The 70277-nt window shown below is 43.4% G+C and overlaps 4 protein-coding genes across 5 annotated transcripts in view; 2 read left to right on the top strand and 2 right to left on the bottom strand.

Moving 5' to 3' along the window:
* The window catches only part of tra2a (transformer 2 alpha homolog), a 5994-nt gene extending 1149 nt beyond the window's left edge, over positions 1–4845 (bottom strand). Inside the window, exons 1-6 of the mRNA XM_029732496.1 lie at positions 4685–4845; positions 2994–3121; positions 2680–2824; positions 2132–2191; positions 1669–1857; positions 288–403 (exon numbers count right to left, since the gene is read on the bottom strand). Coding sequence (XP_029588356.1) covers positions 288–403; positions 1669–1857; positions 2132–2191; positions 2680–2824; positions 2994–3121; positions 4685–4720 — 674 coding nt within the window. The 5' untranslated portion in view covers positions 4721–4845. The remainder of the gene's footprint in view (positions 1–287; positions 404–1668; positions 1858–2131; positions 2192–2679; positions 2825–2993; positions 3122–4684) is intronic.
* A 6002-nt stretch (positions 4846–10847) lies between these two features.
* LOC115173963 (coiled-coil domain-containing protein 126) lies at positions 10848–15645 on the bottom strand. Of its 2 annotated transcripts, none has more exons than XM_029732494.1 (3): positions 15213–15645; positions 12253–13722; positions 10848–12096 (listed from the first exon to the last, which is right to left on the bottom strand). In XM_029732494.1, the coding sequence occupies exons 2-3, from the start codon at positions 12476–12478 to the stop codon at positions 11858–11860; spliced, it is 465 nt and encodes a 154-aa protein (XP_029588354.1). In that variant the 5' UTR covers positions 12479–13722; positions 15213–15645; the 3' UTR covers positions 10848–11857. The 2 variants fall into 2 exon arrangements, with proteins under 2 accessions (XP_029588354.1, XP_029588353.1); XM_029732493.1 differs by having other exon boundaries at positions 12253–12974.
* A 92-nt stretch (positions 15646–15737) lies between these two features.
* On the top strand, positions 15738–29844 carry fam221a (family with sequence similarity 221 member A). Its single transcript, XM_029732492.1, has 8 exons — positions 15738–15796; positions 15984–17094; positions 17727–17900; positions 18123–18313; positions 18477–18683; positions 18855–18974; positions 19400–19497; positions 29513–29844. The coding sequence occupies exons 2-8, from the start codon at positions 17030–17032 to the stop codon at positions 29672–29674; spliced, it is 1017 nt and encodes a 338-aa protein (XP_029588352.1). The 5' UTR covers positions 15738–15796; positions 15984–17029; the 3' UTR covers positions 29675–29844.
* Positions 29845–58965: 29121 nt separating this feature from the next.
* On the top strand, positions 58966–61788 carry LOC115173219 (pro-neuropeptide Y-like). The gene is made up of 4 exons (XM_029731135.1): positions 58966–59064; positions 59500–59687; positions 61056–61145; positions 61480–61788. The coding sequence occupies exons 2-4, from the start codon at positions 59500–59502 to the stop codon at positions 61502–61504; spliced, it is 303 nt and encodes a 100-aa protein (XP_029586995.1). The 5' UTR covers positions 58966–59064; the 3' UTR covers positions 61505–61788.
* The last annotated feature ends 8489 nt before the right edge of the window (positions 61789–70277 follow it).

Below are 70277 nucleotides of genomic sequence, written 5' to 3'. Positions count from 1 at the left end.
GGAAAGGGACAAGTTCATGTTTACTGAGAGTTACAAGATTCCCTAAAACAATCCCTGGCTGCATCCGATATGGCACCAGGTTCCCTATATAGGGGACAGGGTGCCATTTCAGACACAGCCCATAACTACCAATAAGCTAAGTAATACTATCCCCCAGTATCACTACTTCACACAACAACATCCAAGAAAGAAAAAAAGACACACAATACCCACAGGAGACAGAACACTGGCAGCAAGACATCTGTAAAAATCACACAATGAGCAGAGATTAACCATCCTATACTTACTGTGTGGGTCGGCCCATGTAGATGCCAGGCGTAGGGGTGTGGGCCCTCTTGGTGATGGAAAAGTCCACTCTGATACGTCTCCCGTCCAGCTCCATACCGTTGGCACGCTCCATCGCCTAGGGGGAAAAAAGACGAGGAACCAAATGATAGGAGTTTAAAATCAGTTACTCTGAAAATGAGCTTCTCTCCATCTCAACTCTGGGTTCTACTTGCACAGGGATAGTTTTGGGGTGAACGGTAAAGACACAGTTTAATGCGTGCGCATACTGAGCACAGCTTGCACTGTCCCATTGACCCAACACAGCCGTTGAAACGGCTTCTCCGATAGAAATCCCAGATCACGCTTGTAGACGATGTCATGGTGATGTTGGCTAGCTAAGCTCATATGTAGAAACACGTCATCGGGTCTAACGTATCACACCGAACTGCGCAGCCCTTTAAATCAAAGGCATTCCTCGATATAAAGTTGTCACTGTCACGAGGTTGGAGTAACATGTTCAGTTACTTAAGACATTGGCGCAAATCCAAGCTGTGCCTTTAGATTTCAAGAAAATGAAGGAAGAATGACTTCTCAAACCGCAAACCCCGTCTGCTTCGCAAGCAGTCCTCAAAGTCTTGCGATGTTGGGCCTCTGGGTTTAGAACCTTCATTACAGTGAAGAGTTCCGTGTGACTGGTACCACAGCGAACTTTGAGTGGCAAGCCTGACACCTGGTGGTGCTTATGAGTAGTCACACTTAACACAACAGATACAATATGAAAGCTAAAGCATAGACTAGTCAGTGTACAATATCAATTGTTCAAGATGAATTAGCAAATGAACAGAATGTTGAACCTTTTAGATATTCAAGGATTGAGGAATAAGGCATTTGACACCACAAGCAAAGTTACCGTCGATTCTTAGGTATTACCCAATGATCAACACCACTTCTTATGACGATAAAATTGGTTCTGAATAAGACATCACCTTCTTCCCCAAACTCTCTCTCAATGAATCTTTCCTAGATTCCCCTTTCCTCTCATCCTTATCAAAACCCATTGGACAAGAAGGTTTGAGGGCAGGGACTTCTCTACTCCAATAGGGGCGGCAGGTAGCCTAGTGGTTAGAGTGTTGGGCCAGTAAGCCAGTAAGCGAAAGGTTGCTAGATCGAATCACTGACCTGACAAGGTAAAAATCTGTTTTTCCGCCCCTGAACAAGGCAGTTAACCCACTGTTCCTAGGACGTCATTGTAAATAAGAATTTGTTCTTAACTGACTTGCCTAGTTAAATAAAGGTTAATTAAAAACATTTTAAAAATAGGTTGAGGAGCAAGGAGAGGATGCAATAATCGAGGAAAGACAAATTGCGAAAGAGGCCCAGACTGCTACGTTTGTTCCATACCTCCTTGGAGTCGTCAATCCTCTCGAAGTAGACGAAGGCAAAGCCGCGGGAGCGCCCGGTGCGCTGGTCATACACCACGTTAACCCCGGCCAGCGGGCCATACCGGCCAAACACTTCCCTCAGGTCCTTCTCCGTGGTGTACAGGCTCAGCCCAAACACCCCCAGGCACTGGTTGGGGTCAGGGTTCGCCTGGAGGTCAAAGGGGTCAGATTTCACAGCAGCTGATAGGAACAAGTAGATTAACAGCCACTAGGAGTAGCATGCAAGTTACCTGTAAATCACTCATTGTCTCAGTCCCTCTCGCTCACTTACACACAACCCCCGATCTGAGAGTCATACATGTGACGGTATTCATGAGCGTTACTGCTAGACCACAGGATTTGCATGTTGAGGCCCCCCTTCACATTAAAATACTCCAGTGCTCTTCTAATGTAGAAGATAAAAGGTAAGAATGTCTACATACCCTAGCATCGTCATCACCTCCTGCTCCCTGACCAAATGTCTCTTTTCTGAAGTCATGGCTCTATTGACATAAAGAGAGGGAGGGTTAATAAAAGGGTTATTAAATAAGTCACAGCATTCTGTTCCCTGTAACAGACAATACAGCTTTGGTATTTTCTATACCATACTGAGCTGTAAATTAACACCATCTACAATTAACTATGTACACACATCCTAAAAAAGTTCCACAATTACATCAAGCAGCTGCAATCCCTTAAAAAATGTGGCAATTAGGCATTTTCTATACCATACTGAGATGTTCCTCCACCATAGGGTTTCCCAACCCTCTTCTTGGTAACCATCACGTTTCACATACTAAAAACTGGAACACCTGCTTTAACTAGTTAACTAATAATCAAGCCTATGACTAGTTGAACCAGATGTGGCAATTTAGGATTACAATAAATAGTGAAGCGTCGGGTGGTTACCAAGGAGAGGGTTGGAAAGTACTTCTCTACTCTATCAGCAGTCAGACCCTGACCTTTGACCTGTCAGCAATGTGACACTCACTCTGCTGCTGGTATGGCGGCGGTTAGGTGACTCGCTCTGGCTCTTCTTCTTCCGGTATTCCGGGCTGTAGGAACGGGACTTCTTCCGGTTGGAGGGGGAGCGAGAGCGGCTGTACCTGCGGTTGGAGTGCCTCCGAGAGTGAGACCTGGAGAGAGGTTGGAGGAGAGAGAGGGCCATAGGAAGGAATGAGGGAAAGGGGAGAGCAAGAGAATTGTCAACTTAACCCACAGCACATTGACACATCACTCTTCACAAATAGAATGGAAATCAATGAGTTATTTCTGCTAAGAGAAATAACAGGAGGACAGACTCACCTGGACTTAGAGCGGGACCGAGACTCTGAGTGTTTGGCGGCCCTGGATGGGCTCGGGGAGCCGGATCTGCTCTCCGACTTGACCCGGACAGGACTTCCACGGTCCGATTTGGATGGGGAGCGAGAGTCCTAATGTTACAGTAGCCACGTGTTAAAGAGGTCCTCTCTTATACTTAAAACACACATTACTCAGAAGGAACACACACAAGCAACTTTTCAAAGCCAGACATAAACCACTAGAGTTCATACACTGTGGAGGAAAGGGTTAGCACTCCACCATGTCTATTACATATGATAGAGAAAATTCACACACAAAAAAAAATATCCTTCACTTGGATTAATAATATGCTAGAACCCTGTCATAATGTTAACATATCCCATGTCTCATTTCTTGTACCTGGGTCAAACTAAAGTCATCATGCATTTTTAAACTATAGAAATGGAGCATAGTAGTGTAAAGACACTTGGAACATATACTGTACATTTACTTAACCTAGGGACACATTCATTCTTTCTTCCAGATTCTTTATATACTCTACTTCCTTCTCTCAGGAATTATACTGTTCTTCGCCGTTCTTCTTTTTTCAGTTTTCATTTTCTGATTCCGGGTTCTCTCTTCCCCAAATAGAAACCATTTTCACCTTTAGCCATACACACTGCAAGCGCTTCTATATCTGACCACCAATCTTCCAGTTTCATTCATTTTCCCCTTCCCACTTCTATGTTCTGCTCTGTAACTGTTTTTCAAAAAAGCCTTCGTTTATTCTTGGATATTTTCTTCCACATTCTTGGATAAAACTCTTCAAATCCTTCACGATCAATAACCTTAATGAAAAAAGAACATTCAATACAATTAAAGATCATGAATTTATAGAAAAATTTAAAAAATATTTCGTGAAATAATGAATGTACAGTATCTCTAGTATAGCAGGACAAACTATACTTGCAAAAATTGTTTAGTTATTACCCTTCATCTCAGAAGGGTTTAGTGATGAGTACAACTTTTCAATAGAGGACTTTAGAAAACGGTTTCACTCTCACCATTAGCTACGATGTGGGATGTTACGTTACTTTGAACGCTAATTTATTTAGCTACAGGATTATAATGAAAGATTGTTGTAAACAGGAAAGGAAGACTGGCTTGAAGCTGAGATTGCCTGACTGCAACTGGTACGACAACGGCACCAAACTTACCTGAGAGCTATCGAATAGCGAACTCACTCGTTTCTGTGTCATGTGCATAAAGTACGTTTATGCTACGGGTAGCATCATGTACGATAACATTAGCCAGTTAGCTAGCTAGCTATAAAAGTGAACGTCGCCTAGCTAGCTTGCGACGTAGCTATTATTGTATTGTTCGGCTGGCAACTAGCGAAATGTAACGTTACGTAGCTACTACTATACTAGCTAACAGTAACTAACCAGTGTATCCTCATAAGCGTACAATACTGTGCAGATCATTTTGATTATATCTTGCTACCTTTTTAAAATTACGAATTTGGTTGCGTTAACTAACGTTAGCTGCTCAAACCGCCAATTAGCCTGCTAAGCTAGCTTGCCACAACGTTGCTAACAAAGATAGCTAGTTATTAACTTACCCTGTTAGTTAGCTAGCTAGCTACTGTACTGTATGTCAGCAAGGGAGGAAAGATAGGACATTGTTTTGGTTTCCGTTGCAACGCTAATACTTACTCGTCCATCAAAGTTTCCATCCTCAATGTCACTCATTTTGCAAAGAGATTAACGATATAGCTAGTGAGCTAACTAACGTTTTCAGACAAAATACAGTGTCCTCCTTTGCGCTTCTCTGCTCTTTCTCGTGGTGGTGGAAGATGGCGGAGGAGGACGGCAGTTTTGAGTTTGTTTATCAACTGCAGATTTTGTGCCGACGTCATCTTGATTTTTGCCACGCCTGCTTTATACTACGGTTCCATAGTCCATCCATTTATTGATTCAATTCAAATGCAGATCTTGTAGGCCTATGTCTGGATAAGAATAAACTAAGATTCTTGACCAGATGTTGCTACGGTATTACAATAGTGTTCCTGTCCATTTCTGTATGACCCAAACATGTGTACCCCAATAAGCTATTGTAACTACCCATTTGCCATAAGAACATTGTTGGATACTGACCATCCATACTCAGCCATGGCTATTTGTCTCTCAGTTGATAAACTGCTTTGTGAATATAAAACCCATGAAATAGGAAAATATTATCTACGATAATCGATAACTTCAATGATCGATTATCCTTCACCCAAATCCAGACAGCTGATGTTCTGAAAGAGCTGCAAAATCTGGATCCCTACAAATCAGCTGGGCTGGACAATCAGGACCCTCTCTTTCTAAAATTATCCGCCGAAATTGTTGCAACCCCTATTACTAGCCTATTCAACCTCTCTTTCATATCGTCTGAGATTCCCAAAGATTGGAAAGCTGCCGCGGTCATCCCCCTCTTCAAGAGGCAGACACTAGACCCAAACTGTTATAGACCTATATCCATTCTGCCCTGCCTTTCTAAGATATTCGAAAGCTAAGTTAATAAACAGAACACCGACCATTTCGAATCCCACCGTACCTTCTCCGCTATGCAATCTGGTTTCCGAGCTAGTCATGAGTGCACCTCAGCCACGCTCAAGGTCCTAAACGATATAACCGCCATCGATAAAAGACAGTACTCTGCACCCGTCTTCCTAGACCTGGCCAAGGCTTTCGACTCTGTCAATCACCGCATTCTTATCGGCAGACTCAATAGCTTTGGCTTCTCAAAAGATTGCCTCGCCTGGTTCACCAACTACTTCTCAGATAGAGTTCAGTGTGTCAAATCGGAGGGCCTGTTGTCCGGACCTCTGGCAGTCTCCATGGTGGTGCCACAGGGTTCAATTCTCAGGCCTACTCTTTTCTCTGTATACATCAATGATGTCGCTCTTGCTGCTGGTGATTCTCTGATCCACCTCTACGCAGACGACACCATTCTGTATACATCTGTCCCTTTTTTGGCCACTGTGCTAACAAACCTCCAAACGAGCTTCAACGCCATACAACACTCATTCTGTGGCCTCCAACTGCTTTTAAATGCTAGTAAAACTAAGTGCATACTCTTCAACTAATTGCTGCCCGCACCCTCTCGCCCGACTAGCATCACTACTCTGTCACCTAGAGATGAACGTACTTTGGTGCGAAAAGTGCAAATCAATCCCAGAACAACAGCAAAGAACCTTGTAAAAATGCTGGAGGAAACCGGTACAAAAGTATCTATATCCACAGTAAAACGAGTCCTATATCGACATAACCTGAAAGGCCGCTCAGCAAGGAAGAAGCCACTGCTCCAAAACCGCCATAAAAAGCCAGACTACGGTTTGCAACTGCACATGGGGACAAAGATCGTACTTTTTGGAGAAATGTCCTCTGGTCTGATGAAATAAAAATAGAACTGTTAGGCCATAATGACCATCGTTATGTTTGGAGGAAAAAGGGGGAGGCTTGCGAGACGAAGAACACCATCCCAACCGTGAAGAACGAGGGTGGCAGCATCATGTTGTGGGGGTGCTTATTGATTCTCTAGCACAGATCTAACAGCATGTGCTTCATCCTAATTCTCCACCCTTCTCCCAAAAGTGTGCACTTGCACACTTACTATAACAATGTTGGACTGTATAAGGAGGGTTTGACTGGTTCAGAGTTCAAAGTGCCACCATGGCACATCGATAAGAAAGCAGATAAAATTAGATGAAGCGGGAATCCAAATAGTGGGGTTTTATTGCGAACACAGCAGCATATGGGGAAAGGTTGCAGGATAATGTTATGGTTTACTAGGGAAATACAAGCGGGATATACAGTGCCTTTGGAAAGTAATCAGACCCCTTGACTTTTTCTAAATTTTGTTAGGTTACAGTCTTATTCTAAAATTGATTAAATAGTTTTTTCCCCTCATGAATCTACACACAATAACAAAGCAAAAAGAGGTTCACAAATTTTTGCTAATTTATGAAAAATAAAAAAATGGAAATATCACATTTACATAAGTATTCATACCTTTTACTCTGTACTTTGAAGCACGTTTGGCAGTGATTACAGCCTCAAGTCTTCTTGGGTATGACACTACAAGCTTGGCACAACTGTATTTGGGGAGTTTCTCTTCAGATCCTCTCAAGCTCGGTCAGGTTGGATGGGCCACTCAAGGACATTCAGAGACTTGTCCCAAAGCCACACCTGCGTTGTCTTGGCTGTGTGCTTAGGGTCGTTGTCCTGTTGGAAGGTGAACCGTCGCCCCAGTCTGAGGTCCTGAATGCTCTGGAGCAGATTTTCATCAAGGATCCCGCTGTTCTTTGCTCCGTTCATCTTTGCCTCGATCCTGACTAGTCTCCCAGTCTCTGCCGCTGAGACATCCCCACAGCAGGATGCTGCCACCACCATGCTTCACCATAGGGATGATACCAGGTTTCCTCCAGATGTGACACTTGGCATTCAGGCCAAAGAGTTCAATCTTGGTTTCATCAGACCAGATAATCTTGTTTCTCATGGTCTGAGAGTCCTTTAGGTGCCTTTCTGCAAACTCCAAGCGGGCTGTGAGTTTGAGGAGTCGCTTCCGTCTGGCCACACTACCATAAAGGCCTGATTGGTGGAGTGCTGCAGAGATAGAACCTTCCAGAAGGACACCCATCTCCACAGAGGAGCTCTTGTGCTGTCAGAGTGACCATCAGGTTCTTGGTCACCTCCCTGACCAAGACTAAAATTTACCTTTTTGGCCATCAAGGAAAATGCTGTCTGGCACAAACCCAACACCCCTCATCACCCGAGAACACCGTCCCCACAGTGAAGCATGGTGGTGGCAGCATCATGCTGTGGGTATGTTTTTCATCAGCAGGGACTAGGAAACTGGTCAGAATTGAAGGAATGACAGATGCCGCTAAATACAGGGAAATTCTTGAGGGAAACTTGTTTCAATCTTCAAGAGATTTGAAACTGGGACAGCGGTTCACCTTCCAGCAGGACAATGACCCTAAGCATACTGCTAAATCAACACTTGAGTGGTTTAAGAGGACAAATTTAAATGTCTTGGAATGGCCTAGTCAATGCCCAGACCTCAATCCAATTGAGAATCTGTGGTATGACTTAAAGATTGCTGTACACCAGTGGAACCCATCCAACTTGAAGGAGCTGGAGCAGTTTTGCCTTAAAGAATGGGAAAAAATCCCAGTGGCAATATGTGCCAAGCTTGTAGAGACATACCCCACGAGACTTGCAGCTGTAATTGCTGCAAAAGGTGGCTCTACAAAGTATTTACTTTGGGGAGGTGAATTGCTATGCACACTCAAGTTCAGTTTTTTTTGTCTTATTTCTTGTTAGTTTCACAATAAATATTTTGCATCTTCAAAGTGGTAGGCATGTTGTGTAAATCAAATGATACAACCCCCCCCAAAAAAATCAATTTTAATTCCAGGTTGTAAGGCAACAAAATAGGAAAAATGCCAAGGGGGGTGAATACTTTCGCAAGCCACTGTATGTAAATAAGGTATCTATTTTGTATGTGTGTAGATTGCTAAGGATTTATATATATATATATATATATATATTAGAATAAGGCTGTAATGTAACAAGATGTGGAAAAGTCAAGGGGTCTGAATACTTTCTGAAGCCACTGTACAAACATGTTAACATACAAGCATGACTGACAAGTGCAAAAGGGCTAAATAACTGAAATGCATCTCACATGCTGGACTGACAGGAAATTGCCAGTAATTTGGCAGCAGCAAATTAACTTTAACATCAACTAAAAAGGATCTTAAAACTAACATTTATACACAATAATGGAAAGTACTCACAATAATGGAAAGTCAGTCACACACAACATGGAAAGGAACACATAAATTGGCCGCCCCATGCATTCACCAACAGGACTAAGCAAGACTGGAGGGAGAAACTGCCGCTTAAATATTCAAGGGTGCGAGTGAGCAGAGTTGAGAAACTTGAGGAGAGTGGCAAGGGAGGGCCGTGGCCAGAGATTATGAGTGAGGACATGAGCCTTAACACTTAATCAAGAATTTAAATCTTGAATCCTTAGTTGCTACTGCCATTTTGGGACTTATAAATGAATTATATATAGCCATTGATTCTTGAATAATATAACTTATAAATTCCTCATGAGTTTAGTTCAACTGTCGTACCCCATCAGAACCCAGAATATTAGCTTGTTTTACTCCAATGTTTGTAAACAATGTACATGTAAACAAACATGTATAGCCTCAAAACATGGTTCGGACTATACTTTTGATATCATGGATGGTCAGTCCTTGCATCCATACCTCGGTCTATGAATTTGAGAGTGGTTACATTTCTCCAGGCCCATCCTTCAGTGTTTTTACCAAAACAGGCGCAGAGACGGCTTTGTTGTTTCAATTAAGGATTCTACGTTTAACAATGGTGGAAACACCCTCCAGCCAATGCTTAAACCAATCAAATGCTTTTAAATGCATGCTGGTAAGGGTAGGCAACAACACATCTGCCACGCTGATCCTCAACACGGGGGCCCCTCAGGGGTGCGTGCTTAGTCCCCTACTGTACTCCGCATTCACCCACTACTGCGTTAACACGCACAACTCCAACACCATCATTAAGTTTGATGGACGACACAACGGTGGTAGGCCTGATCACCAATGATGAGATAGCCTATAGGGAGGAGGTCAGAGACCTGGCAGTCTGGTGCTAGGACAACAACCTCTCCCTCACTGTGAGCAAGACAAAAGAGCTGATCGTGGACCACAGGAAAAGGGGGGCCGAGCACGCCCCCATTCACATCGACGGGGTTGTAGCGGAGCGGGTTGCGAGCTTCAAGTTTCTTGGCGTCCACATCACTAAGAAACTATCATGGTCCAAACACACCAAGACAGTCGTGAAGAGGGCACGACAATGCCTATTCCCCCTCAGAAGGCTGAGAAGATTTGGTATGGGTCCTCAGATCCTCAAAAAGTTCTACAGCTGCACCATCGAGAACATCCTGACCGGTTGCATCACCACTTGGTATGGCAACTGCTTGGCATCTGACTATAAGGCGCTACAGAGTGTATTGCGTATGGCCCAGTACATCACTGGGTCCAAGCTTCCTGCCATCCAGTACCTCTATACCAGGCGGTGTAAGAGGAAGGCCCTAAAAATTGACAAAGACTCCAGCCACCCTAGTCATAGACTGTTCTCTCTGCTACCTACGGCATGCAGTACCGGAGCACCAAGTCTCAGTCCAAAAGGCTCCTTAACAGCTTCTAACCCCAAGCCATTAGACTGCTAAACAGTCCATCAAATGGCTAACCTGACTATTTGCATTGACCCCCTTTTTTATGCTGCTGCTACTTGCTGTTTATTATCTATGCATAGTCACTTTACCCCTACCTACATGTACATTTTACCTCGACTAACCTGTACCCCGCACATTCACTCGGTACCCCCTGTCTATAGCCTTTTTATTGTGTTACTTAATTTTGTTTAAATATTTTCTTACTTAAAAAGAAAATCGGCATTGTTGGTTAAGGGCTTGATAGTAAGCATTTCACAGTAAGGTCTATACCTGTTGTATTCGGCACATGTGACAAATAAACTTTGATTTGAAAGATCGTGTTGAAGTGCACATTTCTGTAATGGTGGAGAAGCAGGATGCAGCCAATGGTTTGTAGTAAAAGGGGTAAGGGTGTGCCATAGACATGCACTCCCATAAGTTAAAAGTATAAACATTGGGTTAGCCCACTATTTTTAGGACATCCCCCAATAATCGCTGTGTAATGTGAGCTCAGACTGATATGTGTAAGAAATAGACAAGCAACTTAATCAGAGGGCTAAAGTGAGACAAAAAAATGGTTGTACATTGATTGGGATAGGAGTTTTTACTGGTCAGTCAGGAAAAAGTCCTGGCCCTAACCATTCGTATCTGCAAGGGGAATCAACAAGGACTAACAGTCTGGGTACTGACAGAGGATAGAGATAGAGTTGGAATTGATCAATTGTAACCACTTGGTAATCATCTGCTTATTGACAGTTACATTCAACTTATTATACACCATCTAAAATCAAAGTAAAAATACATTTTTGAAGCCTTCAAGGAGAGTGCAAATAAAATTCTTTGGATTATCACTTTTATCCTTTAAAAAAAAGTCTACTGTACAACAGCTAAATAGTTTTTTTTATATCATATATATGTATATATATAAAAAAGCTAAAAAGGGACTTTTCAAATCCACATATTAAGCACCAGGAGCTTCTGCAAACTCAAATACATAATTTCCAAAACTACCATGAGTGCATTGTTTAGTTCAGCAACTTCTGATATGGATGAGATTTAAAGAAGCAGTACAGCAAATTCGTAGTCGGTCTGTCCAAGGGATATAATATCGGGGTGGCTGTGCCATTCATATTCATCATCAGCTTCCTTGAAGACTCCACAGAGTACAGACATTTGTTCATTTCCTCTACTGTTGTTGATGCTTTGTTGCTGCCCACAGACATCCTCAGAGACATCCCGGTTTGAAGACCCTTTCATGAAAAAACAATTAGGGAATCTAAAACGTATGCCTAAGAGTCCATGACTGAAAGTATTAAAAAAGATGCTCAAATGTCTATGTAAGAAAATATCAATCAGCCAAGTAGTTATTGGAAAGGTACAGGCAGTCAGACCTTTCTCAGGGTTAGGTTAGTTTGAAATGATCTAGAAAACATCCTCACTCTTTTCTTCCTCCCATGAACTAATCACTGATCTGTAAATGAATGGATAAGTGAAAGGAAAGTTACCACCCGACCATACTTATTAGATCAGTGACTACCTAAAGAAGAAAGGATGCACTTTTTACTTGAACAGGGCCTGAATCACTACCCACACTACTATACCCCTGGGCGAGGTCTGTTGTGTGTGTGTGGAGGGAGGCGAGGCGTTTCCAGGCGGGGGTTGCCTGGCGTGTCCTGCTTGTGTAAGGCAACTGGAGCTGAGGCCAGGGAGCCTGCTGCAGGATGGGAGGAGTTAGTGGCTGAAGTGTTGGCCACCAGCTCCATCTTCCCTTCCAGCTTGACCAGGCGCGTCAGGATGTCGTCCAGCAACACTGCTATGGTCCTCTTCAGATCAGCTGTGTGTGAGATAGAGAGAGAGAGAGAGAGAGAGAGCGAGAGAAAAAATAAAACAATCCATTTTTGTTCAAGTAGTAAATTAGCAGTTCCTTTAATTTCCAGAGCCATAACCAGAGAAAAGTGTAGCTTCAGGGTTTCTCTAAAACAGCCCTTACCATAACCGGCCATGGAGGGGTCCTGCGGTCCTCCCAGTGTGTTCTGGTTCTCCTCGTTGAGCACCTTGACATATCGCCGGCTCAGCTCCAGGATCTGTTGGCGTAGCTCGCCACTGCTCTTGTGGCGCGGCTGCTGCACGGTGTAGCGCAGCAACATAAGCCCCCACGCCAGCCCCAAGATTATCAGCAGCCCACTCAGCTTCTGGGACATGTTTCTCCCCAGCATGGTACGGAGGCTGGACGTGGGGCTGGAGATAGATGGTGGTGGGCCAGGAGAGAGGGGTAGGGGATAGAGAGTTGGGCTGGCGGATAGAGTGTGGGGCTGGGGGAACAGGGTTGGGAGTGGGTCTGGTGCTAGATCTGGAAGTGGGTGGTTTGAATTGAATGGGCAAGGGGGCTGGTGTGAGGAAAGGAAGGAGAAGGATCTAGGAGTTTGGAGCTGGGGCTAGGACTTAGACAGGGGCTAGTTCAAGCAAAATACTTTGACAGGGTTAAGTGGGCTGGGGGTAGGACTGGGGGATATGGGGCTGGGGGATATTGGGTTGGGGCTGGGGGATATTGGGCTGGGGGATATTGGGCTGGGGCTGGGGGATATTGGGCTGGGGGATATTGGGCTGGGGTTGGCTATGGAGGAGTACGGGGAATAAAAACACTACACACACCTGGCAGTCAATCATGGGGCCCAAACACATACATAGCAGCGTCACTCAGAGACAGAGGATCTGAAGGAGAAAGACAGACACAGACAGGCGAGTCATCCATGTCATGTTTCACTCTGTGGGGAATCCATGACACTGAGACACAATTAATCAGGAACTTGGGCTGGGGTCAGACAGGCACAACAATGTTGTAGAACATACTTCTGTCTTCAGATAGAAAAGCATTGTGTAGAACTGACATTTCTCTCAGAAATGTAAAAATCATGAGTGAAGATGAATCATGTCAGCTCTATTCATGGCATTTCTATCTACAATGTTCAGTATTGCATCATTCGGAAGGCTGTTTAGAGAGAAAAGCATGGAGTAGAACTGAAATGATGCTCTGTTGTGCAGATTAAGAATTTATGAAAGCTGCTCTATACATTATATTTAGCAAATATTCCATGTTTCTCTGCATTGCATAAATCCCTGGCCTGGATTTGGCCTATGGATTATAAACAGGGCCAAATTGCCTATCCCAGCAGTAGGCCTATTTTCTATTTATGAAATAATATATTAAAAAAACATTTAATTTAACCTTTATTTAACTAGGCAAGTCAGTAAAGAATTTGTTCTTATTTACAATGACAGCCTACCCCAGCCAAACCCGGACGACACTGGGCACATTGTGCGCTGTCCTATGGGATGTGATACAGCTTGGATTTGAACCAGGGACTGTAGTGACGCCTCTTGCTCTGAGATGCAGTGCCTTAGACCACTGCGCCACTCAGGAGTAGTCAGTGCTATCCAGGATCCTTAGGACATCCCTACCCTAAACCATAATTTCAACTTCAATGGGGAAGTAGGGACGTCCCAAGGATTTCACAGACCATGTTCTAATACAGACAACGATATATAGGCTACCTTCATTTTCTAATCAAGACTGTGTAATACATGCAAGTAAAAAAAACAGAAATCAAATTATCATATTTCGTTTTTCACAGCAGCTCTGTCAATGCTTTAATTCTTTCTCTGAGATCTCATGAGTGTGGGAGTGGCATACCCTATTGAGAGCTGATATGCATTGGAATAGCCATGTCATAGGCCTAGAAGCACAGAATGCTTGGAGACTAACTAGCATTTTGTGAATCTATGACATGGCTATTCGAATGCATGGCCGTTCTTGATGACATTAGATAAGAGTGCAAAGGCTCTCATCTATTTGTAAGTCGCTCTGGATAAGAGCGTCTGCTAAATGACTTAAATGTAAATGTAATCTATCTCTTACTGCTTTCATGGGAGGATGTAGTTTGCTGCATAAAAGCATAAACTTGGTGTTTGACATCTATGCCTAATTGTGTCATCATGAAAAGGTCAACTGAAGAAGTGAATGCAGAAACAAACACCTAGGCTATCCTACTTCCACAGGGCTGAGATGATAATGGAAAGGACCACTGTCCACCGAACTTTTGTGCTTATTCAGTGTATCATTGTTCTTTACAAAAGTACACTATCAACTTCAGACAATGACTTTCTGTTCCACGTATGTTAGTGTTCAAACAAAAAGGGCGTATGCGGGTATGCTGTCCACGTCACCTAATCATCTGTCAAGCATTGTTATACACAGCACAAGTTGGGGCAACAAATCCATCAGTTAAACATTGACCTACACAGCTGCCATCTGGGGGTTTAGGTTTAAATTTATTTGCAACAAAGAAAATAAGTGATAAACGACAATACAGATCAAATAAATACATAAAAACGGTGTGCAGGTGTGGTTGGAAGCCCGAGGGTTTGTATAAAAAAGCACTACAAGAAAACAATATAGAATACAGAAGTACAAAAATAAAATAAAAAGGTAGTGTCATCACCTCAATCAACAACTAGGCAACGCAGCAAGGCTTGGCTCAGGTTTGTGGAAGGAAAAGTTAGCCAGCTAGTGCATGACAGAACAGTTAGTGGAAAAAACTAAGTAAGCTAGCCAATAAGACATAACTAGCTATGTTAGCAAATAAGTAATACTTTAATCGTTTCTTAAACACACACATTTAAGCTTGATGGTAGCAGAGACATGGAGCGAAATTGTTAGCTAGATTTCTAGAAAACAGGCTGACTATAGGCTCTTGCAGTGCTGAGTTTGCTAGCTAGCTGCTAGCCTAGCTTGTTGATAGCGTGCATGATGTAGAAATGCTAGTTAGTCTTTATAGCTTATCGAACATGATAACTTGGCCAGTCAGACATCCACAAAGTTGTCTCACACCTCGAACAGTACTTCATTGACTTTTATCAAACCCATCTAAAAGGAAACTAACGTTATATTACCTGGATTTGTTCGTTTGAGTCACTAAGCTGTTCGGAACATCAGTCTGCGATCCCATTCCAAGACGGAGAACACAGCACAAGGCAGAGACAGAAATGTCACTGTCAGAAGATGCTTGATAGCTACCTGGCTCACTGCTAACACGGGATCTAATAACTCAATAATATTAAGCATTAAAACTTAAATAAATGGCCTGTTCTTAAAGTAAGTAGCAATGCATAATTGTTCGCAAGCCTAGGCGAAAGATGTGTTCATAATGCAATCTGTCTCGAAGCACAGCCCGTTTCCTGAGCGACGAGCAGCGGTCTTGTGCGTACTGCGTCATCGCTTTTTTTCTGTACGGAGAGAAGGGAAATGTCTCGCGCATAAACACAGAATATCAGAGAGTAAAAGGAAGAGAGAGGCCCAACTCGGCGGAAATCTGTCTCCCTCCAGCAGGTGGCGGTTTTTCGTTGTTTCGCAAATCAAGCAAGGAGTTAAGGGGTAAACAGAGGACAAACGGGTGGACAATCCCGAAGAAGAAATTCGTTTTTGTATGGAGGCCAGTGAGTGTCGAATTTGGTCAACGAAAAAAACATTTGCTACGGTGAGGTTTATATGATCGATTAGAAGTTTCACAAGGCTTAACCTTAAGTTGTTACAAGTTACTGATATATGTAGGACACGTGACATCCCGGGTAACTTTTTGAAAAAAAACCACTTTATTTTGGAGTTGTCTTGAGTTGGCTATGCATATTCATGTCATGAGGCCAGCATCTCTCTCTTGATTACAGGCGGTTAACGTCAACAACCCTCATCGAATATTTACAATACAGAAGTTACCACCAATCCAAAGAAAGGATAGGCGGGTGCTAGACCGCCGTGCCGCTTTGTGAACAACGACTCCCTCGGGCGGAGAGACAGTTTATAATCTTTGATTAAATTGACCAGATACTATAGCGGCCGCTCTAACAATGAAAATAATGGATACAGTTGGGAGGAGGCAAGATCAGGTGGCACCATTCTAGCCAATGAGAGGGCAGATACGCAGGACCACGACGGTTTTCCACTAGTTACCACAGCCACAAGGTAGAAAATGAATATCGTTACATTTCACAAAAACGAGCTTTGTGGTCTTATAAGGTTAGGGTCATGCATAACGTTAGCATTGTGTTTAAGGTTAGGTTTAAGATCACATTTTGAGAAAATAAATTGTAGAAATAGGCGGGGATTATGATTTGTGTTTGTGGCAACTAGTGACGACCAGGCACAACTGCCTATATATAACGTTGTTTTTCTTCTCAGTTACCGGGATGTCGAGGTATGCTACCGATATCAGTACACTCGTAACAACCTAATCATTACGAAACTTCTATTCGATCAAATACGCCACACGTATTAAATAAGCCATTACATGTTTTGTTAACCAAATTCGACGCTCTCATTGACAAATTGATCTCCATGCAATTATCCCTCACGTTTCGCCTCTTCCTCTCTGGCATAAATAAACATGTGACCGTGGAGGTCCAGTTTGAGAATTCATCCTCGTGGCAATATTGAGAGAAAAAAACACTAACTTACAAACATTTTTCTTAGCTGATTGTAATAATTTTGGAAAGGAATGAATGGATGGCATTTGACCCACTGAAAGAATAAACCAAGGACAAGGTCCCCGACCACCAGCCTAAAGCAAGGAGAGAGAAAGGAAAGGGGGAGAATGGTGCAGATCGCTTAGCAACGTGGACGCTTGGTGCTCAACCGAATACGAGCACAGGACTTCAGTCGAAAAGCTGAAGGATTTTACAACATCTAGCTAAAACTGCATCTGAAAACTTGAGCGATGGAGAGAATATCTCTTGACAAGACTGCATCTAAGGCAGTGGACGACTATCTGGAGTACAGGAGGTTTGTCTTGCTTGCCAATGAAAATGTATTCTAGGATTATATTCAGTCTGGAACACTGCTGAAATTTTCCTCTGTCACCTGACTGACTTTATAGGCCTATTTGTTTTGTTATGTTTGCCTTCAGACAATTTAAAAAGTGCACACATCCCTTGTATGTAGAATGTCACCAATGGCATTTTTTTGGAGTCTGTTTATTTTACGCCTTCCTTCCTTTCCTTTCTCAGCAGATCAATCTAATGAGACTACATAGGTGGAACTGTAATGAAGTTGAAAGTATAAGCTTTGGAGTGTGAATGTCTAGTTCACCATACTACTTGTGTATCAGTGTTATATTTGAGGAGGAAATGGGAAATTAATCATTTGCAGAATCAGGCTACTCTACGATCAGAACTACTAATCATGAACACCATTAACTTGGAAAAGGTTTGTTGTAACTGTCACTGTTGCTCTATTCTTGTCCCATGTCTTGCTTAAGCATTACTTTATTTCATATGTCTGTCAGCTGTGTTTTTGTGTTATTATTTTTTTTTGTGTGTTCTTGTTTTGTACTAAATTGTAAATGAAAGTCATTTAAAAAAAATATATACTTGTAATCATACCCCTGTGCTGTGGCGCCTGTTGTTGTGTGTCAGGATCGTGGGTGAAGACGACGGCGGCAGACTATTCTCACCAGAGGAATATGAAGAGTACAAGAGAACAGTGTTTCCCCAGAGACTACACAACAGGCTGTATGTGAGCTTTGGAGTGCCAGGGGGAATAGACTGTAAACTCATCGGCCCAGAGACACCTTGCTTCTGCACACACAGGTACGCTTTAGCAACATCCTCCATCGCTAATACAACACTGTGATTAGTTCATTAATTGTGTGCCTCCAAAGTGGAAGTGCACTATGACCTCTGCAAAGTGGTCTGAACCTTTATGGCTGAGGAGGAAGCATGGTTTCCCAGGATTTGCATGGTCACTGATTCAAGCATCACTCCAGCGATCCTTCTTAATCGCTACACTTGTCTTGGGTTGAATCCCTCCAGGTACAAACAACATCAGACAGACTTTGAGGAGGTTCCTTCGGAGCGCCCGATAGCACTACCATGCCGGGTGCAAGGGTGTCGGTGTTTGGCCTTTCAGTATGTGCATCTGAACGGGTCGCAGCCTGTACGCTGCAGGTGCAAACACTCTGCCTACGACCACAGTGAGACCTCAGAACACCTCTGTGGGAAATGTGAGTCTCAGTTGTCCCCTCGCTGAAGCACTGAGGCATTGTTATAATACTCCTTCTATACTCCCTGACTTCCAATTTGTTGTGTTGAAAGTAGTGTCAGTGTTGTATAGGGTGTGGTTGAGGCCACATTGACCTACCTCTCCTCTTCTCTCTCTGTCCTCAGGCTCATCCTGCTCTGGGTTCTGGAGCCCCTACAGCTGTGGGTGTGGCCAGCCTAGCTCCGCCCACCGGACGCTGGTGGAGACGAAGGCAGAACGGGAGGCCCGGGGTCGTCCGGTGGGCAGAGACGTTCCATACGCAGCCATGGGGGGCCTGACAGGGTTCAGCTCCCTGGCTGACGGGTACCTGAGACTGGACGATAGCGGGGCAGGTGAGACCTCCAGGCTGCATCACAGACTCATCACAGACTCACTGACAAGAGACAGTCACAAGATGAATTACAGCAAAGGCATCCCAGTCTATCTAATGAGTCTAATTTCAGCCTTAGATATGAGATATCTAATTGTTACCCTTGACCTTGTGCATGCGTGTGCCTACGTAGGTGCCCCTCACCTGTGTGTTCTGTCGTCTCAACAACCAAGAGCTTTCCAGGAGCATGTGTTTGAGAAAGCCTCAGGACCAGCAGCAGCCTCAGGACCAGCAGCAGCCTCAGGACCTAAAGGTCAGAACCCAACCAAGCTATAGGAGGCTTTGGGGAACATAATTATGACTGTGCTTTGAAATGTCTAGCCTGGGAAGCACATGCTTCTCACGTACAATCTTTGGAAGGGTGGCCAGGAGAGACTATGAAATGCCTAATGAGTGTAACTGAGGATGCAATTTATCCTGTAGGTCAGCATTTCCAAAACTCGGTCCTGCCCCCCCTCCAGGTTTTTGCCGTAGTACTACACAGCAGATTCAAATCATCTAAGCTTGATTATGAGTTGGTTATTTTAATCAACTGTGTAGTGCTGGGGGGGGTTTGGGGGCAGGACCACCGAGTTAGGGAAACCCTGCTATGGCTCATATAGAAATCCTAAACAGAGATGATATTTGTGTCATAATAGATGTATTGCGTTAATTTAATAGTTTCCCTCTGATATGTAGAGGAGAGTTCAGTGACGTCTGTGACCAGGGCTCTGTCTGACCTCAGCACCAGAGATGAAGAAGACATGGCGTACTTTGAGAGACGCTACCAGGAGAGGGTGAGGAGGACAGTTCTCTAATGAAACACTGGAGGCCAGCAAAGAGCAGTAGAAACAGAATTGTACAGATGAAAAATAAGTGAGATCAAGGAAGCAGAGCGACACATACTGTGCCTTCAGAAAGTATTCATACACCTTGACTTATTCCACATTTCGTTGTGTTACAGCTTGAATTCAAAATGGATTAAATATATTTTTTTCTCTGACCCATCTACTAACAATAGCCCCGTAATGACAAAGTGAAAACATGTTTTTAGAAACTGTTGCAAATTTATTGAAGATGAAATACAGAAATATCTCATTTACAGAAGTATATTGTATTTATTAAGGATCCCCATTTAGTTGCTGCCAAGGAATTACATGGTCACTGATTCAAGCATCACTCCAGCTATCCTTCACAAACTATGAGTCATCCATACATCAATTGTCTTAATTAGGGAACAACTGCAATCAATATATATATTTACGCTCAGTGTGTCGTCGGGATCTCTGTTGAAAAGTTTGTTTCTGTTGGAGAGTCTGTCCGCTCTCTCTCTCTCTCTCCGTCGTGGTTAGAATGGATAGTTCAGAGTAACATTCATTCATGTCGTTATAGAATAGCTGTTTCGGTGGTTGTCGGTCTTCGCATTCAATGATACCGAATTCCTAGCTGCAGACTAGTAATTAATATCAAAGGCTTGTTCTTATTCTGTCGGTATCGATAGTCTAAGAGTTTAACCACGTGGTATGGTTAAGAGTTCAGCAAGAGAAATGCATGGTCTCAAACCTTGGCCCTCTCGTTATCGAGGTAAGCTGGTCTCGTCTCAAACCTTGGCCCTCTCGTTATCGAGGTAAGCTGGTCTGGTGATAGAAAACCTAGGTGGGGATTTTATTCGGAAGAGCAGAAAAGGGCCTGTCCCATGACACCAGACCATAACTGTGCTCATGGGCGCTCCTCTGATTTAGTTAAACTCCAAAGGGAATTGGAGTTTCCTTCATTAAACAGTCCAAAATCACATTACACAATTTCACAAACAGTTTCATCCTTATTCATTAATTTTATACAACCATTAGATGTAAGTCTCATACCTGAGACTCTTCTATAAACATGGTTATGGTAATGTGGCGGTATTGTCTCTCATGATTTTCACAAAATTGTACCAAATGGACCAGTTCGTAGCTGGATTCTTCACCGATCTTTTATACCTTCTCTAGAACATAAATGTTGTTTGGTTCTCCAGTTCTGTGAGGTGGAAGAAATTCCTTTGTCTTCTCTATGAAAACTCACTCTCTCTCTATACTGTGGCCATGAGGAGAGGGTCTCCTCATAGGAATTTACGACCTCTCTTACAGAGCCTGGTGAAGGGGGTATGGAGAGGGGGATGGTGCTCGCTGTACCCAAAGAGGGCAACATCATGACAGTAGGCTACATTAATACAGCTCTGGAAAAAATGAAGAGTGGTCTCTTAATTTGGAGTGGCCTCTTAATTTTTCCCAGAGCTGTATATTATTGTAGTAACTTGTAATGTTGGTACTAATGGAGCTAATGAGCTTTGTCATTGCCTGTGCTGTGTCACACAGGCTACTGTGTTACGTTCATGGGTGTATTATGGTTACGTTATTGTAGCCTGTTTCGCTGTACAGTGTATGTGCACTTTCCCTAGCTTATGTGGCATGAGTCTTCGCTGTGGCTCAGTTGGTAGAGCATGGTGTTTGCAACGCCAGCATGGTGTGTGCAACGCCAGGGTTGTGGGTTCGATTCCCACGGGGGGCCAGTACAAAAAAATAAAAATGCATGAAATGAAATGTATGCATTCACTACTGTAAGTCGCTCTGGATAAGAGCATCTGCTAAATGACTAAAATGTAAAAATGTCATGACCGAATGCTGGCAAGTCCATAGTCTAGGTTTACAGTTTTTTACTAGTTGAAACATATTGCCTTCAATGTCATATTATGATCGCATTACTATGATATAATTCCTCCACGAAGATGTAAAACGTGCAAACTGTTTAGCCTACCGGCCGTTGTGTCAATATTATTAGCTAGGCTATTTAGCTAGCCATGCTGGGTGTCGTGTGTGTTTTAGCTAGTGTCGCTTATTTTGCAGCATTTAGCTGCGTCTGTGGCAAGGGCCTTTCTCTTTTTTATTCTCTCCCTCTCTGCTCCACCTTTCCTTTTCTGACCGTCTATTTTGCCGTGCGACTTGTCTAAAATATCTTCGGTAGAGAAGCAGGTAGACGGTTGCTATGTGCGTCGCGGAGAGACCTGATGTCATTTTTGGGGCGCAAGGGGACACTGCAGCAAGAGACTGAGAGTCTGAGATTCTCAGTCAAATCATTCCTGCTTGCTATATTATCGCTGGTCAAGTTGACTATTCACGGCAGGAGTGAGTTACCTCAGGCCACCGGACATGTCCCAGTGCTCCCGACGGCCAGTCCGCCAGTGTGTACGTGTGTGTAGTGCGCGTGTCTTATCATGTGTATGTGTAAGCGTGTGTGTGTGTGTGTGTGTGTGTCTTCACAGTCCCCACTGTAACATAAGGTGTATTTTTATCTGTTTTTTAAAATCTGATTCCACTGCTTGCATCAGTTACCTGATGTGGAATATACAGTGGGGCAAAAAAGTATTTAGTCAGCCACCAATTGTGCAAGTTCTCCCACTTAAAAAGATGAGAGAGGCCTGTAATTTTCATCATAGGTACACGTCAACTATGACAGACAAAATGAGGGGGAAAAATCCAGAAAATCACATTGTAGGATTTTTTATGAATTTATTTGCAAATTATGGTGGAAAATAAGTATTTGGTCACCTACAAACAAGCAAGATTTCTGGCTCTCACAGACCTGTAACTTCTTCTTTAAGAGGCTCCTCTGTCCTCCACTCGTTACCTGTATTAATGGCACCTGTTTGAACTTGTTATCAGTATAAAAGACACCTGTCCACAACCTCAAACAGTCACACTCCAAACTCCTCTATGGCCAAGACCAAAGAGCTGTCAAAGGACACCAGAAACAAAATTGTAGACCTGCACCAGGCTGGGAAGACTGCATCTGCAATAGGTAAGCAGCTTGGTTTGAAGAAATCAACTGTGGGAGCAATTATTAGGAAATGGAAGACATACAAGACCACTGATAATCTCCCTCGATCTGGGGCTCCACGCAAGAGCTCACCCCGTGGGGTCAAAATGATCACAAGAACGGTGAGCAAAAATCCCAGAAGCACACAGGGGGACCTAGTGAATGACCTGCAGAGAGCTGGGACCAAAGTAACAAAGCCTACCATCAGTAACACACTACGCCGCCAGGGACTCAAATCCTGCAGTGCCAGACGTGTCCCCCTGCTTAAGCCAGTACATGTCCAGGCCCGTCTGAAGTTTGCTAGAGAGCATTTGGATGATCCAGAAGAGGATTGGGAGAATGTCATATGGTCAGATGAAACCAAAATATAACTTTTTGGTAAAAACTCAACTTGTCGTGTTTGGAGGACAAAGAATGCTGAGTTGCATCCAAAGAACACCATACCTACTGTGAAGCATGGGGGTGGAAACATCATGCTTTGGGGCTGTTTTTCTGCAAAGGGACCAGGACGACTGATCCGTGTAAAGGAAAGAATGAATGGGGCCATGTATCGTGAGATTTTGAGTGAAAACCTCCTTCCACCAGCAAGGGCATTGAAGATGAAACGTGGCTGGGTCTTTCAGCATGACAATGATCCCAAACACACCGCCCGGGCAACGAAGGAGTGGCTTCGTAAGAAGCATTTCGAGGTCCTGGAGTGGCCTAGCCAGTCTCCAGATCTCAACCCCATAGAAAATCTTTGGAGGGAGTTGAAAGTCTGTGTTGCCCAGCGACAGCCCCAAAACATCACTGCTCTAGAGGAGATCTGCATGGAGGAATGGGCCAAAATACCAGCAACAGTGTGTGAAAACTTTGTGAAGACTTACAGAAAACGTTTGACCTGTGTCATTGCCAACAAAGGGTATATAACAAAGTATTGAGAAACTTTTGTTATTGACCAAATACTTATTTTCCACCATAATTTGCAAATAAATTCATAAAAAATCCTACAATGTGATTTTCTGGATTTTTTTTTCTCATTTTGTCTGTCATAGTTGAAGTGTACCTATGATGAAAATTACAGGCCTCTCTCATTTTTTTAAGTGGGAGAACTTGCACAATTGGTGGCTGACTAAATACTTTTTTGCCCCACTGTAATTCCATGTAGTCATGACTCTATGTAGTACTGTGCGCCTCCCATAGTCTGTTCTTGACTTGGGTATTGTGAAGAGACCTCTGGTGGCATGTGTTGTGGGGTATCCATGGGTGTCCGAGCTGTGTGCTAGTAGTTTAAACAGACACCTCGGTGCTTTCAGCATGTCAATGTAACCGATGTGAAATGGCTAGCTAGTTAGCGGGGTGCGCACTAACAGCGTTTCAATTGGTGACGTCACTCGCTCTGAGACCTTGGAAGTAGTTGTTCCCCTTGCTATGCAAGGGCCGCAGATTTTGTGGCGCGATGGGTAACGATGCTTCGTGGGAGGCAGTTGTTGATGTGTGCAGAGGGTCCCTGGTTCAAGCCCAGGTAGGGGCGAGGAGAGGGACGGAAGCAAAACTGTTACATCAACACATCTTATAAAAACAAGTAGTGATGAAGTCAATCTCTCCTCCACTTTGATCCATGGGAGATTTACATGCATATTATTAATGTTAGCGCTCCATGTACATATAAGGGCCAGCCGTGCGGCCCCCTTTCTGAGCCAATTCTCATTTTCCGAGGTCCCTTTTCATGGCACCTGACCACACGACTGAACAGTAGTCCAGGTGCAACAAACCTAGGGCCTGTAGAACCTGCTTTGTTGATAGTGTTGTTAAGAAGGTAGAGCAGTGCTTTATTATGGACAGACTTCTCCCCATCTTAGCTACTGTTGTATCAACATGTTTTTACCATGACAGTTTACCATCCAGGGTTACTCCAAGCAGTTTAGTCACCTCAACATTCTCAATTTCATGCAATTTTATTTTAATGCTTAACATGCTCAATTTACTTAAAGCCAGTGGCATGTCATTAGTAAATATTTTTTAAAGTAAGGGGCCTAGACAGCTGCCTTAAGGAATTCCTGATTCTACCTGGATTATGTTGGAGAGACTTACATTAAAGAACACCCTCTGTGTTCTGTTAGACAGGTAACTCTTTATTCACAATTTAGCAGGGGGTGTAAAGCCATAACACGTATGTTTTTCCAGCAGCAGACTATGATCGATAATGTCAAAAGCCTCACTGAAGTCTAACAAAACAGCCCCCACAATCTTTGTATCATCAATTTCTCTCAGCCAATCATCAGTCATTTGTGTAAGTGCCGAGCTTTTCGAATATCCTTCCCTATAAGTGTCCTGAAAGTCTGTTGTCAATTTGTTTACAGTAAAATAGCAATATAACATTTTTTCTGAAAGTTTACCTAGGGCAGGTAACAGGTTGATTGATTGGTCTGCTATTTGAGCCAGTAAAGGGGGCTTTACTATACTTGGATGTGTAGTGTCAGCGTTTGTTGCTGGCATGTCATGCTTAAATTTGCTAATCTTGTCAATGAAAAAACATTTAAGTAATTGGCAATATCAGGGGGTTTTGTGATGAATGCGCCATCTGATTCAATGAATGATGAAGCTGAGTTTGTCGTTTTGCCTAAAATGTAATTTAAGGTGCTCCAAAGCTTTATACTATAATTCTTTATATAATTTATCTTTGTTTCATAGTATAGTTTGTACTAATTTTTACTCAGTCACCTGATTTCTCAATTTGCAGTGCATTTGCAAAAATTGTGCAGCCAGACTTATTTGCAATTCCTTTTGCCTCATCCCTGTCAACCATACCATTTTTCAATTCCTCCTCAATCCATGGAGGATTTAAGTTTTTACAGTCATTTTTTTAATGGGTGCATGCTTATTAGTAACTGGAATAAGCACTTTCATAAATGTGTCAAGTGCAGTGTCTGGTTGCTTTACATCAACAACATATCAATCATTACAAAATGTATTGTATGACCTCTTATACACTATATTAGGCCCAGCCTTTGGAACTTTGGTTTTCCTATATATGGCTACTACAGTGGGGGAAAAAAGTATTTGATCCCCTGCTGATTTTGTATGTTTGCCCACTGACAAAGAAAGGATCAGTCTATAATTTTAATGGTAGGTTTATTTGAACTGTGAGAGACAGAATAACAACAAAAATATCCAGAAAAACGCATGTCAGAAATGTTATAAATTGATTTGCATTTTAATGACGGAAATAAGTATTTGACCCCTTCTCAATCAGAAAGATTTCTTGCTCCCAGGTGTCTTTTATACAGGTAACAAGCTGAGATTAGGAGCACACTCTTAAAGGGAGTGCTCCTAACCACAGCTTGTTACCTGTAAAAAAGACACCTGTCTTTTTTTATATATTGTGGCAGACCAGGGGGTTGTGTCAAAACGTTTACACAGATCAGACAAGGACAGAGTAGGATTAGCTGAGTTTCAAAGGTGTTTATTAAAATAATAGTCCAAAAGAATAGGTCTCCCCCAAGAGACCCTCTCCTGGATACCGTGTTCTGGGCTCCGCGTCTTGCTGTATCCTGTGGGATATCAAAACTGAACTCCCTCCTGTTACCTCTGGTACCGCCCCCAACTATATGGGAGTCCTTTCCTCCCCCAGTCTCTCCCCTGTGTGCTGCCCTTCTGGCAGCTTTATGGGACTTGTACAGCTGGTGAGCATCAGCCCTTGATTACTCACCAATCCTCAATCAGCCCCAATTAGTCCTGGCCGGAGATCCCGTCGAGAACTGGCACGTCCAGCAGATGGAGCCATCGCCTCGTGATGTATACTCCGTCTGTTACCAGGCCTCGACGAGTCTCCCCCTTGGTGGCTGACCTGCTGTATGCCACTATATATATATATTATTTTTTTGGGGGGGGGGGGAATCCTGTTTCCATCCCGCATAGTAGGGGGTGGGATGCACATTAAACAGTGTAATCGTCAATAAACCATAGAAGTGCATGTTAGAGCAGAAACTATACCATGAAGTCCAAGGAACTGTCTGAAAATCACCAAGATGGAATATATTTGGGGAAGTGTATAAAACAATTTCTAGAGTGTTGAAAGTTTCCGAGAGCACAGTGGTCTCCATCATTAGGAAATAGAAAAAAATATGGACTACCCAGACTCTGCCTAGCTCTGTCCGTCAGAGTTCCTACAGAGTTCCTTGGCTGAGATGGAAGAACCTGCCAGAAGGACAACGGTCTCTACAGCACTTCACCAATCTGTGCTTCATGGGAGAGTGGTCCAGATGGAAGCCACTCCTAAGGAAAGAGGCACATGACCGCATCCCAGGAGTTTGTAAAAAGGCACGTGAAAGACTGAGAGCACAAGGAAAATATTATGTAGTCTGATAAGACAAAAATTTAACTATTTGGCCTGAATTTTAATTTGATTTATTTCTCCTTTATTTAACCAGGTAGGCTAGTTGAGAACAAGTTCTCATTTTCAACTGCGACCTGGCCAAGATAAAGCAAAGCAGTGCGACAGAAACAACAACACAGAGTTACACATGGAATAAACAAGCGTACAGTCAATAACACAATAGAAAAAAAAGAAAGTCTATATACAGTGTGTGCAAATGGCATGACGAGGTATGGCAATAAATAGGCCATTGTAGCAAAGTATTTACAATTTAGCAGATTAACACTGGAGTGATAGATGAGCAGATGATGATGAGCAGATGATGGTGTGTAAGTAGTGATACTGGTGTGCAAAAGAGCAGCAAAGTAAATATAAACAATATGTGGATGAGGTAGGTAGATTGGGTGGGCTATTTACAGATGGACTATGTATAGCTGCAGTGATCGAATGCAAAGTGCTATGTCTGGAGAAAACCAGACACAACTCATCACCCGTCTAACACCATCCCAACCGTGAAGCATGGTGGTGGCAGCATCATGCTATGGGGATGCTTTTCAGTGGCAGGAACTGGGAGACTGATACGGATAGAGGTAACAATGAATGGTGCCAAATACAGGCAATTCCTTGATGAGAACCTGCTTCAGAGTGCAAACAACTTTAGACCGGGGCAAAGATTTACGTTCCAACAGGACAATGATCCCAAGCATACAGCCAAAGCAACACTGGAATGGCTTCAGAACAAGAATGTGAAAGTCACTGAGTGGCCCAGCCAAAGCCCAGACATGAATACCATTGAAAAACTTGAAGATTGCTGTTCACCACCGCTCCCCATCTAACTTAAAAGAGCTTGACAAAATCTGCAAGGAATAATGAGAGAAAATTCTCAAATCTAGATGTGCAAAGCTGATACAGACACCCAAGACAACTCATAGCTATAAATGCCACCAAAGGTGCTTCTACAAATTATTGACTCAGGGGTGTGAATACATATGTAAATGAGATATTTCTGTATTTCATTTTCAATAAATTTGCTAAAATGTATAAACATGTTTTCACTTTGTGATTATGGGGTGTTGTGTGTAGATGGGTGAGAATATTCTTTTTTTTTAATACATTCAGGCTGTAACACTGTGGAATAAGACAAGGGGTATGAATACTTTCTGAAGGCACTGTATGTAGTTTAATGTAGAGCAAACAGTGCAGCAAATAAGATAACAATTCATTGACAATATATTTACTGCAGACACCCCTTTTTTGTACAATGGATATCTTATGATGTTGAATTAATCAAGGTCTTATAATAAAATACACTAGACAGTATATACAAAAGTATGTGGACATCCCTTCAAATTAGTGGATTCGGCTATTTCAGCCACACCCGTTGCTGACAGGTGTATAAAATTGAGCACTCTGCCATGCAATCTCCATAGACAAACATTGGCAGTAGAATGGCGTTACTGAAGAGCTCAGTGACTTTCAACGTGGCACCGTCATAGGTCGGCAGGTCAAATTTCTGTCCTGCTAGAGCTGGCCCGGTCAACTATAAGCACTGTTATTGTGAAGTGGAAATGTCTAGGAGCACTAACGACTTAGCCGCGAAGTGGTAGGCCACACAAGCTCACGGAATAGGGCCGCCAAGTGCTGAAGCGCGTAGCGCTAAAAATCATCTGTCCCCGGTTACAGCACTCACTACAGAGTTCCAAACTTCTTCTGGAAGCAAAGTCAGCACAGTAACTGTTCGTCGGGAGATTCATGAAATGGGTTTCCATGGCCGAGCAGCAGCACACAAGCCTAAGATCACCATGCGCAATGCAAAGCTTCGTCTGGAGTAGTGTAAAGCTCGCCTCCTTTGGACTTTGGAGAAGTGGAAACGACTTCTCCAGAGTGATGAATCAAGCTTCACTGTCTGGCAGTCTGACGGACGAATCTGGATTTGGTGGCTGCCAGGAGAAGACTACCTTTCCAATGCATAGTGCCAAATGTTTGGTGGAGGAGGAATAATGGTCAGGGGCTATTATTCAGTTCGGGCTAGGCCCCTTAGTTCCAGTGAAGGGAAATCTTAATGCTACAGCATACAATGACATTCTAGACGATTCTGTGCTTCCAACTTTGTGGTAACAGTTTGGGGAAGGTCCTTTCCTGTTTCAGCTTGACAATGCCCCTGTGCACAAAGCGAGGTCCATACAGAATGGTTTGTTGAGATCATTGTGGAAGAACTTGACTGGCCTGCACAGAGCCCTGACCTCAACACTATCGAACATCTTTGGGATGAATTGGAACACCAACTGTGAGCCAGGCCTAATCGCCCAACATCAGTGCCTGACCTCACTAATGCTCTTGTGGCTGAATGGTAGCAAGTCCCCGCAGCAATGTTCCAACATCTAGTGGAAAGTCTTCCCAGAAGAGTGGAGGCTGTTACAGCAGCAAAAGGGGGACCAACTCCATATTAATGCCCATGATTTTGGAATGAATGTTCGATGAGCAGGTGTCCACATACTTTGTAGTGTATATTTATGTGTGAATGTGGTACTCAAATGAGCACATGACATGTAAATGAATGACTGGAAACCTGAATGCCATAATCATAGTTTCTGTTTCAGATGAAGGCTGAGAAAATGGCAGTCAAACAGAAGGCATCATCATCAAGAGGAAGACCATCCACCAAACCAGCCAGCCTACCATCCACCAAACCAACCACCTCCCTATGCAGTAAGCAACCTACCAAACAGCCTACCAAACTGGAGAAGAGGACGAACAGTTAGCTAACATACTTAGTTTAATCCGGTATTCCATTCCACACAGATAATGATATAATTGCACTATGGATAATAGATAATCAAAGAGTCTCACCTGGGAAAATGATCATTAGATCATAAACACCAAGGCTTTTGTGATGTTTCCAAGATCAATTGACAATAAATGTTCAAATCCATGTTGATTCTTTAACTTACCATCTTCTACTCGGACCTCATTCTCAGGGTTTCTTTTGTTTTAATTTGTTGATAGTTTCACCTTACTAAATAACACTGGTTCTACCTGCACTGTACTATTCAAGAACAGGATATGGAAAATGCATTCATTTTATTGATCAGGATGCTCTTACTGTAATCAACTACAGATAAAGACATGGAAAGCCAAGTAGCCAATCAGTGTCATGCTAGGAATTTAATTAACAAAAAGCCAAGGATGAACACACACACACACACACACACACACACACACACACACACACAGACTGGCAGAGGACTGAGGATGTGTCTATATAACAGTGCATCCTAGTACTCACTAAAAATTGACTAATGTGGTCAAGAAATCAACAAATTTCCTCATATCCAATCAGTGCACTAGTTTGAGTGTGGACGTTTAGCACAGGGTCGGTCACAGTTATTAACAGTTTTGTTACAACCCAAATGGCACCCTATTCCCTATATAATGCACTACTTTTGACCAGGGCCTATGGGGATCCGTAGGGGCCTATGGGCTCTGGTCAAAAGTAGTGCACTATATAGGGAATAGGGTGCCATTTGGGACGTAGGCCTTGGGATATTGATTTGCTCAGTCCTTTGGACTCTATTTAGAAACGTTTCTAAACTCAGCAAAACAAGAAACGTCCTCTCACTGTCAACTGCGTTTATTTTCAGCAAACTTAACATGGGTAAATATTTGTATGAACATAACAAGATACAACAACTGAGACATAAACTGAACAAGTTCCACAGACGTAACTAACAGAAATTGAATAATGTGTCCCTGAACAAAGGGGGGGGGGTCAAAATCAAAAGTAACAGTCAGTATCTGGTGTGGCCACCAGCTGAATTAAGTACTGCAGTGCATCTCCTCCTCATGGATGATGAGTAGGGGTACCACATGAGGGAGGAGAATGTCTTCCCTGTAACGCACAGCGTTGCGATTGCCTGCAATGACAACAAGCTCATTCTGATGATGCTGTGACACACTGCCCCAGACCATGACGGACCCTCCACCTCCAAATCGATCTCACTCCAGAGTACAGGCCTCGGTGTAACGCTCACTCCTTTGACGATAAACGCGAATCCGACCATCACCCCTGGTGAGACAAAACCGTGACTCGTCAGTGAAGATCACTTTTTGGCAGTCCTGTCTGGTCCAGCGATGGTGGGTTTGTGCCCACAGGCGACGTTGTTGCCGGTGACGTCTGGTGAGGACCTGCCTTTCAACAGGCCTATAAGCCCTCAGTCCAGCCTCTCTCAGCCTATTGCGGACAGTTTGAGCAGTAATGGAGGGATTGTGCGTTCATGGTGTAACTCGGGCAGTTGTTGTTGCCATCCTGTACCGGTCCCGCAGGTGTGATGTTCGGATATACCGATCCTGTGCAGGTGTTGTTACACGTGGTCTGCCACTGCGATGACGATCAGCTGTCTGTCCTGTCTCCCTGTAGGACTGTCTTAGGCGTCTCACAATACGGACATTGCCCTGGCCACATCTGCAGTCCTCATGCCTCCTTGCAGCATGCCTAAGGCACGTTCGCGCAGATGAGCAGGGACCCTGGGCATCTTTCTTTAGGTGTTTTTTCTGAGTCAGTAGAAAGGCCTCTTTAGTGTCCTAAGTTTTCATAACAGTGACCTTAACTGCCTACCGTCTGTAAGCTGTTAGTGTCTTAAAGACCGTTCCACAGGTGCATGTTCATTAATTGCTAATGGTTCATTGAACAAGCATGGGAAACAGTGTTCAAACCCTTTACAATGAAGATCTGTGAAGTTATTTAGATTTTTACGAATTCTCTTTGAAAGACAGGGTCCTGAAAAAGGGCTGTTTCTTTTTTTGCTGAGTTTATGTAAAATGTCTACGTAAAAGTCCTGAAGTTTGGCACTGTATGTAGATAAAGGATATGCATTCACATACGACATCTCATGCTGTTTCACTAAACTGAGATCACACAGCACATGTAAGGGGATGATGCATACAAAGCGATGGAAATATTTAAAAGATTAAATGACACCCAAATGTGATACACAGAATAAAATAGAAAATGTATTTCAGAGGAGCTACCGTGCATATCAATATGCAGATAGATGTAAGGATTAATTAATCAAATTCTTCATGGCAGATCAGTGTTAATGAAAATGGGTTTAATCCAGAGTTTAAATGGGAAAATAAGCAATGTTCCTTCACAGGCAACCTTTAATGTTTTAGTAAAGATTCAGAACATACACGCCCACTCACATGTTCTCTACATGTCGGGCCTGGGTCCAAGTCACACTGGATCACTCTCTGATTGGTGTGGCCGCATCACTGAACATGGTCACATCACATGGGTCGTCATCCTGGTAGTCACCTGTTGAGTTGTGCCTCGTGTGAGTGTGTTGAACAGGTGTTAGTGGAGGGTAGCTGGATGTTGGTGGGGGGAGGTGCGGTGCGGCGGGAGGAAGGCACGGTCGCACCTGTGTCCTCCTGGTGTGGGACCGAAGAGGAAGCCAGTGGAAGAGATCCTGTCTGAAAGCTGACACTTTGATTTCATTTGTGTGATGTCAGGAATATCAGGCCACACACACACACAGAGTGTTGGTCGCAAAGTAGAAATACAAGGAAATCACCAGGTAATTGTATGTGTAGCAGATGGGGATGTGTGAAACTTGCTCCTCAGCCTGAAGTGTCCCCACTTGTGCCAGTGAATAGCTTGCTTTTCGCGTGGGGCCGACTGTTAGGACACTTCAGGAGAGCGGTCACTTGGCAGAGGTCCAGAGTTTGCTCCAGGTATGGGCCGAATCGAGAGGAAGTGGTACTTGCAAAGCAAGCAGCATTACGTCCTTTACATATGTTTTTTTCTACATGTAAGCATTTCAAATAAAAGACATAAGATCTGGCCCTGGTTTCCCAAATGCATCTTAAGGTGGACTATCCTGTTTAGCGTAATTGCCTCGCCATAGCAACCCTGTTCATGGCTGAAAGTTAATTGGTAGGGATTGACTTTGGTCATCAACTGAAGAGGAGCATGACTACCTCTACTCCTCTATTGCCATGGGAACCACTCCTATCTTCACTGACTGGGCCCTTCACCTGGAATCAGACAGCAACAACAAGAGATTAAGAGGTCAATTACTCTGATTGTAAACTCTCTATACAACAACATGACAGGTCGTAACTCACAGGTTTAATTGGAGCCGTTTTTATATGTCCACAGGCGGAGAGGGAAGGAATTGTAACGTGTAGTTTGGATGGTTCGGAGAGTGTAACAGCGACTATAAGGACAACTAAGACTAGATAGGCAGCATGAAGGAAAGCTTATCATATGTGAAGCGTCCACCATCTCACTAATCAATGATCATCAACTCCAATGTTCCACTCTTACAGAATTAAAGAACCTCAATGAGGTGAGGTGACAACACAAATAATTAGGGAATATCTTCAACAATTCAGCCCATATCTCACATTTTAGGTAGGACCTGGTCCATTTTCTGGCTTCCTATCCTCTTTACTCTACTGAGCAACAGACCAACATGTTCTATGTCTCTCCCTAAATTGTTGTGAAGACAGGATGATTTTACATTTTGCAATGCTTTCTCTTTCAAAGCAACATTGGTTTGTTTTTTTTCTCTCAAAGATCTTTGTCAAACAAATCGAACAATTTGTCCTACCCCGTCATACAACAAAGGACCAGAATCCAATAACTTCAAAGCTTTGATTTTCTAATGGAGAAACTTGGAAATCGAAAATGCTGTGATTTCATGGGGGCTGTTTGTCTTTAGTGTTTCGATCGCGCCTCCGTTTTCAGGATCTTTGAAGGATATGAGGATGTATGATGGAAGGATGGAGGGACGGAGGAAAAGAGTGAAGGAATGAGGATGTATGATGGAGGAAAAGAGTGAAGGATATGAGGATGTATGATGGAAGGACGGAGGGACGGAGGAAAAGAGTGAAGGAATGAGGATGTATGATGGAGGGACGGAGGGACGGAGGAAAAGAGTGAAGGAATGAGGATGTATGATGGAAGGATGGAGGGACGGAGGAAAAGAGTGAAGGAATGAGGATGTATGATGGAAGGATGGAGGGACGGAGGAAAAGAGTGAAGAATATGAGGATGTATGATGGAGGGACGGAGGAAAAGGGTGAAGGAATGAGGATGTATGATGGAAGGATGGAGGGACGGAGGAAAAGAGTGAAGGAATGAGGATGTATGATGGAAGGATGGAGGGACGGAGGAAAAGAGTGAAGGAATGAGGATGTATGATGGAAGGATGGAGGGACGGAGGAAAAGAGTGAAGGAATGAGGATGTATGATGGAAGGATGGAGGGACGGAGGAAAAGAGTGAAGGAATGAGGATGTATGATGGAAGGATGGAGGGACGGAGGAAAAGAGTGAAGAATATGAGGATGTATGATGGAGGGACGGAGGAAAAGAGTGAAGAATATGAGGATGTATGATGGAGGGACGGAGGGACGGAGGAAAAGAGTGAAGGAATGAGGATGTATGATGGAAGGATGGAGGGACGGAGGAAAAGAGTGAAGGAATGAGGATGTATGATGGAGGGACGGAGGAAAAGAGTGAAGAATATGAGGATGTATGATGGAGGGACGGAGGGACGGAGGAAAAGAGTGAAGGAATGAGGATGTATGATGGAAGGATGGAGGGACGGAGGAAAAGAGTGAAGGAATGAGGATGTATGATGGAGGGACGGAGGAAAAGAGTGAAGGATATGAGGATGTATGATGGAAGGATGGAGGGACGGAGGAAAAGAGAGATGGAATGAGGATGTATGATGGAAGGATGGAGGGACGGAGGAAAAGAGTGAAGGAATGAGGATGTATGATGGAAGGATGGAGGGACGGAGGAAAAGAGTGAAGAATATGAGGATGTATGATGGAGGGACGGAGGAAAAGAGTGAAGAATATGAGGATGTATGATGGAGGGACGGAGGAAAAGAGTGAAGGAATGAGGATGTATGATGGAGGGACGGAGGAAAAGAGTGAAGAATATGAGGATGTATGATGGAGGGACGGAGGGACGGAGGAAAAGAGTGAAGGAATGAGGATGTATGATGGAAGGATGGAGGGACGGAGGAAAAGAGTGAAGGAATGAGGATGTATGATGGAGGGACGGAGGAAAAGAGTGAAGGATATGAGGATGTATGATGGAAGGATGGAGGGACGGAGGAAAAGAGAGATGGAATGAGGACTAAAATAGTGTTTTTGTTTATTCACAAAGCGTTCTGGAGTCAAAGAGAAGGCGACATCGTGAAGCTGTGTAAAATCAATATCAATTCCTGACTAAAATATGACTTCTACATCAAACCACACACACACATAGTCCCCCCCCAACACCCCAACCCACCCACACTCCTAATCTGTATGTAGAAACTATACCCAAAGTCTGAGTATGACTGAAAGCAATTGCACACCCTTCAGTCCTACCGGTGGAGAACAAGGACTAGGTAGAAAGAAGCATTAAAGTAGCTGGAAGGAAGTCTCTGATTATGCATCTAATGGGAAGTATTTTACACACCTCTGATTGTAGGTGATACTCAAATGTGTAGGCACAAAATCAAGGGATGGGATGCTCTCTGACTTGAGAGAGAGGGCAAGAAAGACAGTAGAGGGAGAGGGCGGTAGGGAGAGATAAAAATAAGTCAAATGAAAAACAAAGAAGTGGGTGGAAGTGATAGAAATAAAAAGAGAGGGATGAGAGGAGCTGTGGTGTTTCTTTAGAAGTTCTATCTCTGTCCATTCTCTACCTCATCGTCACACGGCACCCTGTTCCCTGTATAGTGCACTACTTTTGACCAGGGTCCATAGGGGTTTGGTCAAGAGTAGTGCACTACATAGAGAAAAGGGTGCCATTTCAGACGCATCCTAAACCATTTCACTATTAAAACGCTCTCAAAACCCTCTCACTCACCCACAATACACAGAATAAAGACGAAAGGAGAGTAACAAGAACAGGAAGAGATTTTGACAGGAAGAATTGAAAAGACAGAGACAAAGAGAGGATGAGAATGAGTACAGGAAAATGTGAAAGAGAAAGTGATAAAGGTGTGAGTGGCTGTCTGTCTCTGTCTGCCTGTCTGTCACAAGCCTTCCATTCTCACACAAAGGAGAGTTGGGCACCCACTGGAACTTCCGTGTAATAGTTAAACCTCGTCTAACACCAGCCAAACACAATCACTTTCTTTCTTCCCCATGAAAGCATCACACCCTTGAGACTGACAATAACAAAGTGCTTTTTAATGCATTTGATTGACACTTAATTAGTCTGTAATACCTTCAAATAAATGCTGTTCAGGTGTAACGTCTGTGTTAATCAAGTGGTTGGCATGTACTTTACTGTCAACACCAATAGTTAGTGTGATGAAATTCATCTACATATATTCGACAGAGACATATACAGTTTCTTCAGAAAGTATTCAAACCCCTTGACTTTTTCCACATTTTGCAAAGTGGGATTAAAATGGATTTAATTGTAATTGTTTGTTAACGATCTAAACAAAATACCCTGTAATATCAAAGTGGAAGAAAAATTCTAACATTTTATTTAAAAATATATATATATCTTGATTTGATAAATATTCAACCCCCTGAGTCAATACATGTTAGAATCACCTTTGGCAGTGTTTACAGCTGTGAGTAATTCTGGGTAAGTCTCCAAGAGCTTTCCACACCTGTATTGTACAACATTTGCCTATTATTCTTTAAAGAATTCTTCAAGCTCTGTAAAGTTGGTTGTTGATCTTTACTAAACAGACATTTTCAAGTCTTGACATAGATTTTCAAGACGGTTTATGTCAAAACTGTAACTAGGAGCATTCAATATCGTCTTGGTAAGCAACTCCAGTGTACACTGTACAAAAATATAAACGCAACATGCAACAATTTCAAATATTTTTACAATTCATATAAAGAAATCCGTCGATTGAAATAAATTCATTTGGCCTTAATTTATGGATTTTACATGACTGAGAATACAGATATGCATCTGTTGGTCACAGATACCTTAAAAAAAAGTAGGGGCGTGGATCAGAAAACCAGTCAGTATCTAGTGTGACCACCATTTGCCTCATGCAGCGCGACACATCGCCTTTGCATATAGTTCATCAGGCTGTTGATTGTGGCCTGTGGAATGTTGTCCCACTCCTCTTCAATGGCTGTGTGAAGTTGCTGGATATTGGTGGGAACTGGAACACGCTGTCGTACACGTCGATCCAGAGCATCCCACACATACTCAATGTCTGGTGAGTATGCAGGCCATGGAAGAGCTGGGACGTTTTTAGCTTCCAGGAATTGTGTACAGATCCTTGCACATTGGGCCATGCATTATCATGCTGAAACATGAAGTGATGTCAGTATATATTTGCTGAAAGGTGAATTTATTTTCCTCTAGGACTTTGCCTGTACTTAGCTTTATTATGTTTTTTTTTATCCTAAAAAACTACCAAGTCCCTGCCAATGACAAGCATACCCATAACATGATGCAGTAACCACCATGATCAAAAATATGAAGAGTGGTACTTAGTGATGTGTTGTGTTGGATTTGCCCCAAACATAACGGTTTGTAAACAGGACAAATAGTTCATTTCTTTGCCACATTCTTTGCAGTATTACTTTAGTGCCTTATTGCAAACAGGATGCATGTTTTGGAATATTTTATTGTATTGTGGAGTAAATAGAAGTGGTTATAGAAGTGGTTTCCTTCCTCTCCGGCAACCGAGTTAGGAAGAGCGCCTGAGTCTTTGTAGTTACTTGGTGTATTGATACACCATCCAAACGGGATGTTCAACGGGATATTCAGTGTCTCCTTTTTTATTTTTACCCAACTACCAATAGGTGCCCTTTGCAAACCATTGGAAAACCTCCCTGGTCTTTGTGGTTGAATCTGTGCTTGAAATTCAATGCTCTACTGACGGACATTACGGATAACTGTATGTGTGGGGTACAGAGACGAGGTAGTCATTTAAAAATCATGTTAAACACAATTATTGCACACAGAGTGAGTCCATGAAACGTATTATGTGACTTGTTAAGCACATTTTTACTCCTGAACTTATTTAGGCTTGACATAACAAAAGGCTTGAATACTTATTGATGTCTCAGCTTTTCATTTTTTATTAATTTGTAAACATTTCTAAAAACATAATTCCATTTTGACATGATGGGGTATTGTGGGTAGATCAGTGACACGACATCTCAATTTAATACATTTTAAGTTCAGGCTGTAACACAACAAAATGTGGATAAAGTCAAGGGTTGTGAATACTTTCTGAAGGCACTGTAGGTGGGAATATTCATACACGCACAAATGCACACACACACAATCCCTGCATACATCAACTTCCAAACCCCTCTTGACATTGTTTGTCTCGCTGGCAAGTTGTCAAGTGTCAGTGTGCAGCGGCTAGGACGGAGTCAGGTGCAGGACACAGAACTGAGTAAAAACGTACTTTACTCAAATAAATCACAAACTAATTCCATACAGGGAAAACAATCCAGCTCGACACAAAAGAGCGACCACTTAACAAAGAACAAACACGCACAAAACCATGTGGGAACCAGAGGGTTAATTAGGGAATAAATTATAATGTAATGTAAACCAGGTGTGTACAATCAAGACAAAACAAATGGACAAAGAAACGTAGATCGGTGGCGGCTAGAAAGCCGGTGACGTCAACCACCAACGCCGCCCGAACAAGGAGAGGCACCAACTTCGGCGGAAGTCGTGACAGTACCCCCCCTTGACACGTGGCTCCAGCAGCACGCCGACACCGGCCTCGGGGACAACCCGGAGGACGAGGCACAGGACGATCCGGGTGGAGACGGTGAAATTCTTGCAGTAAGGAAGGGTCCAAGATGTCCTCCACCGGCACCCAGCATCTCTCCTCCGGACCGTACCCCTCCCACTCCACGAGGTACTGAAGGTCCCTCGCCCGACGCCTTGAGTCCATGATGGCTCGCACAGTATACGCCGGGGCCTCCTCGATGTCCAGAGGGGGCGGAGGAACCTCCCGCACCTCACACTCCTGGAGTGGACCAGCCACCACCGGCCTGAGGAGAGACACATGGAACGAGGGGTTAATACGGTAATCAGGGGGGAGCTGTAACCTATAACAAACTTCGTTCAGTCTCCTCAGGATTTTAAATGGCCACACAAACCGCGGACCCAGCGTCTGGTAGGGCAGGCGAAGGGGTAGGTTTCGGGTCGAGAGCCAGACCCGGTCCCCCGACCGGTAGGCACTCGTCTTCTGCCGCCTGATGGCCCGTTGCAGGCGCACATTAGCAGCATCCCATGTCTCCTCCGAGCGCCGAAACCATTCATTCACCACAGGTGCCTCGATCTGGCTCTGATGCCACGGTGCCAGGACCGGCTGATAACCTAGTACACACTGAAAAGGAGACAGGTTAGTGGAGGAGTGGCGGAGGGAGGTTTGGGCCATCTCTGCCCAGGGGATGAAAGCCGCCCTCTCCCCCGGCCGGTAGTAGGACCGCAGAAACCTACCCTCATCCTGGTTAACTCTCTCCACCTGCCCGTTACTCTCAGGGTGAAAACCTGAGGTGAGGCTGACCGAGACCCCCAGATGTTCCATGAACGCCCTCCAGACCCTCGACGTGAACTGGGGACCCCGATCAGACACTATATCCTCAGGCACCCCGTTGTGCCGGAAGACGTGTGTAAACAGGGCCTCCGCAGTCTGTAGGGCCGTAGGGAGACCGGGCAAAGGAAGGAGACGGCAGGACTTAGAAAACCGTTCCACAACGACCAGGATCGCGATGTTTCCTTGTGACGGAGGAAGATCCGTCACGAAATCCACCGATAGGTGTGACCACGGCCGTTGTGGAACGGGTAGGGGTTGTAATTTCCCTCTGGGCAGGTGTCTAGGTGCCTTGCACTGGGCGCACACGAAGCAGGAGGAAACATAAACCCTCACGTCCTTAGCTAAAGTGGGCCACCAGTACTTCCCACTAAGACAGCGCACTGTCCGACCGATGCCAGGATGACCAGAGGAGGGTGACGTGTGAGCCCAACAGATCAAACGATCGCGGACATCAGACGGAACGTACAGACGCCCAACTGGACACTGGGTGGGAGTGGGCTCTGTACATCGCTGCCCAGATGTACTCCAGATTGCGGTGGTCAGTCCAAATGAGGAAAGGGTGTTTAGCCCCCTCAAGCCAATGCCTCCACGCCTTCAAAGCCTTGACAACAGCCAACAGCTCCCGGTCCCCCACATCATAGTTTCGCTGGAAACCAGGTGTGTACAATCAAGACAAAACAAATGGACAAAGAAATGTAGATCGGTGGCGGCTAGAAAGCCGGTGACGTCAACCGCTGAACGCCGCCCGAACAAGGAGAGGCACCAACTTCGGCGGAAGTCGTGACACAAGTATAGGTGTCAGATGCATGTCAACATTTTATTAGTCCTCTATGGTTGAATGATGTTCAAGTGACTTTCATTAGATCGCTCGGTATCAGTGCTTCTGACAGCTATGACCCATGAGGTCACAGCTGTGCTGGTCACAGCTGTGCTGGACACAGGTGTCGTATCATCGACAGCATCCTCCATATTTGTCCTGATCTGTTAGTCAAAATGTTCTGGTTTGCAGGTTGTCATGATGGTACCTATTATTTGTAAGGTTCTCTTCCAGATATTATGAAAATGAACTGCTCTCAAAAACATTAACAGAAGACTTGCAAAGGTCAGATATATAAACAGACTGCACATGAATGGATAAACACACATAGGCACATGCAAAATAGAGTTGTACACACGCAAAACTTTCTAATAATGATCATGGTAAAAACAGCACAATTGGAAGAGAATTACAAAATACATACATTTTTGGTTATTGCCTCAACTTTAAATAAAGCTGCTAGAACATTGTAATCTCAAAAACATAATTTTTCCCTAGATAATTTGCCTTAAAAGCTGTTGTTTACCTTTTCAATTAGTTGAAGGGGAAAGTAAGGATAATATCTGAAATGTCTATCACAAGTTTTTTGGTTACCCGTTAGAACATTAATATAACACTATGTAACATTAGTACAGTTACAGTACGTTACATTGTAATTCCAGTTTTTCCTGGTAGTGTTCATAGATGTATAGGGCGCGGTTATAGTAGCAGTAGTATTAGTAGTAAGAGGATACTGGGTTCTCTGTTCTCTCTCCCTAGCACACATGGATTACAAGCAGGAAGTGTACGCTGCCACTGCATCAGACACAATGAGAGAAGAGATATTTTCTGCTGGCCTAAGTACTATTCCACTGAGGAAAATGCTGCAATTCACAAAACAGCAAAGCTATTTCAAAGCCATTTCAGTTCAACAAAGAAACAGTTTTATCTGTAAATAATTATTCTGACATCTGACTACAATACAACTTGAAGTGATAGAGAAAATATTTTGGGAAGAAGGAGAAAAAGCAAGTGAACATAACATGCTACAGAAGGCTCATGCATTACAAACGTTTACAGTTATCTCTCTTGCATTCAGTGAAAGACCAGGTTTTGATAAACATTTATTTGAAGCCATCCTTTTCCCCAAGGATACACCCTTTCTTTTGTGTCTGTTGTAGGATTGAATTGGTATGTCTGTCTCTCTCTCTCTCCTACCACCCACTCTCTCCTCCTCCTCTCTCTCCTCCTCCTCTCTCTCCTCCTCCTCCTCTCTCTTCTTCTTTCTGTTTCTCATAGTGTTGAAGGAGTGATGGTAGAGGGTCTAATGCCCACTGACCTGTCTCAGCCTGTAACCATGCAGGTTTCTGATCCAGACCCTCCACTGACTCTGTGATGCAGGTCACATGCGCACACACACACACACATGCAGGCATGCACACACACACACGCACGCACGCACACACACCCACACTCACACACTAACAGATTTCCTTTGGAACATGTTATTTACAGCTTCGGCCAAAGACCCCCTCAGGGTATCAGTTAAAACATGAGTGGAATGTTCTGATTGTTCTAAATTTGGTTCTGATTTTGCTTCCTCCTTTGAATAAGGAAGAGGAAAGTAAAATATTAGTGAATGAATCATGTCAGTGTTGTATTTACTCCTTGGGGACAGATGTTTTGTTCCAGCACCAAGGGGACCACAAGTCCCCTTTTCAACAGAAATATATCAATGTGCCCTTGAGCAAGGCACTTAACCCTAATTTGCTCCAGGGGCGCCGTACTACTATGGCTGACCCTATAAAACAACACATTTCCCTGCACCTATCTGGTGTATGTAACAATATATTCTTAGAGAATTCGCCTCATCGTTGTAGTATAGACTATGACATCTGCTGTGTGTGAGACATAGGGTCTGTAATGCTGACATGATCCACATGTAATAATGTTTGTAATATTATGTCAAACATGTAATAATGTTTGTAATATTATGTCCAACATGTAATAATGTTTCACTCTCCACCAACCCTGGACCAATAGATACAGATATGAGTTCAATATACTGTCACTGCAGTTCATACAGGTCACAAACACACACGTACGCGCTCACACACACACACCGAACATGCACACACACAGACACACACCCATGAACGCTGTGATGTGAATTTCATTGAACAGCAGCTTTTATAACCTTCGCATTCCACCACATCAGACAGAGAGAAAAGAGAACAGCGTTACAACAAAATACCTTAACTCAAGTGTGATGTGATAGCTTGGCACGTCATCCACCCAGCTGACGCCCTATCTACACAAACCTCTTACTGTAATAACACTTTAAATAGCATTCAAACCTCTTACTGTAATAACACTTTAAATAGCATTCAAACCTCTTACTGTAATAACACTTTAAATAGCATTCAAACCTCTTACTGTAATAACACTTTAAATAGCATTCAAACCTCTTACTGTAATAACACTTTAAATAGCATTCAAACCTCTTACTGTAATAACACTTTAAATAGCATTCAAGAGAAGTTCATCTACGATTTGAGAGCGTCATTCAATATCCACTCATAATTCCTTTAACTCCATATCAGGCTCAATGGTATAGCTTGTCTATAGAATTATCTGGGATTCGGTGCTCGGAAGTGCTGCCCAACCTAAAGTTACAATCAGGAGGATGTGTTTTGTGCTGTCATGACGTGGGATATGTTGAAGGGCGTAAGATGGGGATGATGCTCAGGCTATGACCATATTCAGTTTTCACATCAGAATAATAATTATCTTCAGTTGAGGGGGCGATTAAGGATAGTGTTACAACACATTTCACTGAACCTATCCTGTGTATGTGACAATGAAATACAGTATATACTGAACAAAAATATAAACGCAACATGTAAAGTGTCGGTCCCATGTTTCATGAGCTGAAATAAAAGATCCCAGAAATGTTACATACGCACCAAATGCTTATTTCTCTCAAATGTTTTGCACACATTTGTTTACATCCCTGTTGGTGAGCATTTCTCCTTTGCCAAGATAATCTATTCACCTGACAGGTATGACATAACGAGAAGCTGATTAAGGGGCATGATCATTACACAGGTGCACCTTGTGCTCTGGACAATAAAAGTACACTCTAAAATGTGCAGTTTTGTCGCACAACACTATGTCACAGATTTTTGAGGGATTTTGAGGGAGCGTGCAATTCGCATGCTAACTGCAGGAATATCCAGCAGAGCTGTTGGCAGAGAATTTGATGTTGATTTCTCTATCATAAGCCGCCTCCAACTCGTTTTAGAGAATTTTGCAGTACGTCCAACCAACCTCATAACTGCAGACCACGTGTAGCCACGCCAGCTCAGGACCTCCACATCCGGCTTCTTCACCTGTGGGATCATCTGAGACCAGCCACCCAGACAGCTGATAAAACTGTGGGTTTGCACAAACAAAGAATTTCTGCACAAACTGTCAGAAACCGTCTCGGGGAAGCTCATCTGCGTGCTCGTCATCCTCACCAGGGTCATGGCCTGACTGCAATTCAGCGTCGTAACTGACTTCAATGGGCAAATGCTCACCTTCGATGGCCACTGGCACGCTGGTGAAGTGTGCTCTTCAAGGATGAATCCCGGTTTCAACTGTACCAGGCAGATGGCAGACAGAGTGTAACGTTGTGAACAGAGTGCCCCAAGGTTGGTGGTGGGGTTATGGTATGGGCAGACATAAGCTATTCACAACAAACACAATTGCATTTTATCGATGGCAATTTGAATGCACAGTAATACCGTGACGAGATCCTGAGGCCCATTCTCGTGCCGTCACCTCATGTTTCAGCATGATAATGTATGGCACCATGTCGCAAGAATCTGTACACAATTCCTGGAAGCTGAAAATGTCCCAGCTCTTCCATGGCCTGCATACTCACCAGACATGTCACCCATTTAGTATGTGTGGGATGCTCTGGATTGATGTGTACGACAGTGGGTTCCAGTTCCCGTCAATATCCAGCAACTTCACACAGCCATTGAAAAGGAGTGGGACAACATTCCACAGACCCCAGTCAACAGCCTGATCAACTCTATGCGAAGGAGATGTGTCGCTCTGCATGAGGCAAATGGTGGTCACACCAGATACTGACTGGTTTTCTGATCCACGCCCCTACTTTTTTTTAAAGGTATCAGTGACCAACAGATTCATATCTGTATTCCCAGTTGTGAAATCCATAGATTAAGGGTAATTAATTTATTTCAATTTACTGATTTATGAACTGTTATGAACTGTAACTCAGTAAAATCTTTGAAATTGTTGCATGTTGCTTTAATATTTTTGTTCAGTATGTGTATATATACAGTGCCTTTGGAAAGTATTCAGACCCGTAGATTTTTTCCACATTTTGTTACGTTACAGCCTTATTCTAAAATTGATTAAAATAAAAAAATCTCAGCAATTTACACACAAAACCCCATCATGACAAAGCGAAAACAGGTTGTTAGAAATTTTTGCAAATGTTTTCAAAATTAAAAACAGAAATACTTTCTTTACCTAAGTATTCAGACCCTTTGCTATGAGACTTGAAGTTTACCTCAGGTGCTATGTAAATAATCCATTACCTTTGATTCTCTTCATCAGATGTCACTTCCAGGAATCCCAGGTCCATAACAAATGTAGTTTTGTTCGAAAAAGCTCATCATTTATGTCCAAAAAGCTCTGTGTTGTTAGCACATGATCTAAGCCCGCCGGACTTGCCTTCATGAAAGAGGGGAGAAAAAATATTTACGTTTGTTCAAACATGTCAAACGTTGTATAGCATAAATCATTAGGGCCTTTTTCAACCAGAACATGAATAATATTCAAGGCGGACGATTGCATTCTCTTTTAAAACATATTGGAACGAGAGCACCCAACATGAACTCGCGCGCCAGAGTCTTGTCGGCCACCACCGTTCCAAGGCTCTTGTTCGTTCAGTTCTTACAGTAGAAGACTCAAACAACTTTGTAAAGACTGGTGACATCTAGTGGAAGCCATAGGAAGTGATCAACGATTAATAAGCCCCTGTGTGTTTCAATGGCATAGGTTTAAAGGTAATTCAACACATCAGGTATCCACTTCCTGTCAGAATTTGTCTCAGGGTTTTGACTGCCATATGAGTTCTGTTATACTTACAGACACCATTCAAACAGTTTTAGAAAATTCAGAGTGTTTTCTATCCAAACCTGAACAATAATATGCATATTCTAGCTTCTGAGTTGGTGTAGGAGGCAGTTAAAAATGGGCACATATTTTTTTCAAAATTCTCAATACTGCCCCCTATCCCCAACAGGTTTTAACATCCTTGAAATGTTTCTTTAACTTGATTGGAGTGCACCTGTGGTAAATTCAATTGATTGGACACTATTTGAAAAGGCACACACCTGTTTATATAAGATCCCACAGTTGACAGTACACGTCAGAGCAAAAACCAAGCCATGAGGTCGAAGGAATTGTCCGTAGAGCTCCGAGACAGGATTGTGTCGAGGCACAGATCTGGGGAAAGGTACAAAAAAAATTCTGCAGCATTGAAGGTCCACAAGAGCATAATGGCCTCCATCATTCTTAAATGGAAGAAGTTTGTTTTAATTTCCACATATATAAAGGATGAGGCTATTGAGTGGCAATGCGGACTTAAGAGTCTACATTGGAAAGTTGAAATCCCCTGCATGTTAGCTAGTGGGAAAACCACCTTTTGGATTTTTACATGTTTATTTTTTGGGTTTTGTATAGTTCAAGGTCAGGGTTCATATCGTTTGTTTACGCTCAGTGAGATAGAGGAGAGTTCAACACATGGAAAAAAGTACCACCCCATTTTTACAGTAAGATTCAGTCTGGATATTGAATGGTCAAAGCGCAATGGCAGGTAACAGACTACGTGTATGTACATGGAACATTAGAGGGAGCCATAACCCCATTAAAAGGAAGAAGATACTATCCTTTTTGAAAAAAGAAAATATTGATATTGCCCTGTTACAAGAAACCCATTTGAATGATAAGGAGCATCTGAAATTACAACAAGGGGGGTTTGGTCAAGTGTATTTTTCATCATTTACATCCAGAAGTAGAGGTGTAGCAATTCTTGTGAAAAAGAACCGGCCACTTAAGGTCTTGAAGTGTGTGAAAGATAAATTGGGTCGCTTTGTTATAATTAATGGTACTTTACAAGGGCAGAGCATTTCCATAATGAATATTTACTTCCCCCCTGCCCACCCCCCTGACTTCCTCACTAAGGTATTTCTAGACTTTTCAGAATTAAACTCAGACACTGCAGTGGTCGGAGGGAATTTTAATTGTTTGTTGAACCCCCTTATTGATAAGCTTCCCAGTGGTATAGCCTCGCTCTCTCCTCAAGCTAAGTCACTTACAGCCATTTGTGATGATCTGGGGTATGCTGATGTTTGGAGAGCTTTTCATCCCTCCAACAGAGAGTTCACTTTTTTCTCTGCACCTCATGGATGTCAGACTAGAATAGATTACTTTTTTATGCCCAGGACGTCGCTGCAGTCTGTTTTATCCGCTAGGATAGGAAGCATAGTCATATCTGATCATGCGGAGGTGATCCTGGACATAAAACTCAACGGGGCATTCAATCAGTCAAGACATTGGAGGTTGAATACAACCATTCTTAAAGACCATACATTCACATCATATTTTATTACAGAGTTTAAAGCATTTTTCTCTATTAACTCTCAATCAACAGATAACCCCTCACTCCTTTGGGAAACCTGTAAGGCGTACGCCAGGGGTCTGATTATGTCATACGCAGCCACTAAGAGGCAGAAAAAGCGTGAAAAGCAAAAAACACTAGAGGGTGAATTGGGAACTAAAGAGAAGGACTACATTAAAACTCCCACTCCTGCCCTATTAAAGGAAATAGCAGTCATTAGATCAACGCTGGACTCCCTCCTAACACAGGACGCTGAAAAGAAAATGAGATTTGTCAAGCAAAAGCTATATGAACATGGCGATAAGCCAGGAAAGTACTTGGCGTACCTAGCTAAAAAGAGAGCTGACTCACAGTCAATTGCGGCTATTACTGATTCTGATGGCAATCATTTATATGAAAATAAATTGATAAATGACTCATTTAAGACATTTTATGCAAATCTTTACGCCTCAGAACTGCCAAATGACGCACCCAAGTTAATGGAGAACTTCTTTTCTAAGATTGAGCTCCCTACTATCTCCGAAGAACAGAAGTCTCTCCTTAATGCCCCTATTACTGAGGAAGAGATAATGTCCGCAATTAAGAATCTGCAAAATGGTAAGGCCCCAGGACCGGACGGGTTTTGTAGTGAGTTCTATAAAGAGTTCCATGGCCTGATCTTTGAGCCATTGCGTGATATGTTTAACCACTCATTTTCAAATGACCAGCTCCCCCAAACGCTGCGAGAAGCCAACATATCACTTATTCTCAAAAAGGGAAAATGTCCGGAGTCTTGTTCCTCGTACAGACCAATTTCCCTTCTGAATGTGGATAGAAAATTGCTTTCTAAAATTCTAGCCACAAGATTAGAGGACTCACTGCCACTGATTGTGAAAGGAGACCAAACTGGCTTCATTAAGGGACGTAGGTCATGTAACAATGTCAGACGGCTCCTTAATGTAATTGAAGTCTACCAACAAAGTGCTATGGATGGTCTTGTGCTCTCCCTAGATGCTGAGAAAGCATTTGATCGTGTGGAGTGGTCTTACCTATTCTTTGCTCTAAATACATTTGGTCTGGGGGACAACTTTATAAAATGGGTGAAAGTTTTATATGATGATCCTCAGGCTGCTGTCCTTACTAATGGACTACGGTCAAATAGCTTCTCTATACACAGAGGTACCAGACAGGGCTGTCCTCTGTCCCCCCTCCTATTTGCACTTGTTATGGAACCACTGGCCGAGGCCATCAGGGTAACGCCTGCTATACAGGGACTGCTCATTGGTGATGTTCACCATAAAATAAGCTTGTATGCTGATGATGTCCTGATATTTATTTCTAATCCCGAGACTTCAATCACATCTCTGATTAACACTATTGAGTTATTCAGCGAATTCTCAGGCTACAAGATTAACCTAACTAAATCAGAGGCTATGCCACTTGGTAACCTTCACTCTGTACCTAACACTTCTCCCCCCTTCCCTTTTAAATGGTCTCCCTCAGGTTTTACGTATCTGGGTATATTTGTAACTCCTAAATTCCAACAAATGTACAAAGCCAATTTTGTTCCCTTGTTTGACACAATAAGACAGGATCTGGAGCGCTGGAACTCGCTTCCGATTTCATGGTTGGGTAGAATATCCCTCTTGAAAATGAACATTTTACCTAGGCTACTTTACCCAATCCAAATGATCCCAGTATTACTCTCCAATAAGGTAATAAAGGATGTAAATGGATGGCTAAGTTCCTTTATATGGAGTAAACGCAAGCCAAGACTTAAGATGGCAATATTGCAGCTGCCAAATTCTATGGGTGGCTTGGATCTACCCAATATCAGGCTCTATCAGTGGTGTGCCCACCTATGTTATATCTCAGACTGGATCACAAACGATGACTCCTCTATTTGGTTTGACATTGAGACTTCTCTTTCAAAATACCCTTTACAGGACCTTTTGTTTCTCACAAGTTTCAAGTCTGTAAAAGATCGCTGTAACAACCCCATTACACTTAACACACTCAAAGTATGGAGGTCAGTTCAACGTTTCCTGGGAAGGTCCAAACTAACCTCTGCTCTTACCCCAATTCTTAACAACCCAGATTTTGTCCCAGGATTGCTGGATGCTGGCTTTAACGTTTGGCTTAATAAGGGCATACACAGACTAAATGACTTATTTGCGGATAAGATTTTATTGTCATTTGAGCAGATGGTCGAGAAATATCAACTCCCAAAGCAGGACTTTTTCCGTTTCCTACAAGTAAGACACTATATTCTGAAGAGCACCACCTTAATTGGTAACCCTGATATGTCTGTCATTGAAAGAATGCTTTTTTCCCCACAAAGGAAAATGTCTGTAAGTCTGTTTTATGATGCTTTAAGGTCCTTTTCCGCTGTCGACACACAGAGAGTGAAACAAGTGTGGGAGAAAGAACTGTCTGTTACCATTGACGAAGAGATGTGGGAGGACATTTGGAAATATGCAAAAACAATATCTATATGTAATCGTACTAAAGCAATTCAATTAAGAATAATACACAGATTGCATATATCCCCAAATCGCAGACATGCATTTAGCCCCGCTTCCTCCTCTCCTCAGTGTCTCAAATGTAAAACTGATACAGGCACCCTAACACATTGTTTATGGTCATGTCCCAAAATACAAAGATATTGGTCTGGTGTTCTGCAAGAGATTGAAAAGATCCTAGGGGTCGATCTAGAATTGGACCCAGTTTCTCTACTGTTAGGTCTCCCTAGTAGGCATGTAACTTCTGTGGGTAAGAGGAGGCTTTACAACATCCTCACCTTCGCAGCGAGAAAAAACATACTTTTACAGTGGATTAGTGATAAGGTTCCCTCTATTAAAGATTGGCATAAGATACTATTTGAATGGGTCCCGCTGGAATATCTGACATGTACATTGCACTCTAAGACAGATCAGTTCTACAAAGTATGGGAACCTTACCTAAATTACCTAGAACCTGAAGTATCAGCTATTATGCTGCAAGGATTCTCTTAGAATGGTGATCTATGTATTCCAGAATTACACTGTACGGTCCGTGTCAGGAACTCAACTTCTTGGTTTAAACTGAGCATTTTATTTTATTTATTTATTATGTTTTTATTGTTATTTTTTTTTTCTGTTTATGTTTGTTTAAAATGTATGTATTGAGGGATGCAATGAGGGGGATGGGGTGAGAGAAGCGGGGAGAGGGAAACGGTGAGTGTGTGTGTACGTGCGTGCATACATACGGATATGTGTAAGCGAGTGCTGTTTTTTTTGCCTTGTCTTTGTTGTTGTATCTCTTAATATGGGTGAAAATTGTGAAACTCCAATAAAAAATACTGTTACAAAAAATGGAAGAAGTTTGGAACCACCAAGACTCTTCCTAGAGCTGGCCGCCCGGTCAAACTGAGCAATCGGGGAAGAAGAGCCTTGACCAGGGAGGTGACCAAAAACTTGATGGTCACTCTGACAGAGCTCCAGAGTTCCTCTGTGGAGACGGGAGAACCTTCCAGAAGGACAACCTTTTCTGCAGCACTCCACCAATCAGGCCTTTATGGAAGAGTCGCCAGACGGACGCCACTCTTCATTAAAAGGCACGACAGCCCGCTTGGAAATTGCCAAAAGTCACCTAAAGACTCTCAGACCATGAGAAACAGGATTCCAAGATTGAACTCTTTGGCCTGAATGCCAAGCATCACGTCTGGAGGAAACCTAGTACCATCCCTACAGTGAAGCATGGTGGTAGCAGCATCATGCTGTGGGGATGTTTTTCAGCGGCAGGGACTGGGAGACTAGTCAGGATTGAGGGAAAGATGGAAGGAGCAAAGAAAAATCAAATTGTATTGGTCACATACACATGGTTAGCAGATGTTATTGCGAGTGTAGCGAAATGCTTGTACTTCTAGTTCCGACAGTGCAAGTAATATCTAACAATTCCACAAGAAATACCTAATACACACAAATCTAAGTAAAGGAATGGAATAAGAATAATAAATATATGGATGAACAAAGTCAGAGCGGCATAGGCTAAGATGCAATAGATAGTATAGCATATAGTATATACATATGAGATGAGTAATGCAAGATATTGTGGCAGACCAGGTGTTTGGTCAAAACGTTTTCACAGATCAGACACGGACAGAGTAGGATTAGCTCGGTTTAAAGGGTGTTTATTTGAATAACAAACCACAAGAAAAGAATAGGTCTCCCCCATGAGACCCTCTCCAGGATACCGTCTTCTGGGCTCCGGGTCTTGCTGTATCCTGTGGGGAACAAAAACTGAGCTCCCTCCTTTTATCTCTCGAACCGTCCCCAACTATACGGGAGCAACCTTTCTTCCCCCAGTCCCTTCTCCCGTGTGCTGGAGGGACTCGTCTAGCTGGTGAGCAATCAGCCCTTGATTACTCACAAACCACAATCAGCCCCAATTAATCCTGGCTGGGAGAGCCCGTTGAGACCTGGCATGTCCAGCAGAGGGAGCCATCGCCTCGTGATGTAGACTGTCTGTCACCAGGCCTTGACGAGTCTCCCCCTTGGTGGCTGACCTGCTGTACGCGCCCCCCCCCCCCCCCCATAGCTCTGTCAGGGAGGGGGCTGTCATCAGTGCGATGTATGTCTTCTTTCTCGATAGGGCATCCGCGTTTCCATGCTTCGCCCCTGACCTGTGCACAACAGAAAAAGAGAAGTGTTGAAGGGACAAGAACCACCTGGTGACCCGATCGTTTGTGTCCCTTCCCCTGGCCATCCAGACCAGGGGAGCATGGTCCGTGACCAGGGTGAAGTGGGTACCTAACAGGTAATACTTGAGTGTCTAGCGCCCACTTCACCGCTAGACACTTTCTCAACAATAGAGTACTTTTTCTCTCTGGGTATCAGCTTTCGGCTTATGTACATGATGGGGTGCTCCTCCCCATCGTGTATCAGGGACAGAACGGCCCCTAGTCCCGTGTCACATGCATCCGACTCGACCAACATTGGCACCTGGAAATTGGGCTTTACGAGAATCGAATGGGAGCACAGCGCTTCCTTCAGGCGCCTGAACGCCGCTTCTGTCTTGCCCATCCATTTCACTGTTTTCGGGAGGCGGGCCCTGGTTAGATCGGTGAGGGGGGAGGCTATAGCCACAAAGTTGGGGATAAATTGGCTATAGTATCCTGCCAGTCCCAGGAAGGACTTGACATGTGTCTTGGTGCGTGGAACAGGCCAGTCACGTATCGTGTGAACCTTCCTATCCTGGGGCTTGACGTTCCCCCGTCCGATCAAATACCCCAGGTACTCCACCTCCTTGAATCCTAGTTTGCATTTCTTAGGGTTCGCTGTCAACCCGGCTTGCCTGAGCGCGTCCAGCACTGCCTGGAGGCGCGTCAGGTGTTCTTCCCAACCTTGGCTGTGGATGATGATATCATCCAAATAGGCTGCTGCGTACTGCTGGTGGGGTCGAAGTACTTTGTCCATCAGGCGCTGGAATGTGGGTGGTGCTCCGTGGAGACTGAACAAGAGCACCCGGTACTGATATAATTTGTCTGGTGTCGAAAACGGCGTCTTTTCCCGGGAGGAGGCTGCCAACGGTACCTGCCAATATCCTTTGGTCAGGTCAAGGGTGCTGATGTACCGGGCCTTTCCCAATCGGTCGATGAGCTCGTCCACCCTCGGCATGGGGTAGGCGTCGAACAAACTGATGTCGTTCACACCCCGGAAATCATTACAGAAGCACAGGCTACCGTCCGGTTTGGGCACCAACACGATGGGGCTGCACCATATACTGTGGGACTCTTCAACGACCCCCATCCTCAGCATAGCCTCCACTTTCTGCTTCACAGTCTTCCTTCGGGCCTCCGGAATCCGATATGGCCTCTTTCGTACCGTTTCCCCTGGCCGGGTATGGATGTGGTTTTCAATGAGAGTCGTGCGGCCCGGCTTCTCAGGGGAACACCGCCGTGTTCCGATAGACAAGCTCCCTGAGCATTTGCTTCTGGGCCAGGTCGAGGTCTTCATTGCTTGGGACCAGCACTGGTACCTTTGGCGTCCTGGGTTCCGACCATAACACGGCCAAGGCTGTCCTCTCGTGCCACTTCTTCAACAGGTTCACGTGGTAAATCTGTTGGGGTTTCCGTCTCCCTGGCTGCCGTACGTGGTAATTGACTGGTCCCAGCTTCTCTATCACCTCATATGGTCCGTGCCATGTTGCCAGGAACTTACTTTTGGCCGTGGGGATTTAGACCTAACACCTTGTCTCCCACCTGGAATTCTTGGGGCTGGGTTCCCCAATTGTAGACCTGGGCTTGGGCTCATTGGGCCTTCTCCATATGTTCCCTTACCACTGGCCATATGGCTGTCATCCGCTCCCTCATCGTCTCCACGTGCTCTACCACGCTGCGTAAGGGGATCGTTGGGCTTCCCACACCTCCTTGGCCGAGGTCCAGTAGGCCGCGTGGCCACCTGCCGTAGAGGAGTTCGAAAGGGGAAAAGCCAGTGGACTGAGGTACTTCTCGGATTGAGAACATTAGGTGGGGTAGTAGCTGGTCCCAGTTCTTCCCGTCCTGCTCGATGACCTTCCGCAGCATTTGTTTGAGCGTTTTATTGAACCGCTCGACGAGCCCATCCGTCTGTGGGTGAAAGACGGAGGTCCGGATCTGCTTGATCTCCAGGAGACCACACAAATGTTTCATTAGGCGGGACATAAACTGAGTACCTTGGTCTGTCAGGATCTCGTTCGGGATGCCCACCTGGCTATAGAGGTGGAACAGCTCCCGGGCGATTCCCTTGGATACCGCCGCCCGTAGGGGAATGGCGTCGGGATACTGGGTGGCATAGTCTACTATTACCAGGATGTACCGGTGTCCTCATGCTGTTTTTTACCAGGGGTCCTACTATGTCCATGGGGAGACGTTCAAAGGGAACCCCGATGATCATTAGGGGGACCAATGGGTTTCAGAAGTGGGTTTTTGGGGCAGTGATTTGACACTCCGGGCAGCTGCGACAATAGTCTTCCACGGCCCTCCTCATCCCGGGGCCAGTGGAACCAAGCGGCGATTCCCGGGTCTTCTCCATTCCCAGGTGCGCCCCCAACAGGTGGGTTTGAGCCAGCTAAAGAATGGTTCCCACATAGCGTCAGGGCAGCAACAATAACCTCTCGAAGTTCCCGCTGTTGGCGCGACACCTGATACAAAAGATTATTCTTGATTTGGAAATGGGGGTATCGCCAGTCACTCACCCCCCCCAGTCACTCACCCCCGGTCCCGTGTGGCTCAGTTGGTAGAGCATGGTGTTAGCAACATCAGGGTTGTGGGTTCGATTCCCACGGGGGACCAGTACGGAAAAAAATGAATGAAATGTATGCATTCACTACTGTAAGTCGCTCTGGATAAGAGCATCTGCTAAATGACTAAAATGTAAAAAATGTAAAGGTAGCTGTCCATTGACCGCAGAGGCTTTCAAGTTCGTATCCTCCCACTGGGCAGTCCCAAATTGTCCCCTCAGTTGGCCCCCAGTGGGTGTCTCGACTGGCCCCTAGAAATTGAGGAGGGGGATGCTGGGCTCCTCCTCCAGTGGTTCCCCAGGGGGTTGGGGTTCCGGCGCCCCCTCTGACTCCGACTCCGGACCTGTAGATACAGGTTGGTCAACCATTTGCTTCCGGGCCGCACAGGCGATGGGTCGTCCTCGCTCTCGTCTTCGGCTGGCTCGAACCTTTTTCCTCAGCTCATGCCTCCACAGAGCCGCAAACAGCGGACAATCTCGTCCCACTAGGAGAGGTACCGGCAACTCTGGTACGGCACCCACCATCATCTGGCAGTTCCCTTGTCGTGTCACGATGTTGGCCCATACAGTTGGATACCGCTTTGTGTCACCGTGAACACAAGAAATGGACATCTCCCTACCACGTTCGGTCCCCTGGTTCAGCAGGCTCGTAGTTACGAGCATAACCATACTTCTGGAGTCTAATAGAGCTTCCGTGTGGTGTCGTCAACCTTCACCGGGACCATGGGTGCAGTTAATTCGTGGTGCGCCCAACCGGAGGTGATGTAGTTCACTGCGTGACCCACCTCGCCTCCGGGGCTTGCTGATGCATCGACTCCTCTCGAGCCTGGCAATTCCAGGCAATGTGCCCCTGGGCGCCACACTCAAAACACCTCCTTTGGTCTCCATCTACCTGGGGTCGTCGGTGACGCGTCGGCCCTGCCCCAGCCATCTCTCCGTGGGTTTGTGATCCTTTGGCCCTGCTGACTGTCGGTTTGGGATACACAGCGGGGGGGGGGGGGTTGTCCTTCCATCCCCTCGAACGGGTCCCCGACTCGGCCCGGCTCGGCTCCCACTTAGCAGGGCCTGAGTGTTCTGATGCGTCTCCACTGCTTCCAGGAGGCCCTCCAAGGTCTGGGGCACGCATAGACTCGTTGCCCTCTTCATGTCGTGGGGTAGCACCCGTAAGAAGCGATTCGGTACCACTTTGTCTAGGATGGCAAGGGTGGATACGTTGGTTAGGAGCCATGCCCTGGTGACGCGCAGTAGGTCACTCATCTGGGCTCGGGGGATGCGTCGGCTACGAACCTCCAGTTGTGGAACAGTTGAGCCCGATAGGCCAGGCTGTACCCGTAGCGGCTGAGTATCTCCCGTTTGCGACCGTCGTAGTTAGCCGCCTGTTCGTCGTTCAGGTCCCAATACGCATTCTGGGCATTCCCAGAGAGGAACGGAGCCAGCAGACTTGCCAACTTTGGCCTTGGCCATCCTTCCCGTAGTGCTGTCTGTTCAGAGCGTCTTCTGGGCTTCGGGTCTTGCTGTATCCTGTGGGGAACAAAAACTGAGCTCCCTCCTTTTATCTCTGGAACCGTCCCCAACTATATGGAAGCAACCTTTCTTCCCCCAGTCCCTTCTCCCGAGTGCTGCCCTTCTGGCAGCTGTATGGGACTCGTCCAGCTGGTGAGCAATCAGCCCTTGATTACTCACCACCCACAATCAGCACCAATTAGTCCTGGCTGGAGAGCCCGTTGAGAACTGGCATGTCCAGCAGAGGGAGCCATCGCCTCATAATGTAGACTCCGTCTGTCACCAGGCCTCGACGAGTCTCCCCTTGGTGGCTGACCTGCTGTACGCCACAATATGTAAACATTATTAAAGTGGCATTATTAAAGTGACTAGAGTTCCATTTATTAAAGTGGCCAATGATTTCAAGTCTGTATGTAGGCAGAAGCCTCTCTGTGCTAGTGATGGCTATTTAACAGTCTGATGGCCTTGAGATAGAAGCTGTTTTTCAGTCTCTCTGTCCCAGCTTTGATACACCTGTACTGACCTCGCCTTCTGGGTGGTAGCGGGGTGAACAGGCAGTGACTCGAGTGGTTGTTGTCCTTGATGATATTTTTGGCCATCCTGTGACATCAGGTGCTATAGGTGTCCTGGAGGGCGTGTAGTTTGCCCCCGATGATAGGTTGTGCAGACCGCACCCCCCTCTGGAGAGCCCTGTGGTTGTGGGCAGTGCAGTTGCAGTTGGTGATACAGCCCGACAGGATGCTCTCAATTATGCATCTTTAAAAGTTTGTGAGGGTTTTAGGTGGCAAGCCAAATTTCTTCAGCCTCCTGAGGTTGTAAAGAGAATTCCTTGATGAAAACCTTCTCCAGAGTGCTCAGGACCTCAGACTGGGGTGAAGGTTCACTTTCCAACAGGACAATGACCCAAAGCACAAAGCCAAGACAATGCGGGAATGGCTTCGGGACAAGTCTCTGAATGTCCGTGAATGGCCCAGCCAGAGCCCGGACTTGAATCTGATCTAACTTCTCTGGAGAGACGTGAAAATAGCTGTGCAGTGACGCTCCCCATCCAACCTGACAGAGCTTGAGACAATCTGCAGAGAAGAATGGGAGAAACTCCCCAAATACAGGTGTGCCAGCTTGTAGCGTCATACCCAAGAAGAATCGAGTCTGTAATCACTGCCAAAGGTGCTTCAACAAAGAACTGAGTAAAGAGTCTGAATACTTCCAGTCAAAATTTTGGACACACCTACTCATTCAAGGGTTTTCTTTATTTTTACTATTTTCTATATTGTAGAATAATTGTGAAGACATCAAAACTATGAAATAACACATATAGAATAATGTAGTAACCAAAATAGTGTTAAACAAATCAAGATATATTTGTATTTGAGATTCTTCAAAGCAGCCACCCTTTGCATTGATGAAAGCTTTGCACACTCTTGGCATTCTCTCAACCAACTTCATGAGGTAGTCACCTGGAATGCATTTCAATTAATAGGTGTGCCTTGTTAAAAGTTAATTTGTGCTTCACAGAGTTCAAGTAACAGACACATCTTCACATCAACTGTTCAGATGAATTACCGCAAAGAAACCACTACTAAAATATACCAATAAGAAGAAAATACTTGCTTGGGCCAAGAACATGAGCAATGGACTGGTGGAAATCTGTCCTTTGGACTGAGTCCAAATGTGCAATTTTTGCTTCCAACTGCTGTGTCTTTGTGAGACGCATAGTAGGTGAACGGATGATCTCTGCATGTGTGGTTCCCACCGTGAAGCATGGAGGAGGAGGTGTGATGGTGTGGGGCTGCTTTGCTGGTGACACTGTCTGTGATTTATTTAGAATTCAAGCCACCCTTAACCAGCATGGCTACCACAGCATTCTGCAGCGACATGTCATCCCAACTGGTTTGTGCTTAGTGGGACTATAATTTGTTTTTCAACAGGACAATGACCCACACACCGCCAGGCTGTTTAAGGGCTATTTGACAAAGAAGGAGAGTGATGGAGTGCTGCATCAGATTACCTGTCCTCCACAATCTGCCATCAAGTGCTCAGCATATGTGAGGAAAGCATTCCAGGTGAAGCTGGTTGAGAGAATGCCAAGTGTGTGCAAAGCTGTCATCAAGGCAAAGGGTGGCTACTTTGAAGAATCTCAAATATCAAATATATTTGTGTTTGTTTAACACTTTTTTGGTTACTACATGATTCCATATTTTTTTTCATAATTTCATGTCTTCAGTTTTATTCTACAATGGTAAAAATAAAGAAAAACCCTTGAATGAGTAGGTGATTTGTGTCCAAACTTTTGATTGGTACTGTATGCAAATGTGATACTTCAATTTTTAATTTTTAATAAATTATCAAACATTTTTAAAAACCTGTTTTTGCTTTGTCATTATGGGGTATTGTGTGTAGATGATGAGTGAAACATTTTTTTAAATAAATTTTAGAATGAGGCTGTAATGTAACAAAATGTGGAAAACGTCAAGGGGTCTGAATACTTTCCGAAGGCACTCTATATTACTTTTTTTACAGTGGCATGAAAACATATTCAGAAAAGAAAACTCGGAACAACTTTTTTTTTAAACAAAGAAACCTGAAGGAAAGAAAGATAGGAAGCTAATGATATCCAATCAGATCCTATCACATGTATTTTTGGAGATGCGGGTGACAGAAAGAATATCCCATTTGATTGTCAGTAAAACATAAAAGAGAGGAGGACAAACAAGAGATGCGGGAAATAAAAGATATGTACAGCTGGGTGTGTGAGTGCGTGCTGCATTTAATGGAGGTTTTAGAAACAATAAACACATGTCCCAAAGTGAGACAATTCTGTCGACATTGACAACCCAGAAGAGAAAAAAATAGAAAGTTCATGAGATCAGATGAAAGATCTCTAAAACAACTCAAAAGTAAATGATAATTGAATTTATATTTCAATGAGTCCCCTCTCTTGTTGAGGGTGCACATCTCAGTGTCGTGTCATCAAACTCCCAGTCCATCCTAATCATCACGTTATAAATTGGTCTTGGATCTGTGCCATGTCGCTTCAGCCCAGTTTATTCCACTCCTGAGTGAAATGTATTCGTTTGAGAGAGAAAAAAAATTACATACATTTCCACTGCTATTGTGATTTTTTTCAAGCAATCATAAATATTGTTTAAAATGGGCGATGACAGCTTACAGTGACGTGTCTGTCCGTGCACCTTTCCGGAATGGTGATTTGGAGACTTTTTTGACTCGCCCTGCCCATCATTGCGCTGCGCGTTATAAAAATCGCGCCCCATGAGTGGGTACCCTCCAGAACGCACAGGAGCAGAATACGCCCGAGGACAGCTTCTATCTACACCATCCTTTAAACCCTCAACTCAGTGTAAGTACTTATATTACACCTATAGGCATTCTTTAAACAAGATTAGTTTAGGATCATTTTTGTAACCTTTTTGTCTAACCTTTCTATACATAGGCCTATAGGTTTTAAAGGGTTTTCTATAAAGCTTTTATCAACCAATTTCACTGCCTTCACTGAAACTGACATTTTTTCAACAATTAATCTGAGGAAGTCAAATAAATATAAATTACATTTTAAACAACAAAAATATATCAGTATAAGGTATCCTTCTGGTAATGTCGACAACAGGTAGGGAACATACTTGACTTCTGACTTTTCAAGTTCTCAAGTTTTTCCATGGTATACATTTTATAAGATTTCATAGCCTTAGCAATTCAGAGCCTTGACAATGAAATGGTTAATATGGTGCAAAGTAGTTTTCTGATATTTTTCTCTTTTGATTCCTCAACGTTAAAGATGCATCCTAACTTGGGTACCTGGCTGGGCGCACTGACTGTCCTCGTCTGGACCTTTATATGCATCGGGACGCTCGCGGAAGGCTACCCGGTCAAACCTGAAAACCCCGGCGAAGATGCGCCGGCGGAGGAACTTGCCAAGTATTACTCCGCTCTCAGACATTACATCAACCTCATTACAAGGCAGAGGTGAGTGCTTTAACCCGGGTCTGACAAACTGGTGTTCTAAATGAAGAAATGATAAGGCTGAACGTTTTCTTTGTGAATATCCTTAGATATTCTTTTATGAGTAAGCCATAGGTCTAATTCAGAAAAAAAACATAATGATACTGTGATTATAAACGTATTTGTTAGCGCCTTTCATACAAACAAATTACAGCCCAAACCTGAAAGTGCTGTAGGTCTACAAATGAGCACTTCAAAGAAACAGCAAAAACATGGAAGTGAAGTAATCAAATGATTAATATCAAACTATATATCAGACTACTGTACATCTAAAACTTAGAAACTCAATAACTAACCATCTTGGGGTCTAAATATGTGGGACCCTTTTAAAGTGAATTAACCCATGTGTAGCTGGTTTGTATGTCTAATAATGGTGTTATTTCTTGCTCTAGTCCAAATACCAACTAATCCAATCATGAATTCAGGAGACTAAAATAATATAGAAGGAGACTAAAACAATAAAGAAGCGTCACATTAAACCAGGGCAAACTTGTTAAGTATGCTGTGTGTTGTCTATATGAAACTCCATCTTTAATTCCACAGTAGTACCCCACTGATGCTTAATTAGCGTCATACCACATATAAGGCTATTCACCCTCCGTTCAGTCACACTCTATTCACAAATCTCAGTGTGAAATTAGTCTTGTTTTATTTATTTATTACCAGGTAAGTTGACAGAGAACACATTCCCATTTACATCAACAACCAAGGGAATAGTTGTATTTGTATTTCTTTTTACCAGGGGAAAGAGTGCCTCTTACTGGCCCTCCAAAACCACTTCCAGCAGCATCTGTTCTGGCATCCAGGGACCGACCAAGAAGAACCCTGCTTAGATTCAGAGGCTACAATCATTAACAGTTTCAGCTTGTATTGTGAATGTGTTTCTTCTGTTAGAGTGTTGATGTTAAGAGTGGGAAAGGGTCATTACAAATGCCATGAGAAGAGCAGAGTTGACAACCAACAAAACAATAATTTATTGTTATACAGAAGGGCTCTAAGGACAGGTCTCAATAACCAGACTTACATTCATATTGGCTCTAGAACATTTATAGTGGGGTCAGTTATCTCATGTGGGTAGCACAGAAGGTCTAGTTCCTGAAGTTTAGTCAATGAGAAGTATGAAATTCCTGTCTCACCATCTCCTGTTTCACTCTCATGACATCTTTGTCTCTCTCTCTCGCTTTCTCTTTCTCTCTTTCTTTCTCTCTCTTTTTCTTTTTTTCTCTCTCTCACTCTCTCGCTTCCTCTCTCTCTCTTTCTTTCTCTCTCTTTTTCTTTCTTTCTTTCTCTCTCTTTTTCTTTTTTCTCTCTCTCTCGCTCTCTCTCTCGCAGGTATGGGAAGAGGTCCAGCCCTGACACACTGGATTCACTGATCTCAGACCTGCTGCTAAAGGAGAGCACAGATACGCTCCCACAGTCCAGGTACTGTCGGTGTGTGTGTGGGTGTGTGTGTGGGTGCGTGTGTGTGTGTGTGTGTGTGTGTGTGTGTGTGTGTGTGTGTGTGTGTGTGTGTGTGTGTGTGTGTGTGTGTGTGTGTGTGTGTGTGTGTGTGTGTGTGTGTGTACATCTCTGAGTAACTCATGTTTTGTAGCGAGTAAAGTGTAGGCAGGTATATGTGTGAGTGATCCACTGTTTATAGCATTGCATGCATGTGCCTAGATATTGACGTTCTTAACAAAACACTATTTGAATGGATCTGTTCCTCTGGTCTAATGGCAGTTTGCACATAATTGTCATTTGATTTGTTCCTCCCCAGATATGATGAACCGTCGTTGTGGTAACCGTGTCACTGTCCCCGCCCAGCACCCTACGATCGCCACGACAATATACTGACCTCAACAACATGGCCGCCTCACCATGGCCGATGCCCCATCCTAACAACCCCAGCTAGCACCCTACCATCCCCCTCTCCCCATCCTCCATCCAGAGGCTACTCCTGTGCCAGATAACTAACTGCATATGTACAGAGTCTTATTTAAGTCACCTGTACATTGGTAAGTCAGGGGAGAGAATTATTGATTGTATGGTAAAACTGTACTATTAAATATTAATTATATAACGGATCTACTTTGCTGTTATTATAAACTTATTTCAAATGAGTGTTTAGCCAAGAGAGGAAATGAAGGTTCCTCCTGGCTTTGTACATTATACTGAAGAGATAGTACGTCTTTAAATGATGTGCATGTGGACACTCACAACACACATTTTTGCGATCCCTGGAGAGGTATTAGAAACCAGTTTGTACTCAACTCTTTTCTGGACAATTTGCAATTTGGTGGCTAAGGGCGCACTCTTGTGGTTGATATATTTTATTGCATTTAACACGAGGTGAAGGTGTAACCTGGCCTGAAATCAGAGTAGCTGCTCGCCAGCCAGGCAGCTTCCCTGTAGAAAGCCTAAAGCCTCTTACATAGTGTTGATGAAAAAAGGTATACAAAATTGTATACTATAATTGGGACATTTGTAATGAACTGTTCATTGGAATGGAATAACCTTGGTAACCAGTGGAGGCTGCTGAGGGGAGAACGGCTCATACAAAAGGCTGTAATGGAGCGAATGGAATGGCATCAAACACATGGAAACCATGTCTTTTATGTATTTGATGTAATTCCACTGATTCTGCTCCAGCCATTACCACGAGCTCATCCTCCCCAGTTAAGGTGCCACCAACCTCCTGTGTTGGTAACACTTTGTCATATTACCCAACATCAAGTCAACATTGTCATACCAACAAGTGTAGAATGAGTAGACTGCTATTGGAGGGGAATCTAGAAATATTTGAGACAGATAAAAGAGGACAAGGTGAGGGAAATAGAGGAGAAAGCAGAGATGTCATTTAAAATTGTATGAGTTTTGATGACTGAATATTTCTGACTGATATGATTTTTGTTATGGTGAATTCTGAACTAAAACTAGCCCACAGGTTATTACTACAGGTTATTACTACAGGCTATTACAACAGGCTATTACTACAGGTTATTACTACAGGTTATTACTACAGGCTATTACTACAGGTTATTACTACAGGCTATTACTACAGGTTATTACTACAGGCTATTACTACAGGCTATTACTACAGGCTATTACTACAGGTTATTACTACAGGCTATTACTACAGGTTATTACTACAGGCTATTACTACAGGTTATTACTACAGGCTATTACTACAGGCTATTACTACAGGTTATTACTACAGGTTATTATTGCAGGCTATTACTACAGGTTATTACTACAGGTTATTACTACAGGCTATTACTACAGGTTATTACTACAGTCTATTACTACAGTCTATTACTACAGGTTATTACTACAGGTTATTACTACAGGCTATTACTACAGGTTATTACTACAGGTTATTACTACAGGCTATTACTACAGGTTATTACTACAGGTTATTACTGCAGGCTATTACTACAGGTTATTACTACAGGTTATTACTACAGGCTATTACTACAGGTTATTACTACAGGCTATTACTACAGGTTATTACTACAGGTTATTACTACAGGTTATTACTACAGGTTATTACTACAGGCTATTACTACAGGCTATTACTACATGCTATTACTGCAGGTTATTACTACATGCTATTACTGCAGGTTATTACTACAGGCTATTACTACAGTCTATTACTGCAGGTTATTACTACAGGCTATTACTACAGTCTATTACTGCAGTCTATTACTACAGGTTATTACTACAGGCTAATACTACAGTATATTATTGCAGGCTAATACAACAGGTTATTACTACATGCTATTACTGCAGGTTATTACTACAGGCTATTACTACAGTCTATTACTGCAGTCTATTACTACAAGTTATTACTACAGGCTATTACTACAGTCTATTACTGCAGTCTATTACTACAGGTTATTACTACAGGCTATTACTACAGTATATTATTGCAGGCTAATACAACAGGCTATTACTACAGGTTATTACTACAGGTTATTACTACAGGTTATTACTACAGGCTATTACTACAGGTTATTACTACAGGTTATTACTACAGGTTATTACTACAGGTTATTACTACAGGCTAATACTACAGGTTATTACTACAGGCTATTACTACAGTATATTATTGCAGGCTAATACAACAGGCTATTACTACAGGTTATTACTACAGGTTATTACTACCGGCTATTACAACAGGCTATTACTACAGGTAGTCTCAAATGCTGCATAGAAACCAAATTCCTAATCATGTCCTCTAATTTCTAGTTAATCCAATTTTATAATTCCCACACAATTTAATTCCATCAACTCAACACGCCATTGTCTACTACTGTAATGGTCCATAGTACATAACATTGTAGCCTATTCCACAGCCTACTTCACACATGTAGACTGATAGGCAAGGCTATTACATCTATTCCCATGACTGAAGTGTTGGGAATGAAACAATCACAATGTTTAACATTCAATTCTAAAATCGTTCTTATTCTAAATGGTTACAATGTATGTATCCATCGTTGGATGTGGGGGATGGACTTCGACTATGATTCGTCCATCCCTGACGCACGTCACCAGTAAGGGCGCGGTCTAATGTTTTGATTGACATTGTGTATTCACGGATAGTTAGCTGTGGGACCACGACAGATAAGGGGGTTTGAATTTCCAACCGGGACAGCCACAGAGGATCACCGCCAACTTACATACACAATTACCGGTAAGTCACGGCCCGGAGACATGGCTTAGAATGGGCGATTCAAGTTAATTCTGGAGAGAAACTTTATGTGGAAGGAAAAGCGGACTTTTTGGTCTCAAAGATGGACTTAGGCACGTAAGGAAGTCCAGCCCTATGTGCTTGCCTAGTGTGTGTGTGTGTGTGTCTATAGGATGTTTATTGGGAAGGGCTTACCACTCGTCCAATGTGATTGCCTTGCTCATGCTTTGAGTGCTTATTCTATACCTTTTCTCTACAGTATCTTGACTATGTGAAAGGCTATAAAGTAATACTCTCCAAATTTGCCGGCTACAATGCCCTGGATGAGTAACAAAAATGGCCGCACGTGTGTGACGAGATCACCGTAATCGCGAACAATTGACAGCAAAAACGACCCGATAATTTGGCACGGATGTGGACCACTTGTAGGCCCAGTCGTTATTTCCCGGATATCGATCGATTTCTATGTGCGGTAACTGGATCTGTGCGTGTATTTCTCGTGCCGCGGATAGGACGTGCGCGCGCGAGGAGGTGGCAGGCAGTCCCACTATCCCAATCTAAAATCCCGCACCACACCAGCAGAGAACATGAGCTGTATTGAGAAGAGGAGCGTAGCGTACAACGATTAGATAGGCTATACATGCCCGTGCCAGGCAGGGAATGAGACAAACCACGGTTGTTTGTTTGTTTGTTGACCACAACAATCAGGCATTGTTTATTTGTGCTGAGCTCGTGAATGGACGTGGGTCGGGTCGGGTATAGCCTTGGCATGGCAGAGTCTGGCCCGAGGCAGAGGGCAGTAGACCCATCCTATTGATTTTCCCTCTCAGATTTGTCTGAGAGTGGAGTGTAGAATCCTGTCTGTCACTACTTTGATGACCATCTGAATTTGAGAATATCATTGACTATAAACAGGTTTAGGTGAATGAACCTTTTGCCTGTAAGCAATTGTAATTTTTGGGTCATGGTGTCACTAGGCTGGATGTATACTCGTGCTATTTGGGTATTTTTATGTCTGGTCTGGTCCTAGAGGTGGAGGTGATTGTGGGTAACCCCTGTAAATAAGCAACATACTGGGGGATGAGGGTTGCAATCAGTCCATCTTAAAGGTCCAATGCAGCTGTTTTTATATCAATATAAAATCATTTCAGGGTAACAATTAAGTACCTTACTGTGATTGTTTTCAGTTAAAATGGTCAAGAAGTAACATAGCTTCTTAGCAAAGACCAATTTCCCAAGCAAGAATTTTGTGGGGAGGGGAAAACTGAAAACTAGCTGTTATTGCCAGAGAGGTTTGGAATGCTCTTTCTTATTGGTCTATTAACTCATTTACTGCCAGCTCATGTTAAATTTCAAACCTTTAGAACAGGCTGAAATGTAAGGCAGTCTTTTCAAACGGATCCAAATCATAATTTTTTACATTTTCACAGTATTATTCCAACCTTATAGTGTGGATCTCTCTCTCTCTGTCTTTTATAAATACACTACCAGTCAAACATTTGGACACACCTACTCATTCAAGGGTTTTTCTTTATTTTGACTATTTTTTACATTGTAGAATAATAGTGAAGACATCAAAACTATGAAATAACACATATGGAATCATGTAGTAAGCAAAAAAGTGTTAAACAAATCAAAATATATTTTATATTTGAGATTCTTCAAAGTAGCCACCCTTTGCCTTGATGACAGCTTTGCACACTCTTGGCATTCTCTCAACCAGCTTCATGAGGTAGTCACCTGGAATGCATTTCAATTAACAGGTAATTTGTGGAATTTCTTTCCTTCTTAATGTGTTTGAGCCAATCAGGTGTGTTGTGACAAGGTTGAGATGGTATTCAGAAGATAGCCCTCTTTGGTAAAAGTTTTGATGTCTTCACTATTATTCTACGATGTAGAAAATAGTCAAAATAAAGAAAAACCCCGGAATGAGTAGGTGTGTCCAAACTTTTGACTGGTACTGTATATATATACACACTACCGTTCAAAAGTTTGGGGTCACTTAGAAATGTCCTTGTTTTTGAAAGAAAAGCAATTTTTTTGTCCATTAAAATAACATAAAATTGATCAGAAATACAGTGTAGACATTGTTAACATTGTAAATGACTATTGCAGCTGGAAACGGCAGATTTTTTATGGAATATCTACATAGGCGTACAGAGGCCCATTATCAGCAACCATCACTTCTGTGTTCCAATGGCACGTTTTGTTAGCTAATCCAAGTTTACAATTTTAAAAGGCTAATTGACCATTAGAAAACCCTTTTGCAATTATGTTAGCACAGCTGAAAACTGTTGTTCGGATTAAAGAAGCAATAAAACTGGCCTTCTTTAGACTATTTGAGTATCTGGCGCATCAGCGTTTGTGGGTTCGATTACAGGCTCAAAATGGCCAGAAACAAATAACTTTCTTCTCAAACTCGTCAGTCTATTCTTGTTCTGAGAAATGAACGCTATTTCATGCGAGTAATTGCCAAGAAACTGAAGATCTCGTACAACGCTGGCCTTCTAGGCAGATTTGCAAAGAAAAAGCCATATCTCAGACTGGCCAATAAAAATAAAGGATTAAGACGGGCAAAAGAACACAGACACTTGAAAGAGGAACTCTGCCTAGAAGGCCAGCATCCCGGAGTCGCCTCTTCACTGTTGACGTTGAGACTGGTGTTTTGCGGGTACTATTTAATGAAGCTGCCAGTTGAGGACTTGTGAGGTGTCTGTTTCTCAAACTAGACACTAATGTACTTGTCCTCTTTTTCAGTTGTGCACCGGTTGTATGAGATCTTCAGTTTCTTGGCAATTTCTCGCATGGAATAGCCTTCATTTCTCAGAACAAGAATAAACTGATTAATTTCAGAAGAAGGTCTTTGTTTCTGGCCATTTTGAGCCTGTAATCAAACCCACAAACTCTAATGCTCCATATACTCAACTAGTCTATAGAAGGCCAATTTAATTGCTTCTTTAATCAGAACAACAGTTTTCAGCTGTGCCAACATAATTGAAAAGGGTTTTCCAATAATCAATTTTCCTTTTAAAATTATAAACATGGATTAGCTAACACAACGTGCCATTGGAACACAGGAGTGATGGTTGCTGGTAATGGGCCTCTGTACACCTATGTAGATATTCCTTTAAAAATCTGCCGTTTCCAGCTTCAATAGTAATTTACAACATTAACAATGTCTACACTGTATTTCTGATCAATTTGATGTTATTTTAATGGACAGAAAATGAGCTTTTCATAAAAAACAAGGACATTTCTAAGTGACCCCAAACTTTTGAACGGTAGTGTATATATTAGTACACACACTTGGTGTACAAAACATAAGGAACACCTGCTCTTTCCATGACACACACTGAGTGTACAAAACATTAGGAACACATGCTCTTTCCATGACATACACTGAGTGTACAAAACATTAGGAACACCTGCTCTTTCCATGACATACACTGAGTGTACAAATCATTAGGAACACCTGCTCTTTCCATGACATACACTGAGTGTACAAATCATTAGGAACACCTGCTCTTTCCATGACATACACTGAGTGTACAAAACATTAAGCACACCTTCCTAATTTTGAGTTGTCCTCAGAACAGCCTGAATTTGTATATAAAAGACAGGAATTTCACGTTTTGACTGCACTGGGCCTTTTAATATGACACATTTTATTTTATTTGTCACATGCACCAAATACAATAGGTGTAGACTTAACCGTGAAATGCTTGCATCCCAATGATGCATTTGAAAAAATTATAATAAAAAGAAAAATAGTATAACAACAGGAATAAAATACACATTTAGCTATCTACAGGGAGTACCAGTACCAGATCAATGTGGAGCTATATACAGGGAGTACCAGTACCAGATCAATATGGAGCTATCTACAGGGAGTACCAGTACCAGATCAATGTCGAGCTATATACAGGGAGTACCAGTACCAGATCATTGTGGAGCTATCTACAGGGAGTACCAGTACCAGATCAATGTGGAGCTATCTACAGGGAGTACCAGTACCAGATCAATGTGGAGCTATCTACAGGGAGTACCAGTACCAGATCAATGTCGAGCTATCTACAGGGAGTACCAGTACCAGATCATTGTGGAGCTATCTACAGGGAGTACCAGTACCAGATCAATGTGGAGCTATCTACAGGGAGTACCAGTACCAGATCATTGTGGAGCTATCTACAGGGAGTACCAGTACCAGATCAATGTGGAGCTATATACAGGGAGTACCAGATCAATGTGGAGCTATATACAGGGAGTACCAGTACCAGATCATTGTGGAGCTATCTACAGGGAGTACCAGTACCAGATCAATGTGGAGCTATATACAGGGAGTACCAGTACCAGATCAATGTGGAGCTATCTACAGGGAGTACCAGTACCAGATCAATGTGGAGCTATATACAGGGAGTACCAGTACCAGATCAATGTGGAGCTATCTACAGGGAGTACCAGTACCAGATCAATGTGGAGCTATCTACAGGGAGTACCAGTACCAGATCAATGTGGAGCTATCTACAGGGAGTACCAGTACCAGATCAATGTGGAGCTATCTACAGGGAGTACCAGTACCAGATCAATGTGGAGCTATATACAGGGAGTACCAGTACCAGATCAATGTGGAGCTATATACAGGGAGTACCAGTACCAGATCAATGTGGAGCTATATACAGGGAGTACCAGTACCAGATCAATATGGAGCTATATACAGGGAGTACCAGTACCAGATCAATGTGGAGCTATATACAGGGAGTACCAGTACCAGATCAATGTCGAGCTATATACAGGGAGTACCAGTACCAGATCAATGTGGAGCTATCTACAGGGAGTACCAGTACCAGATCAATGTGGAGCTATATACAGGGAGTACCAGTACCAGATCAATGTGGAGCTATATACAGGGAGTACCAGTACCAGATCAATGTGGAGCTATATACAGGGAGTACCAGTACCAGATCAATGTGGAGCTATATACAGGGAGTACCAGTACCAGATCAATGTGGAGCTATCTACAGGGAGTACCAGTACCAGATCAATGTGGAGCTATATACAGGGAGTACCAGTACCAGATCAATGTGGAGCTATATACAGGGAGTACCAGTACCAGATCAATGTGGAGCTATATACAGGGAGTACCAGTACCAGATCAATGTGGAGCTATCTACAGGGAGTACCAGTACCAGATCAATGTGGAGCTATATACAGGGAGTACCAGTACCAGATCAATGTGGAGCTATATACAGGGAGTACCAGTACCAGATCAATGTGGAGCTATATACAGGGAGTACCAGTACCAGATCAATGTGGAGCTATATACAGGGAGTACCAGTGCCAGATCAATGTGGAGCTATATACAGGGAGTACCAGTACCAGATCAATGTGGAGCTATCTACAGGGAGTACCAGTACCAGATCAATGTGGAGCTATATACAGGGAGTACCAGTACCAGATCAATGTGGAGCTATATACAGGGAGTACCAGTACCAGATCAATGTGGAGCTATATACAGAGAGTACCAGTACCAGATCAATGTGGAGCTATCTACAGGGAGTACCAGTACCAGATCAATGTGGAGCTATCTACAGGGAGTACCAGTACCAGATCAATGTGGAGCTATCTACAGGGAGTACCAGTACCAGATCAATGTGGAGCTATCTACAGGGAGTACCAGTACCAGATCAATGTGGAGCTATCTACAGGGAGTACCAGTACCAGATCAATGTGGAGCTATCTACAGGGAGTACCAGTACCAGATCAATGTGGAGCTATCTACAGGGAGTACCAGTACCAGATCAATGTGGAGCTATATACAGGGAGTACCAGTACCAGATCAATGTGGAGCTATATACAGGGAGTACCAGTACCAGATCAATGTG

This window comes from Salmo trutta, chromosome 34 (genome assembly GCF_901001165.1).
Source record: "Salmo trutta chromosome 34, fSalTru1.1, whole genome shotgun sequence".
Taxonomy (NCBI): domain Eukaryota; kingdom Metazoa; phylum Chordata; class Actinopteri; order Salmoniformes; family Salmonidae; genus Salmo; species Salmo trutta.
The sequence above is the reverse complement of the archived record's forward strand: the minus strand, read 5'-3'. Positions and strand labels throughout refer to the sequence as shown.

Bases quoted from the DNA above. Each gene is read 5' to 3' on its own strand.
- LOC115173963 (XM_029732494.1), bottom strand. From the start codon at position 12,478: ATGCTGGGGAGAAACATGTCCCAGAAGCTGAGTGGGCTGCTGATAATC. The intron at 12,097-12,252 runs GTAAGGGCTGTT...TCTCACACACAG, and splicing joins CCCCTCCATGGCCGGTTATG to CTGATCTGAAGAGGACCATA.
- fam221a (XM_029732492.1), top strand. From the start codon at position 17,030: ATGGAGAGAATATCTCTTGACAAGACTGCATCTAAGGCAGTGGACGAC. The intron at 17,095-17,726 runs GTTTGTCTTGCT...GTTGTGTGTCAG, and splicing joins GACTATCTGGAGTACAGGAG to GATCGTGGGTGAAGACGACG. The intron at 17,901-18,122 runs GTACGCTTTAGC...GAATCCCTCCAG, and splicing joins CCTTGCTTCTGCACACACAG to GTACAAACAACATCAGACAG.
- LOC115173219 (XM_029731135.1), top strand. From the start codon at position 59,500: ATGCATCCTAACTTGGGTACCTGGCTGGGCGCACTGACTGTCCTCGTC. The intron at 59,688-61,055 runs GTGAGTGCTTTA...TCTCTCTCGCAG, and splicing joins AACCTCATTACAAGGCAGAG to GTATGGGAAGAGGTCCAGCC. The intron at 61,146-61,479 runs GTACTGTCGGTG...GTTCCTCCCCAG, and splicing joins GATACGCTCCCACAGTCCAG to ATATGATGAACCGTCGTTGT.